General features: G+C 49.6%; 1 pseudogene; it reads right to left on the bottom strand.

Annotated features, from left to right (window-relative positions):
• Positions 1–13,252: 13,252 nt before the first annotated feature.
• LOC101965555 (homeobox protein TGIF2 pseudogene) lies at positions 13,253–67,480 on the bottom strand (annotated as a pseudogene).
• Between the last annotated feature and the right edge of the window lie 4,609 nt (positions 67,481–72,089).

Genomic DNA, 72,089 nt, shown 5'->3' with positions numbered 1-72,089 from the left:
GAGATGTCTCTATTTTTAAGATAAGTTACAAATGGACTCCATGGTAACATCTGGCAGGGGGAGGAAAGAAAGGGGAGAAGAAGCTCTCCCCTTCTCAGGTGTTGTCCTTGAAGAGTTAACTTGCCCAAAACAGTGAAAGAAAAAGCTGCTTTATGTGAACTTCTGCAGACTGTGAACTTCTGAGCCCCTCCCCTTACATGCTGGGTATAAAACTCTGAAACTCCCTGAACTCGGGGTTCAGGGGATTGATTGATTACAGCAAAGCTGTACCCTCTGGACCTGGCTGCAGCCAAATAAAACTGTTTCCTGTTATCTTTGGTGCCTTGCATCATTTGTCCCTACAACATTTTGGCACCCCAGATGGGACAGACGAGGTAAGGAAGGCTATTCTCCCTCCCTTGTCTCTGGGGACCGACTTCCCTGGGGCAATGGGGGACTGCAGTCCCCTTGGGGGATTCAGGCCACTTTTGGCCTGAATAATGATCCACTCACCCAGCGCCCTGGGGCTGCTACCCCAGAGAACAGAGGAACCCACAGGCAGCAGGAACCAGAATTAGGGTTTTGGAGCACCACCCAGCTGAACAGGTAGGAACTGGGTCCATTTGGTTTTGCAGCCCACCTGACTTCCCCTTTGAGGCCTAAGCAGGTGGAAGAGAGGCTTGATCACCCTCTGCTGGGTCCCCAGTACCCTCCAAAGTGGTTAGAGCTGAAATGGACCCGGGGTATCGCCCAAGTAGCTACTGTTCGGGGTCAGCAAGCAGAGGGGAAACCATGACTCCTTTTTTGTTTGGTTTGGAATTGTTGGAATTTGGGCGCGGTATAGAAATTCTGTCCTGGCCATGTCTGTGTGAAAGTGTGTGAATGAGATGGACAAAGGGAAGGGTTCCGACCCAACCCAAGGGCCGAAGCAAGTGCAGAGTCCTGATCCGAGGTTCCATGGCACCTCATACAGTCTATAGTGGAATTTCACCAACCAACATCTAGGTGAAAGCTCCAGGTTGGGGGTTGATACCGACCTGCAAGGCTAAGAGGGCCCTAAGTCCTGCAAGGGGAACAGCCAGAGATGGACAAAGCGAGTCTTGTGCTAAATGTGTTTTGTTCTAAGTGTGTGACACAGATGCAGGGTGGAACATGGGAGGCACACTAAGGAAACTGAGCCTTCTGATGTGTATAAGAAACCTTTGGGAAGGTTTTTTCTGGTAACTATGGGGTGAGACTCACTCCACAAAGGTGGCATACTCTGTGAATTAGAGTGGCTCACCCAAGATGTGGGCTGGCCACCAGAAGGATCTTTAGATGACAGAGTCACTGCTGAGGTCCTTTTGATTGTTGTTGGAACCCTGAATCAATTCTCTCATATTGATTGCTGTCAAGAGATAGTATAGAAATAGCCCCCTTGGTTGAGAGCCTGTCTAGATGGACAGTCCAAGCTGATGTCAGCCAGGAGCATAGTGGTCTCTAAGACCCAGCGGAAAGCAGTTAAACACAAAACCTGACTAGGAAATACAGGACAGGAAACAGTTTTCCCCATGAGCCAGAAGAGGACCCAAGACCATATGTGCCCCTCTACCCAACTTTGCCAAGACCACTGGGACAACAGACTGTCCCCTCAGCCCCCTTGTCCTCAGAGGCAACAAATGATGGGCCCCAATATTGGCTATTCCTTCCTCTGTGATGGCCTCAGGGCACAGGCTTCCTAGAACTAATGACTCTTTCACCTCCCAAGATGAAGGTGGGAGATTTGTTCCAAGACCAGAGTCACAACTCAGATAAGAGCACTCCAGATGCCCCTGCAAGGGACTAAAAGACATACCTATGTGACCAGAAGGGAAATGTCTGAGGGAGACAAGGCAGTTTTGTGTGCCAGCCTTTTACCACCATTGAGCTCATAAGCTGGAAAAATCATACTCCCTCCTACACGGAGAAACCCTGGGCCATGACTAATCTGATGCAGCCCATTATCCAGACCTAGGATGGGGCCCCAACAAAGAAGAAGATCTAAAGATAAAGAGATGTCAAGAGACCCTCAGAGAAAGTCTGAAAAAAATAGAAAAAAAAACAGGTCAAAACACACTGTCTGTGCCCAAGAGTTATAAGGAATCAAGCCAGCCCTGAGCCCTAGCCAAAGCCGAGTGCTTCTGCAGACAAAGAGAGCCACGATAAGCCTCTTGCTGCTCCAGCATCTCCTTCTCGCACTCTCTGATAGCCCTGAACATTTCTCTGGGCCCTACATCTGCCTAAGTCCCCTCTGCCCTATGAAACTGGCAGCAAAAATCGAAAGAGATGTCCCCAAGTGACTCAGATCTAAATGTCCAGGACACTGCCACTGCCACCCCTCTCCCTGCCCAGGGGGTGCCTGGGGGAGTAGGGGCACCATACAAACATTGCAGCTGCAATGCAAGTTTGTCAGTGAAGAAATGCACAGGTGCAACAACAGGTGATCAATGCAGCCTTTGTGGGACAGGCTCAGAGAGCCATTTGCCAAAAATTATAATCCTAGAGGGCTTTACTGAGAAGTGTACCAGTGAGCTGATGAAGATGGCCACCACAGTTTCCACCAATCGATACCCAGAGGCTCAACGATAGGCAGACCAACAAGATAGAGAGGAGTATGGATCTCTTTACAGCTGCCCTCACCACAAACCCAGAGGTCACTCAAAGGGGGTCTCACTAGAACAAAGCCAATCATCCAAATGTTTATAAGGAAAAAAAAATCCTGGCCAGACAAAAGGGGAAGCCTCCAGTGGCCCCATCGGGCAAGCACCCACTGCCATGCTCAAATGTGAAGCCTTGAACAGAGAAGGAGTGAATGTTTTCCCCCAGCCTTTGGCCCCAGCCCCACCTTTCAGTTTCTTCCCTCTTGCTCAGAAGTTTGATGATTGACAAATATGGCAGGGGTCCCATAGACACACATAACTGTATCTGATGCACAGGTCCCAGTGCCTCAGGAGGGCTCAGCTGCTGCAAGCCCCCAAATGAACAAGGAATATATTCATGTAAACAGCTGATATTGGGCCATAGGGTGCTCACTCCAAAAGGACATGCCACCCTGGCTCCAAGCCACACACTGTGAGCCACCAGCAGGAAGGGACACAGAGCCCCATGCATCCAGCCATACTGAACAACAACAAAAAAGGGGCAGCTACTATATACAATTAGAGCAGGCTCCCACCTGGCAGGAGGGTAAAACCATGCAGACAAAGAGAAACACCTACCTGGGCACAATGTGGCTGCCACACTGGGACCTGCATGGGACCACACCGCTGCCCTCCAACCTTGGCAGATGGTCCACGGCGAGACTTACATAGGTGCCTTTTATACAAATGATGTCCCAGGTTATCAATCTCTGCTAAGATTTACATTAGATTTAAGAATTGGAAAATCTAGCAGCCAAAATCCTGCACTGGGAGATAACAAAAAATTTCCTGCATCTTAAAGCACCAGAGGCTCTATGTACACCTCCCTTCCCTAAATGACAGTTCCTCCCAGGTGTTTGAGTACACCACCTTTGAAACAACACTGGACTCTAACTTAAAGTCCACATCTATCAACAAAAAGTCAAACACGTTGGTTATCTTTTGACTCAACAATAGAACAGAACAACAACTGAGCCTCAAAAGAAACAGAAGATTTGCTCAATTCCAGTCCCTTCAACCTGCCATCAGACTAGAGAATTCTTGGGGGATACTGGGTTCAACCATATATGAATCCCCAACTTTCAGTTATGGCAAAACCTTCTATGAAGCCACAAAGGGGGGAGAATGAGATCCTCTGATGTGGGGGCCAATACAGCAAAAGGCCTTTGAGGACATTAAACAAGCACTCCCAGTGCACCTGGGTTAGGGCTCCCTGACCTCACCAACCTTTCTTTCTGTATGTCCATGATCTGTCTGGAGTGGCTGTGGGAGTTTTGACTCAAATGCTGGGGACATGGCACCGTCCAGTGGCCTATTTGTCCAAACAACTGGACTCTGTAGCCCAGGGCAGGCCACCTTGTTTATGGGCCCTTGCAGCAACAGCTCTTCTGGTGTTGGAAGCTGATAAATTGGCCATGGTACAAGAACTGGTTGTCAGAGTTCCTCATTCAATTTTGACATTGTTAGAATTTAAAGGACACTATTGGTTGACTAGTGAAAGAATGATCAAAATGAGGGCATGATATGTGAAAACCTATGTATCCTTGTTCAAGTCATCTGGACTCTAAACCCAGCATCTTTGCTGCCTCTCAGACCTGGACAACCTGATCACAACTATATTGAAGTCATGGATGAAGTGTTCTCCAGCAGACCAGACCTAACAGACCAGCCTCTCAAGGACGCTGATGCAGAGTACTTCACAGATGGAAGTAGTTTTATAAAAGATGAGATATGTTTTGCTGGATATGCAGTGGTCACTCTGGACTCTACTGTCAAGGCAGACCTCTGCCTCAGGGAACCTCAGCACAAAAAGTAAAACTTATTGCTTTGATTCAAGCACCTCAGTTGACAGCAGGAGTCTGTGTGGATATTTACAGACTCAAAATATCCTTCATATTCATAGGGCCTTATGTAGGCTAATTAACTCATGAGAGAAAAAAGGGGGGGGACAAGATGTATGGGCAAGAAATTCTTGAACTTTTGGATGCACTATGGGCTCCCAGGAAAGTTGTGATTATATATTGCCAAGGTCATCAAAAGGGAAACACTGTGGTTTCTCAGGGCAACTGGAGAGCTGACAGAGAGGCCGGGTTAGCTGTCTGCAAGAAACGGGAAGAAAATCCAGTCCCAGATTTAAATGCTGCCCTCTGCCTAGCCAACTAGCTAACAGATTTGGACCCAACATACTCCCAACACGAAAGTAAATGATATAAAACTGAACAAGAAAATTTTCTCCCAGGTGGATGGTGGAAATTTTTTCATGGCCGCTATAGCCATCCCAGAGATTGTAGCCACAGCCTTTATCAGACACTTTTGCAGGAAAACATGTTGGACATACAGCACTTGAGACAGTTCTGAGTCACATTTCTATGTCCTCCAGCTCACAAGCAACACTTGGATAATCTGCAAACAATGTGAGGTTTGTCCTCACAACAATCCTTGTCAAGGGCCAGAGCTCCCACCAGGAATCCAAACTGTAGGAGAAGCACCTTTTGAAGACTTGGAAGTAAACTTCACTGAACTACCATGCTCACGGGGCTATAAGAAAGTTTTGGTTTTGAGTGTTCCCACTCTGACTAGGAAGCCTTTCCCACCAGCACTGAAAAGGCTAAGGAGATACTAGCATGCTTCTCTGGGAAATTATTCCCAGATTTGGTGTCCGAGAAATAATTATTGGCTCAGACAATGGGCCAGCTTTTGGGCAGAAGTGATTTGATTACTGACCAAGAGTTTAAATATCAGATGAAAGTTACATACTGCATATAGGCTGCAGAGTTCTGGTAAAGTTAAAAGGATGAACAGGACTTTAAGGCTCAATTTGGTAAGCTATGTCAGGAGACTTACATTGTGATGAACTTCTCCCTATTACACTGTTGAGGATTAGATCCAATCCTACTACGAGGACTGGATTCTTTTCTTTTGAGATAATATATTGAAGTGGCACCCCCTTTCTCCACAGAAAAGCCCTCTTCACCATGGCTAATTTTAGGACTGTCAGCAAAAGAGTCCATTGTCCATAAACTTCCTATTTTCATGTCACCCTGTTTACTTGGCCACTGGCCGAGAAGATACCAGCACTCCAGGTGCTAGACACCCCTTTACTAATTTTTCATAAACATATCCAGTATAGTACTTTGAAGAAATGTGCAAACAAGGCCTCTGGCCCTGAGCTGGGCTTCACAGAGATGTCTACATTTTTAAGATAAGAAAAAATGGGCCCATGGTAACAGCTGGCAGGGGGAGGAAAGAAAGGGGAGATGAAGCTCTCCCCTTCTCAGGTGTTGTCCTTGAAGAGTTAACTTGCCCAGAACAGTGAAAGCAAATGCTGCTTTTATGTGAACTTCTGCAGACTGTGAACTTCTGAGCCCCTCCCCTTACATGCTGGGTATAAAACTCTGAAACTCCCTGAACTTGGGGTTCAGGGGATTGATTGATTACAGCAAAGGCTGTACCCTCTGGACCTGGATGCAATCAAATAAAACTGTTTCCTGCTATCTTCGGTGCCTTGACTCGTTTGTCCCTACAACATTTTTGTCGACCCAGATGGGACGAAGGAGGTAAGGAAGGCTATTATGCCTCTCTTGTCTCTGGGGACCGGCTTCCCTGGGGTGATGGGGGACAGAAGTCCCCTTGGCATGCCTAGGCCACTCTTAGCCTGAAGGAGGATCTACTCACCCAATGCCCTGTGGCTGCCACCCTGGAGCACAAGGGAACCCACAGGCAGCAGGAACCAGAATTAGGGTTTTGGAGCACCACCCAGCTAAACAGGTAGGACCCGGGTCCATTTGGTTTTGCAGCCCACCTGACTTCCCCTTTGAGGCCTAAGCAGGTGGAAGAGAGGCTTGATCACCCTCTGTTGGGTCCCCAGTACCCTCCAAAGTGGTTGGAGCTGAAATGGACCCGGGGAATCGCCCGAGTAGTCTCTGTTCAGGGTCAGCGAGCAGAGGGGAAACCGTGACTCCCTTTTTGTTTGGTTTGGAATTGTTGGAATTTGGGTGGTATAGAAATTCTGTCCTGGCCATGTCTGTGAGAAAGTGTGTGAAAGTGTGTGAATGAGATGGACAAAGGGAAGGGTTCCGACCCAACCCAAGGGCCGAAGCAAGTGCAGAGTCACGATACGCAGTTCCCTGGCACCTCATACAGTCTATGGTGGAATTTCACCAACCAACATCTAGGTGAAAGCTCCAGGTTGGGGGTTGATACCGACCTGCAAGGCTAAGAGGGCCCTAAGTCCCTGCAAGGGGAACAGCCAGAGATGGACAAAGCGAGTCTTGTGCTAAATGTGTTTTGTTCTAAGTGTGTGACACAGATGCAGGGTGGAACATGGGAGGCACACTAAGGAAACTGAGCCTTCTGATGTGTATAAGAAACCTTTGGGAAGGTTTTTCCTGGTAACTATGGGGTGAGACTCACTCCACAAAGGTGGCATACTCTGTGAATTAGAGTGGCTCACCCAAGATGTGGGCTGGCCACCAGAAGGATCTTTACATGAGAGAATCATTGCTGAGGTCCTTTTGATTGTTGTTGGAACCCTGAACCAATTCTCTTATATTGATTGCTGTCAAGAGATAGTACAGAAGCAGTCCCCTTGGTTGAGAGCCTATCTAGATGGATGTTATCTATGTTGAGGTCATCAGAAGTCTAAACCCAGCAACTTTGCTGCCCATTGGACCTGGAAAGCCTGATCAATATGTTGAGGTCATGGATGTTGTGTTCTCCAGCAGACCAGACCTAACAGACCAGTCTCTCAAGGATGCTGATGCAGAGTACTTCACAGATGGAAGTAGTTTTATAAAAGATGAGGTATGTTTTGCTGGATATGCAATGGTCACTCTAGACTCTACTGTTGAGGCAGAACATCTGCCTCAAGGAACTTCAGCACAAAAGTAAAAATTATTGCTTTGATTCAAGCACCTCAGTTGACAGCAGGTGTCTATGTGGATATTTACAGACTCAAAATGTGTTCACTACCTTCATGTTCATAGGGCCTTATGTAAGGAAAAGGGACTCAATAACTCAGGAGAAAATAAAAGGCATAATGTATGGGCAAGGAATTCTTGAGATTTTGGATGCACTGTGGGCTCCCAGGAAAGTTGTGATTATATATTGCCAAGGTCATCAAAAGGGAAACACTGTGGTTTCTCAGGGCAACTGGAGAGCTGACGGAAAGGCCAGGTTAGCTGTCTGCAAGAAACGGGAAGAAAATCCAGTCCCAGGTTTAAATGCTGCCCTTCTGCCTGGCTGACTAGCTAAAAGAATGAGAGCCAACACACTCCCAACATGAAAGTAAGTGATTGAAGACTGAAAAAAAAATTTTTTCTCCCAGAAAATTTCTGATGGCTGGAATAGCCATCCCAGAGTTTCTAGCCCCAACCTTTATCAAACAGTTTCGCAGGAAAATATGTTGGACATGCAGCACTTGAGACAGTTCTGAGTCAACATTTCTATGACCCCCAGCTCACAAACATCACCTGGATGATCTGCAAACAATATGAGGTTTGTGCTCACAACAATTCTTGTCAGGGGCCAAAGTTTCACCAGGAATCCAAATTATAGGAGGAGCACCTTTTGAAGACTTGGAAGTAAACTTCACTGAACTACCATGCTCATGGGGCTATAAATAACTTTTGTTTTTTTGTGAGTTCATACTCTGATTGGGTGGAAACCTTTCCCACCCTCACTGAAAAGGCTAAGGTGTCCCAATAATTATTGGCTCAGACAATGGGCCAGCTTTGGGCAGAAATGATAGGATCACTGACCAAGAGTTTAAATATCAGATGAAAGTTAAGTACTGCTTATAGGCTGCAGAGTTCTGAAAAAGTTCAAAGGATGAACAGGATTTTAAGGCTCAGTTGGGTAAGCTGTGTCAGGAGATTTACATTTTGATGAACTTCTCCCTATCACACTGTTGTGGATTAGATCCACCCCGCCTAGGAGGACTGGATTTTTTCTTTTGAGATAATATATACGAAGCCCCCCCTCTTATTAGGGGACTACTGGGAGACTTAAGAGAGATAGGAAAATTAACTCTGAGTCCACAGCTTCAGATCTTAGGGAAAACTTTACAGGTTCTCAACCAATGGGTTAGAGAAAGATTGCCAGTAAGTTTGACCCAGGTGCACACTCCTTCAAGCCTGGTGATTGAATCTGGGTCAAAGAATGAAATATTCAGCCCCTAAACTTCTTTGGAGGGACCTTTTCAATGTTATTTCTATCCACCCCAACTGCAGTCAAGTTTGCAGAGATAGGTCCCTGGATTCACTACACCAGACTCACACCTGCAGCTGCAAACTGAAAGTGCTCTCCAGATGCTGCTATGCCCTTGAAGCTGACCATCCCAAAGAAAAAGGAGCACCAGAGAAGCTTGAGGATCAGAAGGACAACAGCCCTGGTCCCGTCACATGGGAAGCTGACTGGTCTAAGTACGGCCAAAGCTTGAGGAGACTACTGCCCTGATTCAGCCACGCAGGAGGGACTAACTGATCAATACATGGTGAAAGATAAACTTCCCACCAGGATTATGAACTCTTTCAAGCTCTGAGATAGTTCTTATACTATAATGCATTTCCACCCCTTGTTTCTGGATATATGCACAGTTCTCTGTTTGGTTTTAGCTACTGGTTTGTTAACAGTAACTCCTAAATGACTGGTCTCTGGGTAACAAAATTTCACTTATATTTTTTAATATCTTGCTTATATAAGTTTTCTAGGTATTGTTTGGTATTATTAGTTTGGCTTTGTTAATTCATGCTGTTTAATCCATGCTAACCAAAATGTTAGTCTATTATCTAGTTTGGTTTCCTTTGATAACCATAAGGGATTCTGCCCTACTCCTATTCCAACCATGGAGATCATGTGAACCATGTGTCAAGACAATCCACTATAACCAAGAGGTGGTAAAACATATATTTAGGACCTGTCCCACCAGAGGAATGTTATAGATGTATGACTGTTTAGAAAGGAAGAAGAGGTCCATTGGAAAGAAACTTGATATAGGAGGTTACCAATCTTGGCGTGAAGGTAACTGGCCACCCCAGAGGATTATTGCCACTTATGGTCTCACTACCTGGGCACAAAATGGCAGTTGAAATTATAGAACTCCTATTTACATGTTAAACATAATTATTCACTTACAAGCTATACTAGAAATTATTATTAATAATACTGCCACAGCCTTTGACCTCCTAGCCACACAACAGATCAGATGCAAGTGGCTAACTGTCAAAACTGCTTGTCATGAGATTACCTACTGGCTAAGGAAAAAAAATATGTGGAGAGTTCAATAGCTCAGATTATTGCATCCAAATGGATGACAATAAACAAACAGTTAAGGATATAGGCAACAACACAAAAGAACTAGCACATGTGCTCATTCATACCTAGAAGGACATTAAAGTTTGGGCCCAAACATGCTTTGGGAGATGGTTTTCAACTCTTGGTAGATTTAAAAGCTTAACTGATATAGTGGGTATTCTGCTGTTCATCTGTTCATTGCTCCCATGTTTGGCTCCACTGTGCATTAAAACTGTTGGGTCCACTATAGAAGCTGCTGTTGAAAGGATGACAACAACTAAGGCTATAAGTCTATAAGGCTTTTAAGGCAAGATAATGGTAATGATGCTCTTAAATTTAAAGGATTAAATTATGGGGAGCATCATTAAAGGGAAGAATTGAAATGGCACCCCCTTTCTTCACAGAAAAGCCCTCTTCACCATGGCTGATTTTAGGATTGTCAGCAAAAGAGTCCATTGTAGATAAACTTACTATTTTCATGTCACCCTGTTTACTTGGCCACTGGCCGAGAAGATACCAGCACTCCAGATGCTAGACACCCCTTTACTAATTTTTCACAAATGTATCCAGTATAGTACTTTGAAGAAATATGCAAACAATGCCTCTGGCCTTGAGCTGGGCTTCACAGAGATGTCTACATTTTTAAGATAAGTTACCAACTGGGCTGCATGGTAACAGCTGGCAGTGGGTGGAAAGAGAAGGGAGAAGCCGCTCTTCCCTTCCCAGGTGTTGTCCTTGAAGAGTTAACTTGCCCAAAACAGTAAAAGAAAAAGCTGCTTTATGTGAACTTCTGCAGATGGTGAACTTCTGAGCTCCTCCCCTTACATGCTGGGTATAAAACTATGAAACTCCCTGAACTCGGGGTTCAGGGAATTGATGGATTACAGCAAAGGATGTACCCTCTGGACCTGGCTGCAGCCAAATAAAACTGTTTCCTGCTGTCTTTGGTGCCTTGCCTCGTTTGTCCCCACAACAATGATAGGGATATTATTTTCTTACTTTGACAGGTGAAGGAGAGTGGAAGAAAGAGTTTAAGACATTGTTCAAGGTTATAAAAGAAAAGAATTCACATTTTAGGCCAAGGTTAATTGCTTGAAAGAGTGATCTATTTTATTCCTATTTATAATTCACTCCTTTGCATTACAATCCTTCCCCTCTTCTTCCATTATCACCCATCCTATCTCATCCTCTCTACCCACAAATCAAATATATCTATGTCCTGGGAAAAAATATGTAGATAATTCAATGGGTTTGCATTTGTTCTTTTCTTTTTAATGAAAGTATCCAGGGAATTTGCTTCTTTCACATTTCATTATGATTGTAGAGGCCTGGCTTGTGGCCTTTCCTAGTCTTCTAGGATTGAAGGAAAAATTTTCAAACTTGATTCTCTCAGAAAGCAAGAGGATTTCATGAACATCCTTAGGTCAGTATTTAGACAAGAAATTCATTGCTGTGATGGATCCTCCTATAGCCTGGCTGGAATGGAGCTTGCTTTGTCATTTGGTACAGATTCTAGAACAGCCTCCATTGCTTTATACAGCTGGAACATGATGCTAGATTCACAGTCCAGAATCCCTGGGGTGACTGAGTGGGCTCCATTCCCAGGCTTTCTCCTTACTGTACAGATGGTGTGTCATACTTTTTGTTGAAATCTTGACAGGCCATCAAGGCTAATTAAAAATAATAATAAATAAATAAATAAGTGGTTCTTCAGAAGAGAAACCTCTGCAGGAAGCTCTTGCTTCTGCAGGGAAGTCTCTAACTGACAGTGCTTCCTGAACTTTACTGTGACTCTGAATCATCTGGGGATGCTGCTAAGGTCAGGTTCTGATGCTGGGTGGGGTCTGAGATTCTGAGATTCTAGCAAGCTCCCCAGTGCTGCTGCTGCTAAGGGAGCAAGAACTGCAAGGGTGTACACACCTGAGCAGAGCCAGGAGACTGCCTTTCAGTGTAGCTAGATGCTGGCCAGATTATTACTTTGATATGACCTCAAAATTCATGCTAAAGAGTAAAATCTGCCTCACATTCTCCCACCCTGTCACTTGTGCTGGGAGCAACACAGTGGAAGGAGCAAAGTGTAACTTGTGAACAAAACACACATTAGCAAAAGAAATCCCCAGAGGGAGACCCAAAGCCAGCCTGTCCCCATGACACCAGACTAGTGACACTGAGCTGAAAGAGGGATGATCCCTGGAGGAGTTATCAAGTGACACCCTCTTAATTACTCATTGAAAAGAGTGCTGCTTCCCCAGAGCATTGTTTCCTGTCTTGTCAAATATGCTTTCTGGCCATTTATAACCAAACCTTTGATATACTTGTCCTGAGAAAGAGAATCACCTTCTCAGCCATCTGCACTTATCAGCAGCCCACATCCCACAGGACCCACAGAAGTTTCTGTGTGGAGCTATTCTGATGGGTTGGAAACTCCTCATCACTTGCTGTGTGTTGGGGACATTGGGCTGAGGATTACAGAGGCAGACATGTCCCTTTGTAGCCCCTTGTGTTATGCCCCTGAGGCCTCTGTTTTAGGGAAGCGGAGAGGTTCTTGTGAGCCCTCTTTGAGTCTTCTTGACCTGGACTTTCTGTTGTTGCCTGAAGGACTTGTGGCTGGCCATCCCATGATGTGCTGAGAGATGGTCTGAGGGCAGATTGTTCTCCCTTCCCTCCATGATACCACCTCATTGATTGGAAAGGCTATTGATGAATACAGGGGATTGAATAGTGTCCTCTCAAAGTTTGCCTATATCCCATTCCCTGAATATGTCTGATTAGAGTTAGCCATTCTTTTCTTTTTCTGTTTTTTTTTTTACAAGGTTGGTTTTTATTTTATTTTAATTTTTGGAGCTTTATTTTGTTTATTTATATGTGGTGTCGAGAATCAAACCCATGCTAGGCAAGTGTTCTACCCTGAGCCACAACCCCAGCCTGAGGCCTTTCCTTTCTATGGATCTTTTGTCTCCTCACTGAGGAGGCCTGGAGACTTGGCAGAGTCAGCAGAGAAGTCCCTGTCACAATGCAGTGATGCCAGCTGACACCTTCCTGCTAAAGACCTCTGGACAGAGAAGATGGTCCTGATGCTTGGCAGTGATCTATGAAGACCCTCTGTATGGAAGGGAAGTGAACCAAGAACCCAGAACAGCTGGCTTGAGCCTTGAGCACCCTTGTTGGCTGATGCTTTCTTGGAGTTCTCAAAACCTAAAGTGATAGGAAAGTGTAGGATCTAGGGTGCCAGGTCCTGCTGCTCCTGATGAAGGCCTAGTTCTTTCAATTGACTCTAATTCCTACCTGTGAGGGTATTGTCTGCATTCAATCATTTCTTTTGCCTAGTTTATTAACTGTGGTGTGTTGATGAGTCCATCTGCGGGGTTCCCAGTCTCAGCCCTGGTCAGAAGGGCAGTGTACTACCAGAGGTCAGTAGGGGAGGGACTCTCCTTGTGGGAAGAGGGCTGCTGGCTTTCCCCACTCGCCTGTGTGGAGCAGCATGGAGCACACAAAGAGCACATTGATGGGGCCTGGTATAGATACAGTCAGCACCCAGAGGCTGTACCACCTGGCAGGGCCACTTCCCAGGGCCTAGCACTGTGATAGGAGATGGTAAACTGATTAGGGTCTTTGCCATCCTGCCAAAGCGAGTCTGGGGAAGCCACTACCAGAGGTTGATGAACCAATTACATGTGTGCGGCACTGAGAGGTTGGTCCTTCCAGAAAGGCTCAACGTCTGAATTGAAGGGCAGGGCTTGAAGCAGTACAAGTACAGCCAGTCCCAGAGGATCTTCACAGACCCCTTGGGCAAGTTCCCTCTGCACTTCCTCTTGCCAGCCAGGGAGAGAAGGCCTTTGTCTTCACGCAAATCATGTTTGACATGGTGCCTAGGAGCTAGGCAGCGTCTTGGATGAGCTTTTCCTAGTGGCTTTCAGACCATCTTGGTCTTAGTCTGGGCATTCTGGGAGGGACAGGGGGAACCGGGGTTGCACGCAGCATATTGACCAGTCCTGACAGCTCACGGGTCTACCTCCTGATCTTTTTTTTTTTAATATTTACTTTTTAGTTGTAGTTGGACACAATACCTTTTTATTTTATTTATTTATTTTTATGTGGTGCTAAGGATCAAACCCAGGGCCTTGCACATGCTAGGTGAGCGCTCTACCATTGAGTCACAACCCCAGCCCTAACCTCCTGAGCTTTAAGAGAATACCTTCATGTGTTTTAAGCCATTAAGTGAGTGTGGTAAATTGTCTGTACTCAATCATTTCTTCTGCCTTGTTTATCACCTGCTTAAAGTATAAATTTCTGACTTTCTATAATTAGATTAATTTAGGCTGTTGAAGGAAAGAAACTATATATATATATATATATATATATATATATATATATATATATATTTAGTATTTCTTTATGGGCTGGGATTGTGGCTCAGCAGTAGAGCGCTCACCTGGCATGTGCGGGACCGAGTTCAATTCTCAGCACCACATTAAAAAAAAAAACACACATATATCTGGAGTGAGTGTGTAAAGGGAAAATTTCTAAGCTAATTCTAAGCTGCAAAGCTTGAGTTAAAGTGTAAAAGATCAGGCATTGTAAAGTTTCTAAATTGCAAGGCCTGGGCTAAAAAGTAAAAGACTAGGTATTGTTAAAATTCCTCTGCTACCCCGGGAACCTGTAATCCCTGTAGCTGTTAGGACAATACCTGAACTGCCCAGTAAATATTTCCACTGATTCCCTGGTTTTTTAATAGCTAAGGGCTCTAAGTAGCTCGGCACGTGGGCATCCAGGCCCCAAAACCAATCAGTTTGAATGTGTACCCCCGCTTAGAAGTGACCAATCACCCCTGCCCAGACTGTTCCCGCCAATGAATGTACTAATCATGTCTTAGAGTTGTTGTTCAATTTTCCCGTGCCTCATGATGATTTGTTCTGATGTATGCAAAGCCCCCCGCCCTCTCCAAAAAGTGTACTTAAGCTCTGCTTGACTTCTGCTCTGGGCTCTGGGCTGCTCTATCTTCCTGAGTGAGCCTGGAACCTCAGCATGCTGAATTAATAAACCCCCTATGCCAATTGCATAAAGTCAGTCTCTTGTGTGGTCTCTTTCTCTGATGCTCCACCGGACACTTACAAGTGTATAGCTTAGTTGGTAGAGCACTTACCTTGCATGCACAAGGCCCTGGGCTCTAATCCCTTGAACCAAAAAAAAAAAAAAAAAAGGAAAAAGAAGTATTTCTTTTATTTCCCTGCCCCCAACCCAGTATTGGGGATTGAACCCAGGGGTGCTTCATTCTTAGCCCATTTTTAAAATGTTTTGTTTTGAAACAGGATCTCATCAAGTTGCTAAGGCTGGCCTCAAACTTATAATCCTCTTGCCTCAGCCTCCCAACTTGCTAAGATTACAGGCATATGCCTGCCGCAGTCTTGCTGGGCACAAAATCACGAGCCACCACACACCTTGTAGATTCAAACAGCAACTCTTTATTCCCGAACTCACACCAGCCCTCTACAAACATGTTCTGGGGGAAAATCACGTTCAGGGCCAGAAAACCACTGGGCTCTCCCAGTCTTTTTATCCCAAATACTCTCTGAATCCCAAGAGAACTCAAGGGGAACTCAAGAATGGGGCGTGCCTGAGGCAGCCGGATACGCCCTATTCCCAGCAGAGTACACCTTAAACCTGGAACCGCCCTAAACCCAAGGAGCAGGATACTCCCTAAACCCTGATCCACCCTAAACCTGGATCCGCCCTGGTCCTTGAGCAAGGTCACCTCTCATGCAATGTCCTCCTTGGCAATAGCCCTCAGCATCTCCCCCTTTCTGATTAATTAAACAACAAGCAATGTGGCTTAAGGACCATGCCTGGTAGGTTGTTCAATTCAACATATGGTTCTTACCCGTCATGGGAAAAACTGACCTCTAGGCATCAGCCTCCTGTCTTAGGTTGATACCACTGCAATTGGATCATACCCGTCACTGACTACCGGTCCAGCATACAGCCATACTTTTGGATAGGCCTCTGCATCAGTGGGGGGGTGAGGTTCTTTGGCTCACCTCTATTGGCCCCCAAATTTAAGATCATCACTAGCAGAAGGGAGGAGGATACAGAAATGCCACGACACCAAGCCAGTTGACAGTTCCTTTGGAAAAATTGCATCACTGGTGACACCATCAGCAAAGATATGCCAGCACTACCACAATTCACTGCACCAGATGAAAGTTCACAATGCATACAACTGATATATAGTCCAGGCAAGTTCTGCAAACAGTTCAAAGTGGAGGAGTCTATCAACATGTCCATTTCCTCCCAAAGTAAATCGAGTCCTTGATTGAACATTATTTGTTGAGTTATATTCATAGATGCATCAGTTTATACAGTTTACTGTGATAGCTATCATAGAAGCTATAGTTTGGTTTTATCTTAGTCTTCACCGGCACTGGGATGGAGATGGGAATTCTGGCAATGATGATAAAGAGACATTATCCTGAACAGAATTATTAAATATAATGAAAAGGAAAGGTAAAAGTAAACAAACAGATCTGTTAACCTCCTTTAAAAACAATCCTTAACAGCTGTTTACCTAATTTAAATTAAACCATTTAAATCACGTGAGTAAAAAAAAAAATCGGATCCATTTTTTCATGAGCGCTCCTCATATATGATATATGGACATACACACACAGATATACAACACAAAACACAAATGTGCACACAAACATACAACACATAAGACAATAATAAAGGCCTTGTAGCTTTACCTAGGTGAAATCTCCATTGCAATGTTTAAAAACTCCACAGTCAAAAAATAAAACTGATCAGAAAAACATTAACCTAGGTCTGTATGAGCTCAAAAAATAAAATAGAACTTTATCATGTGGGAAAAGGCAATAATAAAATAGATATTGATAAAAGCACCCTGGTTAATCACTGTTGCAAATGTAAGAATAGCCTAGCTGGAGCTCTGGATATCAGGTGTTATGGATTTGAGTCAAATCATCTTCTTTTTCTGTAGAAATTGCTTTAGTTAATATCTCTGGAATCCAAATCGGCTGCTGTTCTCCCTGTGGAAAAACATAAACAGAACCATGAATCCAGACAATCACTGGGTCAGCACCTTTCCATTGTCCTGTTAGAATATCTTTCCAAAGCACCTTAGGCTTAAGTACATTTTTTTGGATACATATGTCTTTCTGCAGCACTAAGTCCTGATGAATCCAAATTTAGAAAGTTTAGAGTAAAAGGGTTATTTTAAGTTTATCTTTGGGGGATATATACCCCTTAAAGATCCTTATAAATTTAAGTCTTTCAAAAGCATTCTGCCTTAGTTTTTAGAATTACTTTAGTCCTTTTGATTTTTTGATGTGGTTTTAAACCAATTTCCTTCTAGTTTAATGTTTTCTAAATTGGCTCTTGTCTATAAATTTTAACATCCTCATCTGAGACTTCTAAATTCTGCACCACCAGAAATTAAAGTTGATGGGCTTTTTGAAAAAAAATTACTAATAATCTCCTTGTTCTTCTATTTTATCCAATATTTGAACTCACTGATGAAATTATAATGCAACTCAGGGAGGAAACAGATCAATTGTCTAGCAGCCTTCCAAGGAAGATGCACTTTGTAAAGAATGGTATGTCTGGGTCCATTTTAGTGGCAAGTTAAACTGCAATAGAAACGGATGGGCTATCTTTGTTGCAAATGAGTTATCTACAGATGAATAGAAATATACCACTTTCTTACTAGCTTGGGGAATAAATCAGCCTGCTTGCTAAGGAGAATGAATTGTTAGTGCTTGAGAAGTGGGAAAAACTCTGAGGGGTCCTGAATTCACGATGCTTACCTGCTGCTGTGTGTATGTTTTGTTGAATTTAATTTTGTACTTTGGAACACAAAACTTAAGACTTTAATAAATTGATACAGTTGACATTCTACTTAGTATTAATACACATATAATGAAATGATCTCAAGGCCTGGGGCTGGGGCTCAATGGTAGTGAACTTGCCTGGCATGTGTGAGGCACTGCATTGCATATAAATAAATAAAATAAAGGTCTATCAACAACTAAAAATAAATTTTAAAAAAAGAAAGAAAATGACCTCAGTCCTGTTGTTCTGCCACAGAATGTGCACACCATTGGAAAAATGATAAGAGAGTTTTTGAGCCTCTTAAGGAAAATAGAATGGACAATAATGCAAGCAGGGAGTGAGACAAAAGGAGATACTCTGTTCTTTTCACACAGTTGATTTTTTGATATACTGATTTGTTAATGCCGGCTGCTGCTTCTATGTAAAAGAACATCAGTCATCTTGACCCATTGGGCTTTAATGATTTTGGTAATTATCAATTCCATTTGCATTTTCCTTTTTGAGGGGGGGCAGGGATTGAACTCAGGGGCACTAGGCCTATCCCCAACTCTATTTTGTATTTTATTTAGAAACAGGGTCTCACTGAATTGCTTAGTGCCTCACTTTTGCTGAGGCTGGCTTTGAACTTGCAAACCTCCTGCCTCCAGCCTCCTGAGCCACTGGGATTACAGGTTTGCGCCACCATGCCCAGCTGCATCTTCCTTTTGACCATGCAATTGCACTCCAAGGACAGAGGAAATTTTGCAACAGTGTCTGAAATTGAGCAGAAAACGATTTATTTCATTTAAAACACTTGGGTAAACAGGGGAGATAACATAGAGTGTGCTAGTAACACTGGACCCTGCTGCATGTCTGCATGTATTCTGGCTGAGATTCATGGTTTATCATCGGTAATAACTACTGTCTGTCATTGTTACTACTTCTTTCTCTTGGTCCCCTAGGCACCTAACAGCTTAACTCAGATGGAGTCCCTAGAAGAAAAAAGTTTATTTTTCTGTTTCTCCCAAATTGGTGGCCAGGCTGTATTGCTCCTATGCTCGTCTTCCATACATCACAACTCTCTGCTTGTTCTCGGCCAGCTGCTTAAGGTACACTGGACATACTATTAGACTTATTGACTGAAATGATGCATCAATTAAATGGCAATACATAAAAATATTTCCTTATAACCTCACAATACCTGACATTAGCAAGTGTATGGCTTGTCTCAATTAATTTACCCCTAAAACTCTCCAAGAGCCTGAGGATGAAGGTGGCAGATGATTTAAGTGGAAGACAGAACTTAGCTCTTAGCTGAGGTGCTCTGAGCCCCTCACCTTGGTTTGAGTGTGGTGCTGAAATCCCGGTGCCAAGAGTGAATAGGTTGTCTTCTCATTCTCTTCCTCTTATTTTGTGATTGTGTCTTGTCAACTGTCATGGACTTCTTCCTTTGTCTTCCCACAGCATCCCTTTTGTGCTTTCCTGTGCCATTTTGCCTTTAGGGTTGTTTATGTTGGGCCTCAGCTCCTATAAAGATTAAGTTCCTTGACAGTCAAAAATTTATCACTCAGGTTGGGGCTGTAGCTCAGTGGCAGAGAACTTGCCTAGCCTGTGTGAGGCACTGGGTTTGATCCTCAGCACCACATTAAAAAATTAAATAAAATAAAGTCATGCTGTCTATCTATACTATAATTTTTTTAAAGTTATTACTCACATTTGTCTCCCTCATAACATATCAAAGCTCTGTGCACATACACATTTGCTGAGTATATATTGACTGAATAATGGCAATTGATTGAATTATTAACTTACTGATTCCTACAGGGCCAGGTCTGCAATGGCCTGGAAGAGTGACCTGGTAGATGCTTAACAAGGATCTTTATTGTATCCTTTAAAAAATTATGTAGAATATAATTTTTTAACCAAATTACATTTTAAAAAAATAATATTTTTTTAGTTTCTTCATTTTATCTTATATGTGGTGCTAAGAATCAAACCCAGTGCCTCACACATTTTAAGCTAGTGCTCTACCACTGAGATACAACCCCAGCCCAGCCCTGCTTTTTGTTTTAATTGATGATGTTTACATTCATAGCAAGTTTTGCTTTTTTTTTTTTTTTGGTGGTGCTGGGGATTGAACCCAGGGCCTTGTGCATGTGAAGCAAGCACTCTACCAACTGAACTGTATCCCCAGGCCCATAGAATCTGACTTTTAAAAACTGTACTTATCCATCAACTCTGCCTTATTTTATTTTTTGCCATACTCAGGATTGAACTATAGCCTGGCACATGATAGGAAGCACTCTACCAGTGAGTTGCATCTTCAGCCCTATCTTATTCATTTGACAAAGAACATGTATATAAGGTTATTTTAGAATTTTTTACATGACCAAGCACATCCAAGGATAATTATTATTTGAATAGAATTTATTGTCTATAGAAGTCTTGGAGCTTCAAATTTCATTGAAAAGAAACACTGATGAAGTCTAAATCAATCACGGTAAGACAAAAATGAAGGTAAATTTGTCACATGGAGTCATTAGGATGGTTTCAAACTAGCCCTTTTTTCCTTTTTTCTCTGTTTGAAAATGATGTTCAGTTAATCTGTATTGCCTTTTACATAGATAAACTAAAAGCCCATTCTAAAAGCTGTACTTTTAGCTATTGAAATCAAACTGATAGTTTTTTAAAAATATATTTTGAGTTATACATGGACACAATATCTTTATTTATTTATTTTTATGTGGTGCTGAGAATTGAACCCTGTGCTTCACAAGTGCAAGGGAAGTGCTCTGCCACTGAGCCACAACCCCACTCAAACTCTGCTAGTTTTGATGGTTCATATCAACAAGCCCTTATTCCACTAGGTCACCGTATCCCTCTGTCAGAAAAAAAAAATCCTTTTAGGAAGAGGAAAGAAGGCATGTGACTGTTCATGCTGAGAAGGACCCCTCCTGTCCATTCACCTGTCCATTTAGAGCACAGGTAACTCCAAAATGTGTCCCAGACCACCTGTATTATTTTTACCTATAATATCCAATTATCAAGAGACCCATAAAACTGTGTCAGGATAAACCAAATAAAATAAATAACCTAGAGTGAAAAAAATTGAGAATATTTGGAAAGTTACACAAAAAGTTTAATAAAATGGTAGAGGTCATTCACTCATATTTGAATTAAATTCTATAGTCATATAATATATTAAATAAGAAATATTAGATCTCTGATTTTCATGTGTTTCTGACATTATCTAGATCTTGAGGCTAGACATGAGTGCTCAATTGATCAGGCACTGTGCACTGCCATAATTAAGCCTATGTGAAATAAAAATGTTTTTAACAAATATATCATGGAATGTATCTAATTCAGCTACTTTCAGTGGAATTTGAATTCTGGAATTATCAAATAAATTATCAATTTCTTTGTTATTAAAAGGACTGAGTTGTACAAAATAAATGTATTGTCTATTATTTGTGACTCAAGTCTAATTGTTTTTTGGTAAATGAATAAAATCTTTACATAACTATTAATCTGACATCTGGTGTTTTACAATACCAAAAAAGAAAGTGTTGACATTTTATAATTTGTTGCTGAAACCAATCCATAAAATGAAATGTCATCCTGTAATTATTTCTTGATTCCAGTCTATCACAATTCCTACACTAACTTTTAAATGTGCTGTGTTTAATTTTCAGGTAGCATCAATCTCCCCGCAGCATAACTCAGGTTATTCAACATAATCTTCAGATCAAACAGTGCCTTCTGTCACTCTATAAACACTCTGTGTTCCAATAAGTTTGAAAAATGTGTGAATAAATTCAGTTGCAATCCCTAAGGCAGGCTTCTGATAAAGGGTTGTTAAAGTAATCACCATCCGTTGAAATCAGGGGAATATTTATTCTATAAATTCACATTTGGAATCACCATTTGGTGAAGAAAAATCCCTCTTCATTAAAGCTGGCAAACATGAGAAATGGCTGATATAACCACTTAACTAATTAATTAATTTGTTTAATTCTTTTTTTGGTACCAGGAATTGAACCCAGGGGTGCTCAATGATTGAACCACATCCCCAGCCCTTTCTTAATATTTATTTAGAGACAGGGTCTCGCTGAGTTACTTAGGGCCTTGCTAAATTGCTGAAGCTGCCTTTGAACTCACAATCCTCTTGTCTTAGCCTCCTGAGCCATTGGGATTATAGGCATGTGCCATGGCATCTGGATAGTCACTTGTTTATTTTTCAAAAAATATTGATAATCTTCTGTGTGACACCCACTTGACAAATACTGCAGATACAAAAGTACAAAGTAGACATGGTCTCTGCCTAGAAGAATTTGCATTGGAATTAAATCAGTCATGAGTTGCCACACGCACTTTTGTAAAAAAAAAATTTGATCTCTTTATTTTTTGTTTGTTCTTTTTAGTTATACATGACAGTAGAATGTATTTTGACATATTATACCTATGTGGAGTATAACTTCCCATTCTGTGATTGTACGTGATGTGGAGTTACACTGGTCATGTGTTCATACATGAACATAGGAAAGTTATGTCCAATTCATTCTACTATCTTTCCCATTGCCATCCCTCCTCTTTCCCCCATCCTTCCCTGTCCAATGCAGTAAACCTCCAGCCCTTCCCTCAGTGCCCTCACCTATTGTGAGTCAGCACCCACATATCAGAGACAACGTTTGGCTTTTGGTTTTTGGAATTGGCTTATTTCCTTTGGCATGACAGTCTACAGAGCCATCCATTTACTGGCAAATGCCATAATTTCATTCTTCTTTGTGGCTGAGTAATATTACATTGTGTATATATACCACATTTTCTTTATTCATTAATCTGTTTTTACTTTATTTGTTCTAATTAGTTATACATGACAGTATAAAGCATTTTGACACAGCATACATTAATGGAGTACAACTGCTCCCTCTTCTGGTTGTACACAATGTAGAATCACACTGGTCATGTAATTGTATATGCACATAGGGCAATAATGTCTGATTCATTCTACTACCCTTTCTACTCCCATATTCCCTCTACTCCCTTCACTCTCCTCTGTCTAACCCCAATTACATCTGTTCTTCCCTAGCTCCCACCCCTTATTGTGAATTAGCATCCACATATCAGAAATAACATTTGGCCTTTGGTTTTTTTTTTTGGAACTGGCTTATTTCCTTTAGCATGATACTCTACAGAGCCATCCATTTACTGGCAAATGCAATAATTTCATTCTTCTTTAAGGTTGAGTAATATTCTACTATATATATATTATATATATATTATATATATATACTATATATATTATATATATATATCACATTTTCTTTATCATTCATCTGTTGAAGGGCATCTAGGTTGGTTCCTTAGTTTGGCTATTGTGAATTGAGCTGTTATAAACATTGATGTGGCTGTATCACTGTAGCATGCTGATTTTACGTACTTTGGATATATACTGAGGAGTAGGGTAGCTGGGTCAAATGGTGATTCCATTTCAAGTTTTCTGAGAAATCTCCATACTGCTTTGCATTATGGTTGCACCAATTTGTATTCCCACCAGCAATGTGTGAGTGTACCTTTCCCCCTACATCCTCACCATCATTTATTAATGCTTATATTCTTAATAATTGCCATTCTGACTGGAGTGAGATGAAATCTTAGTTTTGATTCACATTTCTCTAACTGCTAGAGATGGCGAACACTTTTTCATATATTTTTTTGATCGATTGTATTTCTTCTTCTGTGAAGCATCTGGTTCCATTCCTTAGCCCGTTTATTGATTTGGTGGAATAACTTTCAGTTTACAGCTAACAACTAGCAGCTATGAGCAGCTCGGAGTGCTTGAAGAATCTACACTTGTTCAGGCCTGATAGGAACAGGATGGGATGCTCTGATCTAGCCAGCCTTTATTGAAACCACATCCTTAGCACTTGTGGTTAGTGTGGCCAAGCTGCCAGGCCAGGAAAATGATGGGCAGGAGCTTCAGGAATGGAAGTTCTAACTTAGAAATCCCCTCCCCTAGGGACAAAGACCCTTTCTGATGATAGCAATATTTAGAATATCCTCATAGTGTGGTTACATTAGGCATAAGATGATTGGCTTATGGATATTATCTTGCTTGTGTGTGATCGATGGGCATGCCCCACTCAGACCCTATAACAATTGTATGCATTCCAAAAATAAACTGACCTACTAGACAACGACCTGAGGTGGGTCTCCAGCCAGTTCTCTCACCAGCTCCCAGAGTCTGTGTGTTGATTTCGCGTCTCTTCACGCCCCCCCACCACCACTGCAGGACAAGGTAGCGAAGCAACAGGACCAATTTGAAGAGCCAAGGCTAGAAAGAAGGTGGGGGAGAAGAGGATCCGGGCATTGCCAGGATACCACACCACAAGGGGAACAGAGGTGACTCACAGGAGGGGGCCAGTAAATGGGGCCTTAACCAGGGTAGAGGGGACTCGCCCCTCAAGGCAGGAGACCCTTCCCCCCTGGGGGGGCACTTATATAGCTGTAGCCAGGGTAGCAGGGTCTCGTCCCTCCCAGAGGGAGAACCCTTTCACCTGGGTGTCAGGGGGAGCTCCTATCCTGCTGCAGCCAGGGTAGAGAGGATTCGTCCCTCAAGGCAAGAGACCCCTCCCACCTGCATATGGGGGAAGCTCCTATATCTCTGCAGCCAGGGTGTAGGGGACTTGCTGCTCCAGAGTCGGGAGACACCTCCCACCTGGGTGTCATGGGGAGCTCCTATACTGGCACAGGCAGGGTATAGGAGGTACATCAAAGTTCAATCCCTGGTATCTCCCACCCTCCCCCCCATAAAATAAAATAAATAAAAATAGTGTCTTCTTTTAGGCCAACAATTATTTGGAACACCTTTATAAGTCTGGGGCTTTCTAAGCTCAGATTTCTAAGACTCTACCCTCCAGGTAGGAGACTCCTTCCACCTGAGTGTCAGGAGAGATCCTATACAGCAGCAGCCAGGGTAGAGGGGACTCCGCCCTCCAGAAGGGAGACCCCTCCCAACTGGGTGTGTGGGTGAGCTTATATATTTGGGTGAGCTTGTATAACACCTTAGCCAGGTAGAGGGGACTTGGCCCTCCAGGCATAAGGCCCCTTCCACCTGGGTGTCTGTGGGTGCTTTTATACCAACACAGGCAGGGGAGAGGGAACTCTATCCTACAGGGGTCAGACTCCTCACACTTGGTTGTTCTGGGATTTCCTATATTGCAGGAGCCAGCATAGAGGGGACTTGTCCCTCCAGGACCCCTCTCTCCTGGGTTTGGGGGGTGGAGCTCATATACTGCTGCAGCCAGGGTAGTGAGGACTCACCCCTCCAGGCAGGAGACCCCTCCCACCTGGGTGTGTGGGGGGGAGATCTCCTATACCTCCGCAGCCAGGGTAGAGGGGACTCACCTCTCCAGGCGGGAGACCCCTCTCACCTAGGTGAGGGGGTGTTTATATACCACCTTAAACATGGTAGAGGGGACTTGCCCATCCAGATGGTCGACTCCTCCCACCTGGGTGTCAGGGGGAGTTCATATACCACTATGGCCTGGGTAGAGGGGACTCTCTGCTGCAGGCAAGAGACCCCTCCCAACTGCGTGTTGGGGAGAGCTAGTATACAGAGGCAACCAGGGTAGAGGGGACTTGGTGCCTCCAGGCGGAAGACCCCTCGCCCCTGGGTGTCAGGGAGCTTGTATACCTCTGTAGACAGGTTAGAGGGGACTCGCCCCTCCAGGCCAGACACCCCTCCTACCTGGGTGTTGTTGGGGCGTCTCATATACCTCATGAGTCAGGCTAGAGGGGACTTGCCCCTCCAGGCGGGAGGCCCCTTTCACCTAGTTGTCTGGGGGAGCTAGGATACCGCCAAACCAACGACCCCTCCTACATGGGTGTCCTGAGGGGTCTCTTATACCTCTGTAGCCCTGGTAGCAGGGACTCGCCCCCCAGATGAGAGACCCCACCCACTGGGTGTCAGTGGAAGCTAGTATACCACCCTAACCTGGGTAGAGGGGACTCGCCCCTCCAGGCGGGAGACCCCACCAGGCGGGAGACCCCTCCCACCTGGGTGTGTGGGGGAGCTCCTATACTGCTGCATCCAGGCTAGAGGGGACTTGCCCTTCCAGTCAGAAGACCCCTCCCACCTGAGTGTCAGAGGGAGCTCTTGCACTCCAGCAGCCAGACTATAGGCGACTCGCCCCTCCAAGCGTTAGACCCACTCCCTCCTGGGAATTGGTGTGTGTGGGGGGACTCCTATACAGCTGCAGCCAGGGTAGTGAGGACTCACCCATCCAGGCGGGAGAACCCTCCCATCTGGTTGTCGCGGGGACGGGTTTTCCAATATCTCTGCAGCCAGGGTAGTAGGGACTCGCCCCTCCAGGTGAGAGAACCCTCCCACCTGGGTGTTGGGGACCTAGCATACTGCTGCAGCCAGAGTAGACAGGACTCTCCCCTCCAGTCGGGAGACCTCTCCCACCTGGGTGTCAGGGGAGCTCATATTCCGCTGCAGCCAACATAGAAGGGACTCTGCCCTCTAGGCCTGAGACGCCTCCCACCTGGGTGTCTGGGGGAACTCCTATACCTCCGCAACCAGGGTAGAGGGGACTCGCCCCTCAAGGCCGGAGACCTCTCCCATGTGGGTGTAGGGGGAGCTCCTTTTTTTCTTTTCTTTTCTTTTTTCTTTCTTTTTTTTTTTAATTGGTTGTTCACAACATTACAAAGCTCTTGGGGGAGCTCCTTTACTGCTGCAGCCAGGGTAGCTGGGACTCGCTTCTCAAGCAGGGGACCCCTCCCCGCTGAGTGGCTGCAGAGCTCCTATTCCTCCACTGCCAGGATAGAGTGGACTCGCCCCTCCAGTCAGGACACCTCTCCAACCTGGGTGTCAGGGAAAGCTTGATTACCTCTAGAGCCAGGGTAGAGGGGACTCACCAATCAAGACGCCAGACCCCTCCCACCTGGGTGTCAGGGAAAGCTAGTATACCACTGCAGCCAGGGTAGAGGGGACTCGGTCCTCCATGCGGGAGACCACATACACCTGGGTGTCTGGGGGAGCTAGTACACCGTCATAGCCAGGGAAGAGGGGACTTGCCCCTACAGGCCTGAGACCACTCCCACCAGGTGTTAGGGGGAGCTCATATACCACTGCAACCAGGGTAGAGAGTACTTGCTCCTAGAGACAGAAGATCTCTCCCAGCAGGGTGTCAGGGAAGCTTGTATACCACCACAGCCAGATTAGAAGGGACTACCCTCCCCAGGCAGAAGACCCCTCAAACGTGGGTGTCAGGGAAAGCAAGTATACCGCTGCAGCCAGGGTAGAGGAGACTTGCCCCTCAAGTCGGGAGACTCCTCCCAGTGAGTTTCAGGGCGAGCTCATATACTGCCATAGTCAGGGCAGAGGGGTTCGCCCCTGCAGGTGGGTGTCCCTGGAGCTCTTATAAGGCACCAGCCAGGGTAGAGGGGACTCTCCCCTCCATGCGGGATCCCCCCCACCTGAATGTCTAGGGGAGTTCCTACACTTCCAAAACAGGGTAGAGGAGAATCGCTCCTCTAGGCAGGATACACCTCCCACCTGGGTGTCAGGGGAGCTGGTATACCAGGGCAGCCAGTGTAGAGCAAACTGGCCCATTCAGGTGGAAGTCCCCTCCTACCTGGGTGTGGGGTGGAGCTCATATACCTCCACAGCCACTATAGAGGGGACTGGCCCCTGCAGGCAGTGGACCCCTCCCACCTGGGTTCACAGGGAACTCCTATACCGCCTCAGCCAGGGAAGAGGGGACTAGCACCTCCAGGGTGCAGGGGAGCTTGAAACAGCCACAGACAGAGTAGAGGGGACTCGCCCCTCCTGGCAGGAGACCCCTCCCACCTGGGTGTGAGGGAGAGCTATTATACCTCCACATCCACAGAAGAGGGGACTCCCCCCTTGAGGGGAAAGACTACTCTCAATTTCGTGTCAGGAAGGACAGAGGGGGCTATACCCTCCAGGCGGGTGACTCCTCCCACCTGGGTGTCAGAGGAGCTCTTATACTGCAGCAGCCAGGGTAGAACTGACTCTCCCCTGGCTAGAGACCCCTCCCCACCTGGGTGTGAGGGAGAGCTCATATACCTCTGCAGCCATGGTAGAGTGGAGCAGCCCCTCCAGGCGGGAGACCCCTCCCACCTGGGAATCGAAGGGTACTCTTAAATCTCCTCAGCAAGGGTAGAGGGGATTTGCACCTCCAGTCGAGAGTCCCCTCCCACCTGTGTGTTGGGAGGAGCTTGTATACCGCCTTAGGGTAGAGGGGACGTGTCCCTCCAAGCGGGAGACCCCTCCCACCTTGGTGTCTGGGGGAGCTCTTATACCACAGCAGCCAAGGTAGAGGGGAGTTACCTCTCCAGGTGGGAGATCCCTCCCCACAGTGAAGGTAGCAGGGACTCAGCCCTCCAGAGAGAGACCCCTCCAACCTAGGTGTCCCAGGAATTCCTAAACCTCTGCAGCCAGGGTAGAGGGGACTCACCCATCCAGGTGGAAGACCACTCCCAACTAGGTGTCCGGTGGGGGAGCTTGTATACCTCCCTAGCCTGGGTAGAGGGAACTCACCATTCCAGGTGGGAGATTCCTCCCACCTGGGTGTAGGGGGAAGCTCCTACATCACCACAGGCAGAGTATAGGGGACTTGCCCCTCCAGGATGGAGACACGTCTCACCTGGGTGTCGGGGGAGCTTGAAACAGCCACAGCCAGAGTAGAGGGGACTCACCCCTCAAGGTGGGAGACCCCTCTCACATAGGTATGTGGGGGGGGGCTCATATACAGCTTCAGCCAGGGTAGCAGAAACTCGCCCCTCCAGGCGGGAGACTCCTTTCACCTGGGTGTCAGGGGGAGCTCTTATCCTGACAAAGCAAGGGTAGAGGTGACTCGCCCCTGCATGTGGGAGACCCCTCCCATCTGGGTATGGGGGGGAGCTCATATACCTCCACAGCCAGGGTAGAGGGGACTGGCCCCTCCTGGAGGAAGACCCCTCCCACCTGGTTGTCAGGGGAGCTCATATACCGCCACAGTCTGGGTAGAGGAGACTCGCTAATCCAAGTGGGAGATCCTTGCCATCTGGTTTATGGGGGAGCTCCTACACCGCCAAAGCCAGGGAAGAGGAGACTCTCCCCTCCAGGAGGGACACCCCTCCCACCTGGGTGTTAGTGGGGAGCTCTTATACCACCAAATCCAGGGTATAGGGGACTCGCCCCTCCAAGGGGGAAACCCTCCCACCTGGGAATCCAGGGGACCTCATGTACTGCCACAGCCAGGGTAGAGGGGGCTCACCCTTCTAGGTAGGAGACCCCTCCCCCATGGGTGTCTTATACCTCTGCAGCCAGGGAAGACTGGACTTGCCCCTCCAGGCGGAAGACTCCTCCCACCTAGGTATGTGTGTGTGTGTGGGGGATATCCTATACCGCTGCAGCCAGGGTAGAGGGGATGCTCTCCTCCTTGCGAGAGAACCCTTCCACCTGGGTGTCCAGGGGAGCTCCTATACCACCACAGGCAGGGTAGAGGGGATGCTACCATGCAGGGGCCTGACTCCTCACACCTGGTTGTCATGGGAGCTCCTATACAGCAGCAGCCAGGGTAGTGGGGACTTGCCCCTCCAGACAGGAGACCCCTTCCACATGAGTGTCGGGGGAGGGAAGGTTCCTATACAGTTGCAGCCAGGGTTGCAGTGACTTGCCCCTCCAGGCAGGAGACCCCTCCCTCCTGGTGTAGGAGGGGGCTCTATTACCCCCGCAGCCAGGGTAGAGGGGACTCGGCCCTCTAGGCGGGAGACCCCTCCCACCTGTGTGTGGTAGGGAGCTCCTATATCGCTGCAGCCAGATTAGTGGGGATTCACCCCTCCAGAAAGGATATCCCTCCCACCTGGGTTAAAAGGGGAACTTGTATACCACCTTAGCCAGGGTAGAGGAGACTGGCTACTCCAGCCGAGAAACCCTTCCAACCTGGCTGTCTGAGGGAGCTTTTACCACTGCAGCCTGGGTAGAGGGTACTTACCCTCCCTGGTGGGAGTTCTCTCCCAACAAGGTGTCAGGGGGAGCCCCAATACTGCCACAGCCATGGTCGAGGGGACTCAACAATGTAGGCAGGAGATCCCTCCCACCTGGGTGTCCTGGGAACTCTTATATGGCACCAGCCAAAGTAGAGGGGATTCCCCCCTCCAGGCGAGAGACTCCTCCCACCTGGGTGTCAAGGGGAGCTCCTAAACCTCCACAGCAAGGCTAGAGGGAACTTGACCCTCCAGGTCAAAGACCCCTAGTACCTAGTAGTGGGTGTCAGGGGAAGCTCATATACCCCAGCAGCCAGGGAAGAGGCGACTTGCCCCTCAAGGAGGGGAGACCCCTGCCACCTGGGAATCAGGGGGAAATCTTATACCACCGCAGTCAGGCTAGAGGAGACTCGCCCCTCCAGTCGGGAGAACCCTCCACTTGGGTGTCCAAGGGAGCTGGAATACCACTGCATCCAGGGTAGAGGGGACTCCCCCCTATAGGCGGGAGACTCCTCCCACCTGGGTGTCAGGGGGAACTCATATACTGCCAGACAGGGTAGATGGTTTTGCCCCTGCAGGCAGGAGAGCCCTCTTAAACCTGGGTGTCCAGGGAGCGAATGTAGAAGAGATTCACCCTCCAGAAGGGAGACCCCTCCCACCTGGATGTCTGGGGAACTCCCATTACCTCAGCATCCAGGGTAGAGGCGACTTGACCCTCCATGTGGGAGACCCCTCCACCTGAGTGTTTATGGGAGCTTGAAACAGCCACAGACAGGGTAGAGGGGACTCGCTGTTCCAGGCGGTGACCCCTTCTGCCACGCAAACAGTGCTGGCTTCATGAAAGAAGGTTCCATTCATAAGAAATTGCTAGGGAGTTTTAAATTAAAGAGACAGACTCTCATTACCTTTAACACCAGCTCCAAGATGGCAATCTCCTAGCTCCGCCTCCAGCCACTTAATGTGGTGGCAAGGTTCACAGAAGAGACTAGAAAGAGAGGAAGAACACGCCAGGAAGGAGCTTTTATTGGGGAACCAAAAATTTCAGGGAAAATCTCATCCAATGAAGGTTAAGGTGGGCAGCATCCCAAGGTCAGGGGTGACGATTGAGTCTTCAGGTCAGTGGCCAGGGCCTCTGCATGGACAAGCCCTGGGACCTGGGAAAGGGTGGGAAAGGCTTTAACACAGCTGTGTCTAAGCACTTCTCACCCAGCCAGGGAGGTAACTCAAATCACGTGGGAGGATGGGCTCCCACAACCCCCACCCCCAGTCTGGCTATGGGGAGGGGGGGTGCTCATATACTGCTGCAGCCAAAACAGCAGGGACTCACCCCACTAGTTTGGAGACCTCTCAACCTGGTTGTCAGGGGAGCTCATATAGCACTGCAGGCAGGATAGAGGGGACTCACCACTCATGGTGGGAGACCCCTCCCCCCTGTGTTTCTGGGGGAGCTTGTATACCACCTTAGCCAGGGAAGAGGGGACTTGCCCCTCCAGTTGGGAGACATCTCCCACCTGAGTGTCTGGGGGAGCCTGAATATCTCCGCAGCCAGTGTAGAAGGGACTGGCTGCTCCAGGCGGGAAACTATTCCCACCTGGGTGTCAGGGGGAGCTATTATACCAATGCAGCCAGAGTAGAGGGGACATGCCCCTCCAGGCAGGAGACCCCTTCCATCTAGGTGTTGGTTAGGGGTACTCATAAGCTTCTGTAGCCAGGGTAGAGGGGACTTGCCCCTCCAGGACAGAGACTCTCCCACCTGGGTGCCAGGGCGCTCCTTTACCTCTACAACCAGTGTAGAAGGAACTCATGCCTCCAAGTGGGAGACCCCTCCCACCTGGGTGTCACAGAGAGCTTGTATACCACCTTAGCCAGAGTAGAGGTGACTCGCCCCTCCAGGCAGGAGAGCCTCCCTCCTGGGTGACTGGGAGCTTGTATATTGCATTAGCTAGGGTGGAGTGTACTTACTCCTCCAGGCAGAAGACCCCTCCCATCTTGCAATGGCAGGGAGCTCCTATACTGCTGCAGCCAAGAGACAAGAATCTCATCCCACTAGGCGGGAGACCCCTAAACCCTTGTTGTCAGGGGAGGTCATATACCAACAGAGGCAGGGAAGAGGGGACTCGCCCTTCCAGGTGGGGGACCCTCCAATCAGGGTGTGTGCAGGAGCTCCTACATCTCTGCAGCCAAGGTAGAGCAGACTGGCTCCTCCAGGCTGGAGGCCCCTCCTACCTGGGTGTAGGGATGAGCTTGTATATATACTGCCAAAGCCAGGCAAGGTGGAACTTGCCCCTCCAGAAAGGAGACTGGTTCAATCTGGATATGGGGGCAGAAGCTCATACACCGCAGCAGCCATGGTAGAGAGTACTTGCCCATCCAAGTGGGAGACCCCTACCACCTGGGTGTCAGGGGGAGCTCATATACCGCCACATCCAGGAGAGAGGGGACTCGCCCTTCCAGGCAGGAGACCTTTCCCACCTGGGTGTCAGGGGAGCACTTAGACTACCGCAGCCAAGGTAGAGGGGACTTGCCCCTCCAGGCGAGAGACCCCTCCAACCTGGCTGTTGTGGGAGAGGTCCTAAACTGCTGCAGACAGGGTATAGAGGACTCGCCCCTCTAGGTGCCAGACCCATCCCACGTGGGTGTCAAAGGGAGCTCTTATACCGCTGCTGCCAGGTTAGAGGGAACTCAGCGCTACAGGCTGGAGACCCCTTCCACCTGGGTGTCCTGGGGAGCTCCTATACTGCCTCAGGCAGGGTAGAGGGGACTGTCTCTACAAGGCTGGAGACTCCTCCCAACTGGGTGTCAGGGGAGTTTCTATACAGCTGCAGCCAGGGCAGAGGAGACTCGCACTCTAGGCAAGAGACTATTCCCACCTTTGGGGGGGGGCGCTCCTATACCACACTAGAAAGGGTAGAGGGTTTCACCCCTCCAGGTAGGAAACCCCTCCCACCTGGGTGTAGGTGGGAGCTTATACACCACCGCTGCAGCCAGGTTAGAGCTGACTCGCCCCTCCAGGAGGGAGAACCCTTCCACCTGGGTTTCTGCAGGAGCTCCTAAACTGCAGCAGCCAGGCTAGAGGGGACTCACCCATCCAGGCTGGGGACCCATCCCACCTGGGTGTCAGAGGGAGCTCTTTTACTGCTGCTACCTGTGTAGAGGGGCCTTGCCCCTCCATGCATGAGATCTCTCCCACCTGGGTGTCAGCGAAAGCTAATATGACACTACAGCCAGAGTAAAGGAGACTTGGTCCTCATGATGGAGACCCTTTTACCTGGGTGTCTGAGGGAACTCATATCCTGCCAAGCCAGGGTACAGGGGACTCGCCCCTCCAGGCGGGAGATCACTCTGACCTAGGTTATGTTGGGGGGGCTCGAATACCCCTGCAGCCAGGGTAGCAGAGACTCGCCCCTCCAGGGGAAAGACCCCTCCCACCTGAGTGTCCAGGGAGCTCATATACTGCAGCAGCCTGGTTAGAGGGACTCACCCCTCCAAGAAGAAGACCCCACTCACCTGTGTGTTGGGAGTAGCTTGTGTACCACCTTAGCCAGGATAGAAGGGACTTGCCCCTCCATGGTGGAGACTACTCCCACGTGGGTGTCGGGTGGAGCTCCTTTACCTCCACTGCCACCTTAGAGAAGACTCGCCCTTCCAGGCAGGAGACCCCCCTCACTTGGGTGTCAGGGCCACCTTTAATTCCACCTCAGCCAGGGTAGAGGGGACTCACCCCTCCAGTCAAGATACCCCTCCCACTAGGTTGTCAGGGGCACCTCATATACCTCAGCAGTCAGGGGAGAGGGAACTTGCCCTAAAGGCGGGAAACCCCTCTCATCTAGGTGTCCTGGGGAGCTCCTATACCATAGCCAGGGTAGAGGGGACTCGCCCCTCCCGGCGGGAACACCCCCCCCCACCTGGGTGTCCAGTGGGAGCTTGTCCGCCTCTGCAGCCAATGTAGAGCGGACTTGACTCACCAGGCTGGAGACCCCTCCCACTTTGTGTCAGGGGGATCTCTTATATGGTAGAGGGGACTCGCCCATCCAGGCAGGAGACCCCTTCCACCTGGGTGTCCTGGGGAGCTCCTATACCGCTGAAGCCAGGGTAGTGGGGACCCGCCCCTCCAGGCAGGAGATCCATCCCACCTGGGCTCAGGGGGAGCTCTTTTACCACCCCTGTCAGGGTATAGGGGATTTGCTCCTCCAGGCAAGAGAACCATCCCACTTAGGTCTGGGGGGGAGAACTTATACCACCACAGCCAGGTTAGAGGTGACTTGCCTCTCCAGGCTGGGGACCCCTCTTTCCTGGATGTCCAGGGGAGCTTGTATACCGCCTTAGCCAGGGTGGAGTGGAATCGCCCCTCCAGGCAGGGACCCTATCATCTGGCTATTGGGGTTGAAGCTCTTATACCGCCCAGTCAGGATAGAGGGGACTCGCCCGACTAGGCGGGAGACCCCTCACAACCGGTTGTCAGGAGAGCTCATAAACCACTGAAGGCAGGGGAGAGAGGACTCAACACTTCAGGCGGGAGACCCCACCCATCTGGGTATGGCAGGGGAGATCTTACACTGCTGCAGCCAGGCTAGAGGGGACTCTCCCCTCCAGGTAAGAGACCCCTCCCATCTAGTTAAGTGGGGGGAACCCTTATATGCGGCAGCCAGGGTAGAGATGTTTCACCCATCCAGGCGGCAAACCCCTCCCTCCTGGGTGTCCAGGGGAGCTTCTATACCACAGCAGACAGGGTAGAGGGACTCGCCCCTCCATGTGGGAGACCCCTCCCACCTGGGTGTCTGGGGAGCTTATATACCACCGCAGCCAGGGTAGAGGGTACTTGCCTCACCAGGCAAAAGACTCCTCCCAACAGGGTGTCAGGGAAAGCTCCTATACACAGCAGCATGAATAGAGGACACTTGGCCCTCCATGTGGGAGACCCCTCCCACCTGGGTGTCTGGGGAGGTAGTATACTGCTGCATCCAGGGTAGAGGGGACTCGCCCCTCCAGGCAGGAGACCTCTCCAACCTGGGTGTCAGGGAAACCTAGTACACTGCCTCAGCCAGGGTATAGGGGACTCACCCCTCTAGGTGGAGACCCCTCCCAACTGGTATCAGGGAAAGCTAGTATACCACGGAAGCCAATGTAGAGGGGACTAGCCCTTTCAGGTGGGAGACCCCTCCCATCTGGGTATTGGGGGGAGCTCTATATTGCTGCAGCCAGGGAAGAGGAGACTCACCCCCCTAGGCAGGAGGCCCCTCCCACCTGAGTATGTGGGGTGAGGCTCCTATACAGCTGCATCCAGGGTAGCAGGGACTCACCTCTCCAGGCCAGAGACCGCTTCACGCTTTCACCTGGGTGTCAGGGGGAGCTTGTATTGCTCCCCAGCCAGCATAGATGGGACTCGCCCCTTCAGGCAAGAGACCCCCTTCCACCGGGGTATCTGGGGAATTCATATACCTCCGCAGCCAGGGTAGAGGGGATTCGCCCCTCAAGGCGAAAGACCCCTTCCACTTGGGTGTCTGGGGGAACTCTTTTATCTTGGCAGCCAGGGTAGAGGGGACTCGCCACTCCAGGCCAGAGGACCCTCCCACTGGGTGTGGGGAGAGCTCCTTACTGCTTCCGCTGTGGTAGAGGATATTCGCCCCTCCAGGTGGGAGATCCTTCCCTCCTGGGTGTCCTGGAGGGGGCTCCTATACCGCCCTAGCCAGGGTAGAGGGGACTCGCCCTTCCAGGCAGGAGACCCCTCTCACCTGGGTATCTGGGGAGAACTCCTTTACCGCTGCAGCCATGGTAAAGGATACTCGCCCCTCCAGGAGCGAGACCCTTCCCACCTGGGTGTTGGCGGGGGAGCTCCTATACCGCTGCAGCCAAGGTAGAGGGGACTGTCCCAACCAGGCGAGGGACTCCTCCCACCAGGATGTCTGCAGGAACTCCTACATCACTGCAGCCAGGGTAGAGGGGACTGGACCCTCCATTCCGGAGATCCCTCCCACCTGGGTGTCAGGGAAAGCTAGTATACCCCCACAGACGCAGTAGAGGGGACATGCACCTTCAGGTGGAAGACCCCTCCCATCTGGGTATGGGGGGGAGCTCCTATACCGCTGCAGCCAGGGTAGAGAGGATTTGCCCCTCCATGCGGGAGACCCCTCCCACCTGGGTGTCTGGGGAGCTTTACACAGCCTCAGGCATGGTAGAGGGTTTTTGCACCTCCAGGCGTGAAACCCCTCCCACTAGGGTGTCAGGGAAGGCTAATATACCACTGCAGCCAGGGTAGAGGGGACTCGCCCCTTCAGGCGGTAGAACCCTCCAACCTGGGTGTCTGGGGGAGCTCCTACACCTGCTGCAGCCAGGGTAGAGGGAGCTTGCCCATTTAGGTAGGAGACGCCTCTCACATGGGTGTTGGAGGCAGCTCCTATACCACTGCAGCCAGGCTAGAGTGGACTGGCCCCCAGCGGAAGACCACTCCAAACTGGGTGTGGAGGGGAGCTCATATACCGCTGCAGCCAGGGTAGAGGGGACTTGTCTCTCCAGGCAGAAGACCCTACCCACCTGGGTGTGTAGGGAGGGGGGTGGCTCCTATAAAGCTGCAGCCAGGGTAGAATGGACTCGCCCCTCCAGGCAGAAGACCCCTCCCACCTGGGTGTCTGGGGGAACTCTTATAACTCAGCAGCCAGGGGTAGATGGGACTAGCCTCTCCAAGCCAGAGACCCCTCCCACCTGGGTATCTGGGGGAGCTTCTTTATAACTGCAATCAGGGTAAAGTATACTTGCCCCTAGAGGCGGAGACCTTTCCCACGTGGGTGTCAGTGGGGTGGCTCATATACCACCCTAGCCAGGGTAGAGTGGTCTTGCCCTTCCAGGCGAAAGATCCCTTCCACCTGGGTGCCAGGGGGAGCTGCTATACTGCTGCAGCCAGGCTAGAGGGATCTCACCCCTCCAGGCCGAAGAACCCTCCCTCCTGGTTGTTGCGGGAAGCTCATATTCCGCCTCAGCCAAGTGAGAAGGAACCCCTCCAGATGGGACCCATTAAAACTGAGTTTAGGTGGGAGCTCCTATACAGCCACAGTCAGGGTAGAGGGAACTCGCCCCCACCAAGGGGGAAATCCCTTTCACCTAGTTGTCAGGGGGAGCTTATATACAACTGCAGCCAGGAGGGAGGAGACTGGCTTTTCCAGGCGGGAGACCCCTCCCACCTGGGTGTGGAGGGGAGCTCCTGTACCATACCGCTGCAGCCAGGGTAGAGGGGACTTGTCTCTCCAGGCAGGAGATTCTTCCCACTTGGGTATCACAGGGAGTTTCTATACCACATTAGTCAGGGTAGAGGGTACTTGCCTGTCCAGGCGTGAGACCCCTCCCACCAGGGTGTCAGGGGGAACTCATATACCTCCACAGACAGGGTAGAGGGGACTCGCCTCTCCAGATGAGGGACCCTTCCCACCTGGGTGTCTGAGGGATCTCCTTTACCGCCAAAGCCAGTGTAGCCAGGACTCCTCCCTCCAGGCGGGAGACCCCTCCCACCTGGCTGTCATGGAAAGCTAGTATAACACTGCAGCCAGGGTAGAAGAGACTCGCCCCTTCAGGCTGGAGACCCCTCCTATCTGGGAATGGGTGGGGGTGAGCTTCTATACAGCAGCAGCTAAGGTAGAGGGACTCACTCCTCTATGCAGGAGGTGAGTTTCTGGGGAGAGCTCATACAGTGCCAATGCCAGGGTAGAGGGGACTCGTCCTCCAGGAGGGAGACCCCTCCCACCTTTGGGTCTGGGGGAGCTTGTACACCGCTTTAGCCAGGATAGAGAGGACTTGCTTCTTCATGGGGGAGACCCCTCCCAACTGGGTGTCAGGGACCACTAGTATACCACTGCAGCCAGGGTAGAGGGGAATCCCTCTTCCAGACGAGAAGGATATATGCAGCAGTATATGAGGTTCTCTGACAACAAGGTTGAGAGGTTTCCCATCTGTGTGTTTGGGCAAGCTTGTATTCCACCTTAGCCAGGGTAGAGGGTACTTGCGCCTCCTGGCGGGAGACCCCTCCCACCTGGGGTTTGAGTGGTGTGGGGCGGGGCTCCTATACTGCCTCAGCCAGGGTAGCAGGGACTCGCCCCTCCAGTCAGAGACCCCTCCCACCTGGTTTTTGGGTGAATCTCATATACAGCCACAGCCAGTGTAGAGGGGACTCGCCCTTCAGTTGGGAGACCCCTCACTCCTGGGTGTCCTGAGAGCTCCATTACCGCTGCAGTCAGGGTCCAGGGGACTTTCCCCTCTTTGCAGAAGACCCCTCCCTCCTGGGTGTCAGGGGAGCTTGAAACAGCTACAACAGGGTAGAGGGGACTCGCTGCTCCATCCTGGAGACTCCTTACACCTTGGTATCAGGGGGAGCTCTTAAACCACTAAATCCAGGGTAAAGGGGACTCTCCCCTTCAGGAGGGAAACCCCTTCCACCTAGGTGTCCAGGGAAGCTCCTATACCGCTGCAGGCAGTGTAGAGGGGACTCTATGCTCAGGTGAGAGACTCCTCACACCTGATTGTCATGGGAGCTCCTATATTTCAGGAGCCAGAGTAGAGGGGATGTGCCCCTCCAGGCAGGTGTCCCTCCCATCTGGCTATGGGGAGGTGCTCATATACCACTGCAGACAAGATCGCGGGGAAAATGCCCCACTAGGCGGGAAACCGCTCAACCTTGTTGTCAGGGGACCTCATACACCGCTGGAGGCAGGATACAGAGGACAATCCACTCCAGGCGGGAGACCCTTCCCAACTGTGTTTCTGGGGGAGCTTGTATATCGCCAAAGCCAGGAAAGAGGGAATTTGCCCCTCCAGGCGGGAGACCCCTCCAACCAGGATGTCAGGGGGAGCTCCTATACCGCTGCAGCCATGGTAGAGTGGACTTGCCCCTCCATGCGATGGACCCCTCCCACCTGGGTGTCAGAAAAACATCATATACCCCAGCAAACAGGGTAGGGGCGACTCGCCCCTCCAGGCGTGAGACCCCCTCCCACCAGGGAATCCAGGGAACTCATATACTTCCACAGCCAGGGTAGAGGGGACTCGCCCCTCTTGGCAGGAGAACCCTATCCCCTGGGTGTCTGGGGGAGCTCCTATACCTCTGCAGCCAGAGTAGAAGGGACTCTCTTCTCAAGGCGGAAGACCTCTCCCACCTGGGTGTCACGTGGAACTTGTAACCACCTTAGCCAGGGTAGAGGAGATTCGCCCCTCCAGGCGGGAGACCCCTCCAACCTGGCTGTAGGCAGGAGCTCATATACCACCTCAGTCAAGATAGAGGGGACTGGCCCCAGCATGTGGGAGACTCCTCCTACCTGGGTGTCTATGGGAGCTCCTACACTGCCTCCTCCAGGGTAGAGGAGACTTGCTCCTCCAAGCGGGAGACCCCTCCCACCTTGTTGTCAGGGCCAGCCTGTATTCAGCCTTAGCCTGGGTAGAGGGGACTCACCTCTCCAGGCAGCAGACCACTCCCACCTGGGTGCCAGCTGCTGGGGACTCATATGCAGCTACAGCCAAGGTAGCAAGGAATCGCCCTTCCAGTGGGGGGATATCTCCCACCTGGGTGTATGGGGGAGCTCCTATGCCTCCTCAGGCAGGATAGAGGGGACTCACCCCTCCTTTCAGGAGAACCCTCTATATTGGGTATGTGGGGGAGATCGAATACTACCACAAACAGGGTAGAGGGGACTCACCCCTCCAGTTGTGGGTCAGGGGAAGCTTGAATACCGCCTTAGCCAGAGTAAAGGGGATTTGCCCCTCCAGGAGACTCCTCCCATCTGAGTGTCTGGTGGAGCTTGTATACCCCCACAGCCAGGGTAGAGGGAACTAGCTTCTGCATTCAGGAGACCCTTCCCACCTGTGTGTCAGGGTGAGCTCATATATGGCCACAGCCAGGATAAAGGGGACTTGCCCCTCCTAGCGGGAGATTCCTCTCACCTACATGTCAAGGGGGCACTTATACCACTGCAGTCAGGTTAGAGGGAACTCGTCCCTCCAGGAGTGAGCCCACTTCCACCTGGGTGTATGGAGGAGCTCCTATACAGCCGCTGGCAGGGTACAGGGGACTCTACCCACCAAGTAGGAGACTCCTCAAACCTGGTTGTCATGGGAACTCCTATACTGCAGCAGCCAGGTACAGGGGACTTGCCACTCCAGGCAGGAGACCACTCCCACCTTGGTGTTGGGGGGAGCTAGTATAGCGCCCCAGCCAGTGTACAGGGTACTCGCTCTCCAGGCAGGAGACCCCTCCCACCTGGTTTTGGAGGGGGATGTTGAGGGCCACACCCAAGTCGGGATGACACATGGCATTTTTGCCAGAAGTAGTGGTTGAGAGGTGACGCCAGTGAGTTCTTGCGGAGTTCCCCTTGAGTTCCAGTTGAGCTCTGGAGGGGATTCCTGGAGAGTTCCCACTGGTTGGGGAAGTGCTGGAGGAGGGATATTTCCCATGGCTGTTCCTGGAGGAGCCCCATGGCTTGAGGCAGATTTCCCAGGAGCTGTGTGGAGTGTGCTGGTAGAGTTCAGAAATAAAGTTTGTTCCAGCTTCAGTGGCTCCTCATTTGTGCCCAGCCAGACTGCGGCAGGGGGAGCTCCTATACTGCTGCAGACAGGGTAGTCGGGATTTGCCCAGCCAGACAGGAGAACCCTCCCACCTGGGTGATGCTGGAAGCTTGTATACCACCTTTGCCAGGGTAGAGAGTAATTGCCCCTCCAGGCGGGACAACTCTCCCACCTGGGTGTGGGGGGCGAGCTCATATACTGCTGCAGCCAGGCTAGAGGGGAATCGCCCCTCCAGGCCAGAGACCCCTCCCACCTGGGTATCCAGGGAGCTCATATACCACCACAGTCAGGGTAGAGGGGACTCGCCCCTCCAAGAAAAATCCCCTACCATCTTGGGGTTGCAGGTAGCGTGTATACCATATTAACCAGGGTCGAGGTGACTGGAGGTATGAGTCCCCTCTACCCTGCCTGCAGTGGTATAGGAGCTCCCGGGACACACAGGTGGAAGGGGTCTCCTGACTGGAGGTGGGAGTCCCGTCTACCCTGGCTGTGGTGGTATATGAGTTCCCCCCCAACAATCAGGTGGGAGGGGTCTCCAGCCTGGAGGGGTGAGTTCCCTCTAGCCTGGCTTAAGCAGTATAGGAGCTCCACCGGACACCTAGGTGAAAGGGTCTCCCATCTGGATGGGCGAGTTCCCTCTAGCCTGGCTTCAGAGGTATATGAGCTCCCCAAGACATCCAGGTGGGAAGGGTCTCCAGCTTGGAGGGACTAGGCAACTCTAGCCTGGCTGCAGTACTACAAGAGCTCCCCTGGACACCTAGGTGGCAGGGGTCTCCCGCTTGGAGTGGTAAGTCCACTCTATCTTAGCTGGGGCGGTGTAAGTGTTCCCCCTGATACCCAGGTGAAAGGTGTTTCCTGCCTAGAGGGCCAAGTCCCCTATACCCTGGCTACAGCCGTATAAGAGTTACCCCTGGCACACAGGTGGGAGTGAGGAGTGAGTCCCTTCTACCCTGGTGCAGTGGTATACTAGATTTCCCTGACACCCAGGTTGGAGGTGTCTCTTGCCTGGAGAGGCGAGTCCCCTCTACCCTGGCTAAGACCATATCCAAGCTCCCCCACCCCATAACCAGATGGGAGGTGTCTACCACATGGCGGGGCAAGTCCCCTCTACCCTGGCTGCTGTGGTATATGAGCACCCCCAACACCCAGATGGAAGGGGTCTCCTTGGAGGGGGAGTCCCCTCTAACAGCGGTATAAGAGCTCCCCCTGACTCTCAGGTTGGAGGGGTCTCCAGCCTGGAAGGGCAAAGGCACTATACCCTGGCTGCTGCAGTATAGGAGCTCCCCTGCTACACTCAAGTGGGAGGGGTCTCCCACTTGGATGGGTGAGTCCCATCTACCCTGGCTGTGTTGGTTTAGGAGCTCCCCCTGACACCCAGGTGATAGGCATCTCCAGCCTAGAGGGATGAGTCCCTTCTACCCTGGAGGCAGCAGTATAAGAACTCCCCCAGACACCCAGGTGGGAGGGTTCTCTTATCTGGAGGGAGAGTAGCCTTTTCCCTGACTGTGGTGGTATATGAGCTGCCCCCAAACCCAGGTGAGAGGGGTCTCCGGCCTGAAGGGGCTAGTCACCTCCACTCTGGCTGAGGTGATATAAGAGCTCCCCCTTACACCCAAATGGGAAGGGTCTCCTGCCTAGAGGGGTGAGTCACCTTTACCCTCACTGTGGCTGTTTTGAGCTCCCCCAACACCCAGGTGTGAGGGGTCTCCTCTATAGAGGTGAGTCCCCTCTTCCCAGGCAGCAGCAGTATAGGAGCTCCCCTGACAACCAGGTGGGAAGGGTCTTCTGCGACAAGGGGGAATCCCCTCTACCTGGCTGCTGGGGTATATGAGCTTCCCCAACACACATGTCTCCTGTGTGGAAAGGCAAGTCCCCTCTCTCCTGGCTGCAACATGATACGGGAAGAAAGGGGAATAAGGGGAGTGGGAGGCGCAGGGAGAGGAGGGCTCAAGGCCCAGGTTCACTGCTGGGTGTCAGGATTGTGGAGCAGGGCCCCAGCTGAGGGAGGCCAATGTGCCCAGGCAAGGGGCACAGCTACCTTTTCCCAAAGGAAGCCTGCAGGGCCAAACATCCCAGTTCCAGTCCCTCGCCCTGGTGAGCATCCTGGGAAAGGGATCTGGAAAAGGGGCCCAGCAGGTACAAGAACAACAGGAGGGCTGATGGAGGGCACAGCATGAAGGGCCAGGGAAGGGTATTGGTGGTGCGGGCCAGGACCTCAGAAAGGAGCCCAGGCTAGGGACCTAGAGGAGGGCCCAAGCCAGGGGAGAGCAGGGAAGGGCAGGGCAGGCAGGCAGGGGCAGCACTAGGGTTCTGAGATGCAGGGAAGCCAAGTTGAGCCCGGAAAGGCCCAAGTGAGGGCTGCAGTTGAAGCCCAGGGAAGCAAGCAGCAAGAAGGGCCCCCAGAGGCCCAAGAGAGGCAGGGGATCCAGCAGCGGGGTGGCAGCTTGAGATCCAGTGCCACTGCCAGATGTTTAATGCCAGATTCGTGGGACCCCAGTAGACCTTCAGGAGCCGAATATGATGCAATCACACAAGATTCTTTATTGCAAGCTGGAGCCTGGACTCACAACCATTTCTGACGTAGTGATCCTGAGGAGTGAGTCCCAGTCCTTTGTTCAGTGAGATTTTTTAGGCTTCTTGGGGGATACTCAATGCGTCATCACACAGCAAACCATTACACACCGCAGGAAAATCAAACAACTCTTCACTGGCAGGAAAAATTTGGTAGGGGTGATTGGTTAGTACAAGAGGAGAATTCATTAGAACTGATTGGTTTAAGCCATGAGGACTGTACATGCTAAACTACATGGTTTCCTAACATGTTTTTTAGCACCATAAACTAGTGGGGGGTCCTCTGGCATCCCAGGTATTTTCTCTGTCTCATGTTGATTGGTGGTTCCTAGGGGGTATCTATGGGTCCTCACCTAGCCTAACTGAGTCAGGGACACCAGGCGCAGCAGATCTCTCCTATTATTTTCAGACAAACAACTCAGCATGGTGGGTATGCACCTAGGAGTGCTCTGCAGGTTTTGCCAAGAACAAGGCTCACGCCCCCTTCCTTGGACAGGCTTTGCTCTGAGGTAGAGGCTGGTTTCTCAAAAATGGAGTCACATCAGTTTCTCAGTGTCAGGGTTCGGGGTGGGGCCCCAAGAGCCCAGAAAGAGAAAGGGGCCCAGGCAAGGGTCTGGGCTCTGTTTCCCATAAGGTGCTCTGGCCCAGATGAGAATCAAGGGCCAGGGACCAGGCCAAGGGCGCCTGGCAAGGGACAAGTTCCAGGACAGTGATGGGAAGGCATGGCACAGGGTCGCCATGGGTGTGGAGAGGGGCAAGAGCCAGGACCCAAGCAAGGATTTCAGGCAAGGGACCAACCTGCCCAAAAATGGATTAGGAACCAAAGGAGCAGGAGGCCCACTCTCCAGGGGAAAGTGCTGGGGGAAGGAGAGGAAGGGGCACTGCTAGGATGAGGAGATAGAGAGCGGCTCAAATGGTAAGGAGTGGTGCTCACTAGGAGGCCCAAGCAAGGGGTCCCCAGGTCCGACCCGACAACAAGAGACCCCATGGGAAGCCACGCAACACAAGGAACATGATCAGTGGCTCAGGTGTGTGGCCAGGACCAGGGATTGGAGCGTGAAACACCAGGGTTAGAAGGGCTGGGTTGGGGTAGGGGAAGCAGGCAAGGCTAGAGGGCAGGGCATGGAAGGGAGTGGATTCGGCAGAGCAGGGACGGCATTAGGCCTTCAGTGGGCAGAGGCCAGCCAATTCCACTCCTCTGCCCCAGGTGTGTAGATCCTCAGAGAGGAACCTGGACTAAAGGAGGCCCAAAGGAAGGCACTGTAAGGGGATATCTTGTGCCAAAATTTGGGGGGTTGGTAGGGATCCAGGGCCCATTCATGGAGCCCAGGTTAGGGAGAAGCAGTTGGAGGGGAGAGGCCAGGTTATGTCGGGATACCACAGTACTGTTGTAAGGTCAAATGACGCCAGGCACCGAACATATCAGGAAACAGTTTTATTTGGCTGCAGCCAGGCTCAGAGGGCATACCTTTGGCTGTAATCAATCAATCCCCTGAACCCCGATTCAGGCAGTTTCAGAATGTTATACCCAGAATGTAAGGGGAAGTGCCCAGAAGTTCACAGTCTGCAGAAGTTCACATAAAAGCAGCGTTTTTTTTTTCACTCTTTTGGGCAAGTTAATTTTTCAAGGACAATACCTGAGAAGAGGAGAGCTTCTTTTCCCCATTTTTACTCTCCCTGCTAGTTGTTACCATGGGCCCATTTGTAACTTATCTTAAAAATGTAGACATCTCTGTGAAGCCCATCTCAAGGCCAGAGGCCTTGTTTGCACATTTCTACAAACTACTATACTAGATATGTTTATGAAAAACTAATAAGGGGGTGCTCAGCACCTGGAGTGCTGGTATCTTCTTAGCCAGTGGCCATGTAAAACAGGGCAACAGGAAAATAGGAAGTTTATCTACATTGAAATCTGTTGCAGAGACTCTTTTGGTGACAGTCTAAAGTCAGCCATGGTGAAGATTTCTGGAGAATCCCAGTTCAGACTTTTCTGTGGAAAAAAGGTGTGCCAATTCGATTCCCCCCTTTTATCATGCTTCCCATAATTTAATGCTTTAAATTTTAGAGCATCATTACCATTGTATTGGCTTCAAGCCTTATATAATATCAAAACCTTACTTGTTGTCATCATTTTAACAGCAGCTTCTATAGTAGACCCATTAGTTTTAATGCACAGTGGAGCCAAATATGAGAGCAATAAACAGGTTAACAGCAGAATGCCCACTATGCCAGTTAAGCTTTTAAATCTAAGAAGACTTGACAACCATCTCCCAAAAGCGTGTTCGGGACCCAAAGTTTAATGCCCTCCCAGTTATGAACTAGCACATGTGCTAGTTCTCTTGTGTTGTTGGCTATGGTCTTAACTGTTTGTCTATTGTCGTCCACTTGGATGCAACAATCTGAGCTCTTGAAATCTCTACATATTTCTCCTCCTCAGCAGGTAGGTAAATCTAATGCCGAGCGGTTTTGATAGTTAGCCACTCACACAGGGTCTGTTGTATGGCTAGGAGGTCAAAGGCTGTGGCAATTAATAATAATTTCTAGTACAGCTTGTAAGTGAATAATTCTGTTTAACATGTAATTAGGAGTTCTATAACTCCAATTGCAACTTGGTGCTAGGGTAGTGGGACTATAATTGGCAATAATCCTCTGGGGTGGCAGTTATCATCACCCAAAGATTGGTGACTTCGTAAATCAAGTTTCTTCCCCATGGACCTCTTTTGTCTTTGAAAACAGTCATCCACCCATTGCATTCCTCTGGCATGACAGGTCCTAAATATATGTTTTACCACCTCTTGGTTATAGTGGATTGTCTTGACATATGGTCCACATCACCTCTATGGTTGGAATAGGAGAAGAACAGAACCCCTTAAGGTTATCAAAGGAAACCAAAGTTAATAATAGACTAATGTTTTGGTTAGAATAGGTTAAACAGCATAAATTAACAAAGCCAAACTAATAACATCAAACCAACCCTAGAAAAAATATATATGCAAGATAAAAAAGAATAAATCATTTTTTTTACCCAGTGTTCAGTCAGTAGGAGTTACAGTTATCAAACCAGTACCAAAAAAACAGAGAATTATGTATATATCTGGAAGCAAGGGTTGGCAATACACTATTGTATAAGAACTATCTGAGAGTTTGAAAGAGTTCATTAGTCCTGGTGGGAAGTTTATCTTTCACGGTGCATTGATCAGCCAGTCCCTCCCATGTGGCTGAAGCAGGGCCATAGTCTCCTCAAGTTCGCCTGTGCGTAGACCAGTCAGCTTCTGGAGTGACTGGAGCAGGGCTGTTCTCCTTCTGATACTCAAGCTTCTCCAGTTCTTTTTTTTTTCTTTCTAGACAGTGAGTTTCAACGACATAGCAGCATCTGGAATACTCGCCCAGTTCATTGCTACAGGGTTGAGTCTGATGTAATCAATCCGGGGACCTATCTCTGCAAACTTGACTGCAGTTGGGGTGGATAAATAACAGGGAAAGGCCCTTCCAAAGAAGTTTAGGTGTTTGAATATTCCATTCTTTGTACAAGATTCAAACTCCAGGCTTGAAGGAGTATGCACCTGTGGTCAAACTTAGTGGCAATCTTTCTCTAACCCATTGGTTGAGAACTTGTAAAGTTTTCCCTGAGGCCTGAAGCTGTCATCTCAGGGTGAATTCTCCTATCTCTCTTAAGTCTCCAAATGATCCTTTAATAAGAGGGGGGCCTCAAATACATTATCTTATAAGCAGAGAATCCAGTCCTCCTAGGGAAAGTGGATCTAATCCTCTACAGTGTAATAGGGAGAAGTTCATTACAATATAAGTGAGTCTCTTAACACAGCTCACCCAATTGAGACTTAAAGTCCTGTTCATTCTTTGAACTTTACCAGAACTCTGCAGCCTATAGGCAGTATGCAACTTCCATCTGACGTTTACACTCTTGGTCAGTAATCATATCACCTCTGCCCCAAAGCTGGCCCTTTGTCTGAGCCAATAGTTATTGGGATGCCAAATCTGGGAATCATTCCCCAGAGAAGCATCCTGGTTATCTCCCTAGCCTTTTCAGGGTGGGTGGGAAAGGCTTCCACCCAGTCAGAGTAGGAACACACAAAAAATAAAAGTTACTTATAGCACCGTGAGCATGATAGTTCAGTGAAGTCTACTTCCAAGTCTTCAAAAGGTGCTCCTCCTATAGTTTGGATTCCTGGTGGGAGCTCTGGCAAGTGACAAGGATTGTTGTGAGCACAAACATCACATTGTTTTCAGATCATCCAGGTGATGTTTGTGAGCCAGGGGACATAGAAATGTTGACTCAGAACTGTCTCAAATGCTGTATGTCCAAAGTGTTCTCCTGTGGAACTGTTTGATAAAGGCTGGGGCTAGAATCTCTGGGATGACTATGCCGACCATTAGAGAATCTCCATCATCCTCTGGGAGAAAATTTTCTTTTTCAGTCATAAACCATTGACTTTTATGTTCAGGGTATATTGGCTCCCATTCTGTTAAATAGTCAGCCAGGCAGAAGGGCAGCATTTAAACCTAGGACTGGATTTTCTTCTCATTTCTTGTAGACAGCTAACCTGGCCTCTCTGTCAGCTCTCTGGTTGCCCTGAGAAACCACAGTGTTTCCCTTCTGATGACCTTGGCAATATATAATCACAACATTCCTGGGAGCCCCCAGTGCATCCAAAAGTTTAAGAATTTCTTGCCCATACATCATGCCTTTTTTTTTCTCCTGAGTTAATTAGCTCTTTTTCCTTATATAAGGCCCTATGAACATGAAGGTAGCAAATGCATATTTTGATTTTATGTAAATATCCACAAAGATTCCTGCTGTCAACTGAGGTGCTTGAGTCAAAGCAATAAGTTTTGCTTTTTGTGCTGAAGTGGCCTGATGCAGAGGTTCGGCGTTGACAGTGGAGTCCAAAGTGACCACTGCATATCCAGTAAAACAGACCCCATCTTTTGTAAAACTGCTTCCATCTGTGAAGTACTCCACATCAGGGTCCCTGAGGGCTGGTCTGCCAGGTGTGGTCTGCTGGAAAACATTTCATCCATGACTTCAATACAGTTGTGATCAGGTTGTCCAGGTCCAAAGGGTAGCAAGGTTGCTGGGATTAGAGCCTGGATGACTTCAACATGGACACATGGGTTTTCACATAATATGCCCTGGTATTGACCATTAGTCAACCAATATTGTCCTTTGTACTCTAACAATGTCAAATGAATTATAAACCCTGAAAACCATTTTTTGCCCATAGCCAGTTTATCAGCTTCCAACACTAGAAGATCTGTGGCTGCAAGGGCATGTAAACAAGGTGGCCAGCCTTGGGCTACAGAGCCCAGCTATTTGACAGATGTCCATGTCAAGACTCCTACAGCCATTACAGACTGTTGGTGGACATACAGAAAGTAAAGCTTTGTGAGGTCAGGGAGCCTAGTTCAGAGGCACTGGGAGTGCTTGTTGAATGTCCTCAAAGGCCTTTTGCTTAGTTGGCCCTCATATTAGAGGATCCCGTTCTCCCTCCTTTGTGGCTTCATAGAGGGGTTTGCCATAACTGAAAGTTGGGGATCTGCCGCAGTCCGGCTGCAGCAAAATAACCGGGGGGTGACGAGCAACTTGTGTACATTGATACAGCAGGAGTGGGAGCTGTTTATTGTAGGACAGGAGTGGTATATATACATTCCACACAGCTTATCTTAATTAACATAAACTAGATATAGCAGTCAACCGATAAGAAATCTCCACACTTAATGGCTCACTGGCGTTATTTCATAAATCACTCCCTCTGGCAAAATGCCAGGTGCCATCCAGACTTGTTTACAGACTCTAACAGGGATCCATATATGGCTCAATCTGGTAGCCCCCAAGTATTCTCTAGTCTGATGGCAGGTTGAAGAGAATAGAATTGAGCAGATCTGCTGTGTCTTTTGAGGTCCAGTGGCTATTGTCGGTTCTGTTGCTGAGTCAGATGGTAACCAAAGTATTTGACCTTTTTCTTGATAGATATGTGCTTTTAAGTCAGAGTCCAGTGCTGTCCTAAGGATGGTGTACTCAAGCCCCTGGGAGGAACTGCCATTAGGAAAAGGGGAGCTTACATAGATCCTCTGGCACTTTAAGATGCAGGAATTTTTTTGTTATCTCCTCGTGTAGGATCTTGGCTGCTGGGATTCTTCAACTCTCAAATCTAATGTAAATCTTAGCAGAGATTGATGACCTGGGACATCATTTGTATATAAGGCATCTATGTCAATCTCGCCATGGGCCGTCTGCCAAGATTGGAGGATAGGTTCTGTGCAGGTCCTGGTGTGGCAGCCACATTGTGCCCACGTAGGTGTTGTTCTTTGTGTACGTGGCTTCTTCTCTTGTCAGGTGGGAGCCTGTTCTATTGTATAAAGTGGCTGCCCTGCTTGTGTTTTTGTTCTCTATGCCTGGGTGCATGGGGCTCTTTGGCCCTCACAGCGTGTGGCTTGGAATCAGGGTGGCATGTCTTTTTGGAGTGTGCACCCTATGGGCCATTATTGGCTATTAACGTGAATATATTTCTGGTGATTTGGGGCTTGTAGCAGCTGAGCCCTTCTGAGGCACTGGGTCCCGTGCATCAGATGCAGTTGTGTGTGTCTATGGGACCCCTGCCATATTCTTCAATCATCAACTTCCTAGCAAGTGGGAAGAAATTGAAAGGAGAGGCTAGGGCCAAAGGCTGAGGAAAAACATTTATTCCTTCTCTGTTCAAGGCTTCGCATTTGAGCATGGCAGTGGGTGCTTGCCCGCCTGGGCCACTAGAGCCTTCCCCTTTTGTCTTGCCACTTTTTTTCCTTATAAACATTTGAACCATTGGCTTTGTTCTAGTGAGACCCCCTTTGAGTGACCTCTGGGTTTGTGGTGAGGGCAGCTGTAAGGAGATCCATCCTCTTCTTTATCTTTTTGATCTGTCTGTCTTTGAGCCTCTGGGTCTCGATTGAAGAAAACTGTGGTGCCATCTTCATCAGCTCTCTGGCACACTTCTCAGTGAAGCCCTCTAGGTTTATACTTTTTGGCAAATGTCACTCTGAGCCTGTTCCACAAAGGCTGCATTGGTCACCTGTCACTTGAGCCTCTGCATCTCTTCACTGACAAACTTGCATTGTGGCAGCTATGCTTGTATGGTGCCCCTCCTCTCCTGGGCACTTCTGGGCAGGGAGAGGGGCAGCAGTGGCAATGGCTCAGACACTCAGCTCTGAGTCAGGTGGGTACATCTCTTTTGATCATTACTGCCAGTTTCATAAGGCAGAGGGGCCTAAGGAAGATGTGGGGCCCAGAGAAATGTTCAGGGCTATCAAAGATGCAAGAGCAGCTGGAGGCTTTTCTCGACTCTCTTTGCAGATGCATTCTGGCTTTGGCTGAGGCCTAGGGCTAGTTCCGATTCCTTCTAACTCTTTGGCACAGTTTCTTTCTTTCTTTCTTTCTTTCTTTCTTTCTTTCTTTCTTTCTTTCTTTCTTTCTTTCTTTCTTTCTTTCTTTCTTTCTTTTTCTCTTAGACTTCCTATGAGGGCTTCTTGATATCTCTTTATTTTTAGCCTTCTTTGTTGGGGCCCCGTCCTAGGTCTGGATAATGGGCTGCATAGATCAGTCATGGTCCAGGGTTTCTCCATGTAGGAGGGAGTATGATTTTTCCAGCTTATGAGCGAAATGGTGGTGAAAGACTGGAACACAAAACTGCCTTGTCTCCCTCAGGTGTTTCCCTCTGGTCAATATGGGCAGGTCCTTGAGTCCCTTGCAGGGACATCTGGAGTGCTCTCATCAGAGTTGTGGCTCTGGTCTTAGGACAAATCGCCCACCTTAATCTTGGAGGTGAAAGAGTCTTTGGTTCTAGGAAGCCATTGGCTCTGAGGACATCATAGAGGAAGGAATAGCCAATATTGAGGGCCATCATTTTTTGCCTCTGAGGATGAGGGGGCTGAGGGGACAGTTTGCTCTCCCAGTGGTCTTGGCAAAGTTGGGTAGAGTGGCACATAAGGTGGTGGGTCCTCTTCTGGTTCATGGAGAATACTCTTTCCCTTCCTGTTTTTCCTCCATCAGGATTTCTGGTTATCTGCTTTCTGCTGGGTCTTAGAGACCACTATGTTTCTGGCTCCCATCAGCTTGGACTGTCCACCTAGACAGGCTCTCAACCAAGGGGGCTGTTTCTGTACTATCTTTGACAGCTATCAAAGTAAGAGAAATGGTTCAGCGACTCCAACAATAATCAAAAGGACCTCAGCAAATGAGTCTCTCTTCCAATGGTCCTTCTGGTGGCCAGCCCCATCTTGGGTGGCCATTCTAATTCACAGAGTATGCCACCTTTGTGGAGTGAGTCTCACCCTACAGTTACCAGGAAAACCTTCCTAAAGGTTTCTCACACACATTTCAGAAGGCTCAGTTTCCTTTGTGTGCCTCCCATGTTCCACCCTGCATCAGCCTCGCACATTTAGGACAAGACTCGCTTTGTCTGTCTGGCTGTTTCCCTCTTGGGGACTTCGGGCCCTCTTAGCCTTGGGGATCGAGATGGCATCAACCCCTGACCAGGATCTTTCACCTAGATTTTGGTTGGGGAAATTCCACCATAGACTGTATGGGAGGCCATTGAACCGCAGATCAGGACTCCACACACTTGCTTTGGCCCTCAGGCTGGGTAGGAACCCTTCCCTTTGTCCGTCTCATCCACATACTTTCATACACATTTCCACAGACACGTCAGAAAAAAATTTCTTACCGCCCAAATTCCAACAATTCCAAACAAAACAAAAAAGTCATCACAGTTTCCCCTCTGCTCTCTGACCCTGAACACAAACTACTCTTGCGACTCCCCAGGTCTGTTTCAGCTCCAACCCCTTTGGAGGATGCTGGGGACCCAACAGAGGTTGATCAAGCCTCTCTTCCACCCACTTAGGCCTTGAAGGGGAAGTCAGGTGGGCTTCGAAAACAAGGACTCAGGTTCTACCTGTTCAGTTGGGCAGTGCTCCAAAACCCTAATTCTGGTTCCTGCTGCCTGTGGGTCCCATTGTGCTCTGGGGTGACAACCTCAGGGCGCTGGGTAAGTCAATCTTCCTTCAGGCCTAGAGTGGCCTAGGTGCGCCAAGGGGAATTCTGTCTCCCACTGCCCCAGGGAAACCAGTCTCCAGAGACAAGAGAGGCAGAATAGCCTTCCCTACCTCCTCTGTCCCATCTGGGTCACTACAAATGTTGTAGGGACAAAGGAGGCAAGGCACCAAAAATTGCAGGAAACAGTTTTATTTGGCTGCAGCCAGACCCAGAGGGCACAGCTTTTGCTGTAATTAATCAATCCCCTGAAACCCCAGTTCAGGGAGTTTCAGAGTTTTATTCCCAGCATGTAAGGGGAGGGCCTCAGAAGTTCACAGTCTGCAGAAGTTCACATAAAAGCAGCTTTTGCTTTCACTGTTTTGGGCATGTTAACTCTTCAAGGACAACACCTGAGAAGGGGAGAGCTTCTTTTCTCCATTTCTCTTCTCCCTGCCAGATGTTACCATGGAGCACAGTTGGTAACATGTCTTAAAATACAGACATCTCTGTGAAGCCCAGCTCGAGACCAGCAGCCTTGTTTGCACATTTTTACAAATTACTATACTGGATATGTTTGTGAAAAACTAGCAAGGGATTTTCCAGCACCTGGAATGCTGATATCTTCTCGGCCAGTGGACAAGTAAAACAGGGCAACAGGAAAATAGGAAGTTTATCAACATTGAACTCTTTTGGGGAGACTCTTTTTCTGACAGTCCTAAAAACAGTCATGGTAAAGACCTCTGGAGAAGCCCAGTTAAGACTTTTCTGTGGAGAAAGGGTGTGACACTTCAATACAAGTAGAACAGAGGGGAGGCACAGGAGGGGGCTCGATAAAGGGGCTTGAAATCAAGGGAAAGGAACAGGGTCCTGGAGAAGGGTCAAGCAAGGAGCCAGACCCAGGAATTGAGAGCCAAGTGCGATGGCCTGGGCAGGGGTCCCATGAAAACAGACAGGGCTAGGAGGGGAGGGAGGGGAGAAAGGGGAGCGGGTAGCACAGGGAGATGAGGGTTCAAGGTCCAGGTCCACTGATGGGTGTCAGGGTTGGGGAGCAGGGCCTGGGCTGAGGGAGGCTAAAGGGTCCAGAAAAAGAGGAAGGGCTACATTTTCCCAAAGAGAGCCCGCAGGGCCAAAGGCCAGGTCCAGTTCCCTGGCCCTGGTGAGCATCCTGGTAAAGGGATCAAAAAAAAAAGGGGGCACCTCAGGAACAGTGACAAGAGGAGGTCCCAAGAAGGGCATAGCAGGAAGTGCCAGAGGATGCCGGTTGGTGGGATGGGGGCCAGGACCCCAGTAGGGATACCAGGCTAGGGACCTAGAGGATGTAGGGACAGAGAGCAGCACAAAGGGCACCCAGGGGAGTTTTCTAAGGGGCCCAAGCAAAAGATCCCAGGTCATACCCAGTGCAATATGACACCTTGCAGTGCCAGGCAGCACAAGGAACTGGGTCCGGGGCTCAAGCAAGCAGCTTGGCCTGGACTAGAGCACAAAACATCAGGATTAAGGAGGGCTGGGTTGGGATAGGGGCAGCATGCCCCTAAGTCTAGATGGTAGGGGAGGGAAGGGAGATGATCACCCAGGGCAAGGTCAGCAGAAGGCCCAAGTCCACTGCCAGGTATCAAGGTTTGGAAGGAGAAGGGGGCCCAGGTGAGAGACAGGGCTGGGTTTCCCATAGTGAGCCTTCAGGGCCCAGAGGCCAGCCAATTCCACTCCTCTGCCCCAGGTGAGTAGAACCTCATAGAGAGACCAGGACCAAAGGAAGGCCAAAGGAGGGCACTGTGAGGGGATACCTTGCATCCGGAATTGGGGGCAGTGTCAGTAAGGAGCCAGTACCCCTTTGGGGAGCCCAGGCCAGAGAGAAACACGGGTAGGGGAGGGTCCAGGCAGTACTGGGATACTACAGTATAAGGGGAACAGAGGGGAGAGACAGGAGGGGGCCAGAAAAATGGGCATGAAATCACGAAACAGGGACAGGATCCTCGAGAAGGGCAGCCAGGGGTTCAAGCCAGGGGCAAGGCCAAGGAATGGAGAGCCAAGTGGCAGGACCTAAGCCTGTGTCTCATGAAAATAGACAGGGCTGGGGAGGGGAGGGAGAATAGAAATGGGAGCGGGTGGCACAGGGAGAGGAGGGCTCAAAGACCAGGTCCACTGCTGGGTGTCAGGGTTGGGGAGCTGGGCCCAGGCTGCGGGAGGTCAAAGGGCCAGGCAAGGGGCAGGGCTACATTTTCCCAAAGGGAGCTCGAAGGGCCAAAAGGGCAGGTCAAGTCCCTGGTCCTGGTGTGCATCCTAGTAAAGGGATCAGGAAAACGAGCCTGGCAGGGACAGGGACAACTGGAGTCCAAAGGAGGGCACAGCGGAATAGGCCAGAAAATAGGTAGTGTTGTGTTGGGGGCCAGGACCCCAGCAAGGAGAACAGGCTAGAGACCTAGATGTGGTCCCATGCCAGGACAGAGCAGAAAAGAATAGGACCGGGCAGGTGGACAGCACTAGGGTTCTCCAGGGAAGGGAAGCAGAAAATCTGCCCAAGTGAGGGGCACAAAGTCAAAGCCCAGGGACACAGGGAGCAAAAAGGGGCACCAGAGGCTCCAGGGAGGAGCCAGGCCAGGGAATGGAGAGCCGAGGGCCAAGGTTGGGTCAGGGGGCTCAGGACAGTATACAGGGCCTGGGCAAGAAGGCAGGGGATCTGAGAAGCTACCGGCTGGCATGAGGCCCAGGGCCACTGCCAGGTGCCCAAGTTCCCTGTTCAGGACAAAGGGCCAAAGGAGAGCAAGGGGCCCAGGGGAGGGGCAGGACTCTGTTCCCATAAGGTGCTCTGGCCCAGATGAGAATCCAGGGCCATTGAATGGGCAAAGGGGGCCTGGCAAGGGATGGGGCCCAGGAAGAGGGCAACTGGAGGGCACAGCGCTGGGTCTTGATGGGTACAGACAGGGGCAAGAGCCAGAACCCAAGCAAGGAGCCCAGGCAAGTGTTCCACCAGACTGACCAAAAATGAGAGACCCAATGAGCACGAGGCTCCCAGGTGTACCCAGGTAAAACACAAGGGGATGTGGAGAAAGGGGAGACACGAGAAGGAGGAGGAGTTAGGTGGAAGCACAGGGCAAACCAAGGGGACCACACTAGGGGGCCCAAAACGGAATGACACCAGTGGAAGCAACAGACGCCATGCGACTCAGGAATGCGGTCAGGGGCTCAATCGAAAGTTCAAGGTCAGGACTGGGTTGGGGTTGCAGCAGCATGGAAGGCCAGAGGGCAGGTGAGGAAAGGGAGGGAATGGCACAGGGCATGGCTGTCTCAAAGCACACTTCCATTGCCAGGTGACAGGGTTCTGGCATCGAGGGGGATCAGGCGAGCGGCAGGGCTGGGTTTCCATAGGGAAATTTCAGGATATAGAAGTCATCCAATTTCACTCCTCTGCCCTGGGTGAATAGATCCTCAGAGAGGGACCAGAACCAAAGAAGGGCCAAAGGAGGGGACTGTGAGGAAATACCTTTCTCCAGGATGTGTGGGAGGTAGGTGGGGAGCAAGGACCCAATCAAGGACCCAATCAAGGAGCCCAGTCTAGGCAGAATCTGTGGAGGGGAGGGTCCAGGCAGTGCCAGGATACCACAGCACACGGAAAACAGAAGGGAGGCATATCAGGGTCCCAAGTAGGGGGCCTGAAATCAAGGTACATGAGCAGGATCCTTGAGAAGGGCAGCCAGAGGCTCAAGCAAGGAGGCGGCCCAGGAATGGAGAGCCAAATGCAAGCGATGGGACCAGGGACACATAAAAATGGACAGGGCTGGAGAGGGGAGGGAGGCGAGAGAGGAAGCTGGTGTCACAAATGAGGGAGGCTCAATGCAGGTTGTCAGTGTCGTGGAGCAGGGCCTGGGCTGAGGGAGGCCAAATGGCCTATGCAAGGGGAAGGGGTATGTTTTACAAAATGGAGCCCGCAGGGCCAAGAGGCCAGGTCCAGTCTCCTGGCCTGAGTGAGTATCCTGGGAAAGAGATCACAAAAAAGGGCCTTTCATGGACAGGGACCACAGGAGGACCAATGGAGGTCATATCTTTAAGGGCCAGAGGATGAGTGTGGGTGGAATGTGGGCCAGAATATAAGAAAGGAGTTCAGGTTAGGGACCTAGAGGAGGGCCCAGGCCAGGGGAGAGCAGGGAAGGGCAGGCCTGTAAGGTGGGGCTGTGCTAGGGTACTGCATTTCAGGAAAGCCAAGGGAAGCAGCCCTAGAGAGGGGCCCATACACCAAGCCCAGGGAAACACTGAGCAAGAAGGGCCAGCAGAGGCTCAAGCAAGGAGCCAGGCCAGGGAATGGAGAGCCAAGGGCCAGGGCTGGGGCAGGGGTCTCAGGTAAGTGGACAAGGGCAGAAAGGGAAGGCAGGGGATCCGGTAGGAGGGAAAAAGGCTCCAAGCCCAGGGCCACTGCCAGGTTTCATGTTTTCAGGAGCAGGACCAAGGGCCCAGGGAGAGAAAGGGCCCAGGCCAGGGGCAGGGCTCTGTTTCCTATAATGCACACTGGCACCGATGTGAATCCAGGGCCAAAGACTGGGCAAAGGTGGCTAGCAAGGGAAGGGGACCAGGAGGAGTGTGACAGGAGGGCTTGACCTGAGGTCACAGTGGTTGTGGAGAGTGGCGAGAGTCAGGAACCAAGCAAGGATTCCAAACAATGGATGGATCCACGATGATGAGAGACCCAAGAAGCAGGGGACAGCATGAGGGGAAAGAAGGGAATGGCAGGAAGGGCTTCGGGAGGACCAGGAGACAGAGGGAAGCTCCAGGGGCACCTAGGGGACCATGCTGGTGGGCCCAATCAAGGGGCTCCTGGTTCAGACCCAACAAGAAGAGAATCCACGCTACGCCAAGGGACATGAGGATCTAAGAAACTCAGGCAAGAGCCCAGGCCTTGGGAGTGGAGTGCAAATGTCAGGGTGAGGGAAGGCTGGGTTGGGGTAGGGGCAGCATGCCAGGCAAGAGGGCAGTGGGGGGAAGGGAGGGGATCTCTCAGGGCTGGGTTGGAGCAAGTCGCATGTTAACTGCCAGGCATCAAGTTTCAGGATGCAAAGGGGACACAGATGAGTGGCAGGGCTGTTTCCCATAGGGAGCATTCAGGGCACAGAGGCCAGCCAATTTCGCTCCTCTGCCCCAGGTGAGTAGATCCTCAGAGAGGAACCTAGACCAAAGGAGGGGCAAAAATGGACACTGTGAGGGGATACCTTTGGTGTGGAGGTTGGGGTGGGATCGATGGGCAGCTAGGACACATTTGAAGAGCCCAGGCTAGAAAGAAGGAGGGGGAGCAGAGGGTCCAGGCATTGCCAGGATACCACACCATTAGGGAAACAGAGTTGACTCACAGGAGGAGGCCAGTAAAAGGGGCCTTAGCCAGGGTAGAGGGGACTCGCCCCTCAAGGCTGGAGACCCCTTCCATTTGGGTATGGGGGGGCTCCTCTACCACAGCAGCCAAGGTAGAGTGGACTCTCCCCTCCAGGCAAAGGACCCCTCTAGGCAGGAGACCCCTCCCACCTGGGTGTCAGGGAAAGCTATTATACCACCACAGCCAGGATAGAGGGAACTGGACCCTTCAAGGGAGAGACCCCTTCCATCTTGTAGGGGGGGCCTGTATACCACTGCAGCCAGAGTAGAGGGGCCTTGCCCCTCAATGCAGGGGACCCCTCAATCCTGGGTGTCAGGGAGCTCCTATACTGCCTCAGCCATTGTAGAGGAGACTCGCCTCTCAGGGTGGGAGACCCCTCCCACCTGGGTGTCTGGGGAACTCATATACCTCCGCAGCCAGGTTTGAGGGGACTGACAACTCCAGGAGGTAGAACTTACTGCTACAGCCAAGGTACAGGTGTTAGCCTCTTTAGGGGGGAGACCCCTCCCACCATGGTGTTCCAGGAGCTCTTATAGGGCACCAGCCATGGTAGAGGGGACTCCCTACTCCAGCGGGTGACCTCTCTCACCTAAGTTTAGGAGGGAGCTTGCATGCCACCTTAGCCAGGGTAGAGGTGACTTACCCCTCTAGGCAAAAGTCCCCTCCCACCTGGGTTTCTGGAAGAGCATGTATACAGCAGCAGCCAGGGTAGAGTGGACTCATCCTTCCAAGCAGGAGACCTCCCCCATCTAGGTGTTGGGTGGGGGGGCTCTTAAACTGCCCAAGCCATGGTACAAGGAACTCTGCCCTCCATGCAGGAGACCCCTCCCAACTGGGTGTCGGGGGGTGGGGCTGCAGCCATGTTACAGTGAACTCGCCTGTCCAGGCAGGAGACCCCTCCCTCCTGTTTGTCCAGGGGAGATTGTACATGACAAAGCCAGGGTGGAGGGTACTTGCTCCTCCAGGCCAGAGACCCTACCAATTTGACTATGGCAGGGGGAGCTCATTTACCGCTGCAGCCAGGAAAGAGGGGACTCACCCCACTAGTTGGGACACCCTCACACCTGGTTTTCAAGGGAGCACATATACCGCCACAGCCAGGGTAGAGGTTACTCGCCATTCCAAGCAGAAGACCCCATCCATCTGGTTGTCAGTGGGAGTTCACATACCGCCCCAACCAGGAGAGAGGAGACTCGCCCCTCAATGTGGGATACCCCTCCCACTTGGGTGTCAGGGGGAGCTCCTATACTGTTGTGGCCAGGGTAGTGGGAACTTACCTCTCCGGGTGGAGGACCCCTCCCACCTAGGTGTCTGAGGGAGCTCTATACTGCAGCAGCCAAGCTAGAAGGGACTCGTCCTGTCCCTCCAGGGGGGAGACCCCTCTCACCTGGGTATGGAGGGGGGAGCTCATATAATGCAGCAGCCAGGGATACCCTCCCACCTGGGTGACAGGGGGAGCTCCTATACCGCTGCAGCCAGGGTAGAAGGGACTCGCCCCTCCAGGCGGCAGACCCCTCCCACCTGGGTGTAGGGGGGAGCTCATATACCGCCCCAGTCAGGGTAGAGAAAACTCGCCCCTAAAAGTGGAGACCCCTCCCACCTCGTTGTCCTGGGGGAGGTGGCTCCTATACAGGGGCAGCCAGGGTAGCAGGGATTCTAAACCCCAGGTGGAAGACCACTTTCACCTGGGTGTCTGGGAGGAGTGCCTATCCTACAACAGCCATGGTAGAGGGGAATCTCCCCTCCAGGCAAGAGTCCCCTCCCACCTGATTGTTGCAGGGAGCTCACATACTGCCCCAGCCAGGAGAGAGGGGACTTGCCCCTCCAGGCAGGAGATCCCTCACACCTTGGTCTCTGGGGGAACTCCTATATCACTGCATCCAGTATAGAGGGAAGTCTTCCCTCCAGGCGGGAGACCCCTCTCACTTAGGTGTGAGGAAAAGCTAGTGTACCACTGCAGCCAGGGAAAAGGGGACTTGCCCCTTCAGGTGGGAGACCCCTCCTATCTGGGTATGGGGAGGACTCTTATACCACAGCATCCAGGGTAGAGGGGACTCGCCCATCCATGCGGGAGACCCATCCCTCCTGGGTTTCTTGGGGGAGATTGTATACTGCCTTAGCCAGGGTGGAGGGTACTGGCTCCTCCAGGCTGGAGACTCCTACCATTGGCTATGGGGGGAGGAGCTCGTATACCGCTGCAGCTAGAATAAAAGGGACTACCCCACTAGGTGGGAGACCCCTCAACCCTGGTGGTCAGGGGAGCTCATATACAGCCACTCCAGGAGGGAGTCCCTTCCCATCTGGGTGTAGGGGGATGTCACGACCCCCTTGCCTGCAAGGAAGACGCGACTCAGGAATCTTCTTTCAGCAGTTTATTCAGGCCCTTGATATTCTTCTAATAATTCTTCTAATCCCCGGAATAATAATTGGATGCCCCTCCCAGCCTTAATAAAGCACCTCGAACCCCAATGCGAAGCTGCCACGTGGACCCTTCTCACAGGGTGCTAGAGAACGACACGCCAACTTTCTCTGATAAGGAGTTGACAATACGCCAACTCTCTCTGATATGGAGTTGTCCTTCACAGACCACAGCGGAGCCAGCGCCATCATGTAATGGCGACCACAGTCCGCAGGAACGGCTCACCACAGCTCCCCCTTTTTGTTTCACTAAGACAATACAGGCGAGAGTAGAGGTCCTATCCCACTGTGCAGAAGTGGCTGCATAGTATGGTCCAGCCCTAGGGGGCGCCTTCCCCAGATCTGACACCATATCAGCCGACGCCTTTTTTCGTGGGGCGGGGCGGAGACACGTCAAACCCGCATGCAATAGGACATGCTCCCCTTGAGGTCCCTCTTCTCAATGGATCACTCAAGTGCAGTGCCTTGCCTCGCATCCTGTATCGTGACGATGGTGAGTAAGAGGGAATAGCTGAGGTTGAACTGTGGCTGTCTAGAAGTACAACTACAAACAAGTTGGCAGCACCCTGAAAGAAAGGCACGGACTTTAAAGTGATAGATAAAGACCAGTGTGGAAACCCTTCTGCGTGCAATGGCAACAAGACCTGCAGAGTGCAAGGGCTTTCCAGCACTAAAAGAAAGACAAAAGAAGGACATGTCGAACCCAGTGCAATGTTATAATAACTTGGGGTGCAACGACCATGTCAAATACACTAGTGTATAAACCCATCTGCGTGCAATGGTAGCAAGACCGGCAGAGTGCAAGGGCTTTCTGACACTAAGAGAATAACGAGGAAAGACATGTCAATCCCAGTGCAATGTTATAATAACTTGGGGTGCAATGACCATGTCAAAGATTTACTGTTTAAGATGCGCAAGCCAGACTTGAGGTGAGTTGCCATGTTCTAAAGCAGCAAGAGCTTGTATGATCATAGCCTTATCTTGAGCACTACGAGCTTTAAGGCGACAGAGAAACCACAAACAGAGGAACATACCAAAACAATACAGTGAACCAAAAATGCCTACTCCCACCCACTCCTTAAAAAAGGAAAAGGCAGAAGATATCCAATTGGTGAATTGACCTAGAGTCACGGGATCGACACAGGTACTATTTAAGACAGCTATCTGGGTTAGTTGAGACTGGATCATGTCTTCCGCTTCCATGGACCAATTTCCGGCCAGATATCCACCAATGATGTGGGAAGCATTCCTGGAATCATTAAATCTGACAGAGGTTATACATAAATGTGCACGTTGGTCAATGCAGCCTAAAAGTACGAGGTCAGCCAATTCCTCTACCTGAGCTTGAAGAAAATCTATTCTTTGGTTGGTAGCTAAAATCCCTGACAAAATATGTTGATTAATCGCATTTTGCGATTCAAGTATAGTGGACGTTTGTTGAACAACTTGATTAATAGTGGCAGCAGTTTGTACTTGACTGGCCATGGCTACTCCGGCCGTAACTGCTGCAGCAGCAGATGCTGCCACGGCTGTCACTATAGCTGCTGTGATTCCAAAATCTCTGCGGACTCTAAGTAGCTCTACAATAGGAAATTTATCTGGATCCGCAGTGACTGGGATTGGGACAAAAGTTGGAATTTTCATAACCACTGCTACAGTCCAAGAACCATTCCAACACTCAGATAAGAAACAGGTAATAATAGAACAATCCAGCATCCCCGATGAGGTGTCATTAGCTAAAAGGAACAAGAACGGGGATTGGATACAGACCATTGCAGGAGGCAATGTGGCACTATGTAACAGAGAGTTGAACGAAACAGATGTAAGCCTATTACCTCGTTCACTCCCCTTAGTAGTGTCAGAAACATTAGCCAGCCAACTTTTGGCTCCTAGTAATTGAGCCAATGCAGAAATATCGGCTGAAGCCCCCTTCTCGTTGGAAATGAGCCATTGAAACCAGGACCAACCTGTTCCTGTAGAGGAGTTGGCATTGTTGTTAAAGTTGTAAATATATCTCTTAAGAGGGGGGGAAAAGGAGAAACCTTTAGCAACTTGATGTTCCTCCCAAGAATGATCCTGACAAGGTGTAAATGTTGGGGGAAAACCAAAATTAGGGGTACAGTAAGGAGAGGCCTTGAAATGAGTGGCATTGCAAGTACTATTAGAAGAAGGAGGCATTGGGATTAGTACCTCGGAGATAATAGCTAAAGTAGTTATGTTTAAAACAGAACTATTTGCGGGGGTCCCTGAGCCTGATTGCTTCCCTGAAACTACTTGGCTCAATACAGCACTGAGAATACTCCCTGAGACTCGACTGGACCGCAATGGGTCCTCCCAGTTAGTCAAATTTTTGGTCTTAAGGCTAATACAATTAGTGTTCCCAAGGCTGAAACAAAAACTCCTGTGAGATTAACGGAGACTGATTAAAAATATTTTCCATGTCCCCTCTAGGAGAGGTACAAGGAGCAGACATCTCACATGAGGTAGAAAAAAGAGTGGGGAGGACACTAGAATTACTATGAACTGGCATTGGCATTGGCCATGCCCGTGCCACTGCCCACCACTGCATTGGTGCCATCTGTACCGTTGGCACCAGCATCAGAGCCAGAGCACTCATCAGAATGAAGCTCCTCATCATGGGACTGTTGTGGCACCTCCTGCTGCTGGTTAGTAGATCTCGAGACTCTTCTTGTCAGGCGTTCAGGGATCCACAGCGGCTCCGTGCGATCCTGGGGAAAAACACATACAGATCCTCGTGCCCATGTCAGCACGGGGTCAGGGCCGTTCCATTGACCCGTAAGAACATCCTTCCACTTAACATAGCCAGTCACAGAGGGCTGAGGGGACACATGTCTATCAGCCGCGGAGCGGCCATGAATATCCAAATTCAAAAAATTAATGGTAAAAAGAGCTAAGGACAGGCGTTCTTTAGGAGTGTGGTCAACTCCTATTCCCCCTTTTTGTTTTTCTAAGGTTTCTTTTAAGGGGCGGTGGGCACGTTCAACAATGCCTTGCCTTTGAGGATTGTAAGGCAACCCATGAGCAAGTTGTACTCCCATAGTAGAACAAAAAGATGTAAACTGTCTGCCAGTATAAGCAGGTCCATTATCAGTCTTAAGGGATGCAGGTGCACCCCATGCTGCCCATGCCTCTAAGCAATTAGTAATGACATTACGTGCCTTTTCTCCTGATAAAGCAGAAGCATGAATAATTCCAGAGTATGTGTCAATAGAAACATGTACATATTTGAGGTTACCAAAGTCAGGCACGTGAGTTACGTCCATTTGCCAGACAACCAATGGCTTCAATCCTCGTGGGTTTACACCATAAGTAGGAGGATGAAGAAATGTGACACAATGGGGACATTGTAATACTATCTGACGAGCATCCGCTCTTGAGACGGAAAAACGTCTGCGCAGTGTCAGAGCATTGACATGAAAGTTGTGATGAAACAATTTAGCTTTTTCTAAGGAGGAGGCCAAGCATACCAACTGGCTTCTAGTTGCCGAGTCAGCACAGGCATTACCCTGTGATAACGGGCCAGGAAGAGAGGTGTGAGCCCGAATGTGCATTGGATAGAAAGGGGCAGTATGGCTACGGATAAGCTGTTGAAGCTGATTAAAGTAAGCAGATACATTATGGGTGTCACTAATAGCTCCTACAGCCTCAAGAATTTTGAGCGCCTGCACCACATAGATGGAGTCCGAAATGAGATTGAAAGGAAAAGAACACTGTTTAAAAACTTCAGTGACAATTTGTAGTTCTACCCATTGTGGATTTCCAGGAGCAAATTGATGCTGGACAGGAGGAGAGTCATTAATCACATAAGCTCCCATTCCAGACTTGGAGCCATCAGTAAAAATATTAACAGCCCCCGGAATTGGAGTGGGTGAAGTTACTTTAGGGAAAATTATGGGATGTTCTTTAACAAAATGGAGTAATGGATGAGAAGGGTAATGATTATCAATATCCCCTTGAAACGAGCAACACAGAATGGCCCAGTTGTCTAGAGTAGCACACAAAACATTAATTTGAGCTTTAGAATAGGGTATGATAAGAGAAGAAGGTGCTTGTCCAAAAAATTGAATGCTCTGTTGAATCCCTCTAAGTGCTAACGCTGCAACAGCATCAGGATAGTATTCTAAAGATTTTCCTGGGGATACATGTGGGTGGATCCATAGTAAAGGCCCATCTTGCCACAGTACTCCAGTAGGCTGCCGCATAGTGGCAAGCACACATAACTGGAAAGGTTTATCACTCTGGAGCCTGCATAGAGTAGCATGTTGTATAGCTTCTTCTACTTTTTATAAGGGCCGCTCTGGCCTCTTTAGTGAGGGTACGAGGGGAAGTAAGATCTGGATCACCCTTAAGAATAGCATACAAAGGCTGGAGCACGATATTAGGAATATGTAAATAACCTCTTATCCAATTAATATCTCCCAACAGTTTTTGAAAGTCATTTAGAGTTTGGAGATCTTGAGTTCTTATAGTAACTTTTTGTGGTTTTAATATGTCATATCCAATCGTCGCTCCCAAATACTGAATAGAATCCCCTGTTTGAACCTTTTCAGGTGCAATATGTAATCCATACTGAGCTAACAACTTCACCAGGTCTTTATAGGCCTCATTAACTGACTGTTGTAATTTGGCTGCCAATAATACATCATCCACATAATGAATAATCTTGATGGAAGGATATTTTTGTCTGAGAGGTGCGAGTGCCTTCCCTACATACATCTGACAAATCGTAGGACTGTTAGACATTCCCTGTGGTAAAACAACCCACTCAAACCTTTGATCTGGTTCCTCGTGATTACACGAGGGAAGGGTGAAGGCAAAACGCTGTGAGTCTTTAGGATGCAAAGGAATAGAAAAGAAACAGTCTTTAATGTCAATAGCAATGATATGTCAGCCCTGAGGAACAGAGGAAAGCAGCGGCAGCCCTCTTTGTTTGGGCGTGGAAACTTCGTCCCGAAACACCCCCGCCATACGGAGGCGGATCGGGAGGCTGTCTGTTCTTGAGCCCTTGCTTATCTCTGTTCCCTGTACCTAAACTCCCTAGCTGCCGAGACAGCATCTCCAGCTCCTCCTCTTCATTATCTTCTACCTCTGACCCACTTTCGCATGGGGGCGTGTGCAGCACACTGAGATCTGGATACAGTCTCCTCCCGTTCTCCACGCCCCGCACACTCCCCTCTTCCTGAGACACTTCACTCTCTGTTGTTTCTGATTTTTCCTCATGTAATTGTTCTAAAACTTCTTGCCCTTTAACAAGCGCTTCTTGGCATCTGCCATCCGTAAGGCAACTATGGACCATCTTCCAGAGGGGTATCACCCCGCCCTCTAGCATGCCCTGCTCACGAGCAAAGTCAAGGTCTTTGCCTAATTTATCCCAGCTGGGTGTAGTGAGGCTGCCTGAAAATGCAAACCACGGTGCAGCTGTATCTACCCTCTGTAAAAATCTCTCTAAGGTACTGCGTTTCACCTCCAGTCCCTTGGAACGTAAAAGGCCATCTAGGGCCAAAAGAAGTGGACTTGAAGTCACGGCACCCATGACGCAACACAAGAAAACACAGAAATCGAAAGTGAAAGTACACAAAAACAAAATGAAAATACACAGAAAACAAAAACAAAAATACAGAGTGCAATTGCTATGAGATGTAACGTCCTCTCTTTATTTACAGAGGAGCAGGTACCTTTTAACACTCCCTCTTTATGTATAGAGGAGCCTCCGCTTTTTAACAGTGGGTCCCACCTTACCTGGGACTTACCAGCGCACCTCCCTGACTGCTGAAAGTTCTGGTTCCTGGGTTTTTCTTTTTTCTCCCTTTCTCCCGGGTCTCGGCACCACTTGTCACGACCCCCTTGCCCGCAAGGAAGACGTGACTCAGGAATCTTCTTTCAGCAGTTTATTCAGGCCCTTGATATTCTTCTAATAATTCTTCTAATCCCCGGAATAATAATTGGATGCCCCTCCCAGCCTTAATAAAGCACCTCGAACCCCAATGCGAAGCTGCCACGTGGACCCTTCTCACAGGGTGCTAGAGAACGACACGCCAACTTTCTCTGATAAGGAGTTGACAATACGCCAACTCTCTCTGATATGGAGTTGTCCTTCACAGACCACAGCGGAGCCAGCGCCATCATGTAATGGCGACCACAGTCCGCAGGAACGGCTCACCACAGGGGGAGCTCTTGTACTGACACAGCCATTGTTGAGGGTACTTGCCGCTTCAGCTGGACACCCCTACCACTGGGTGTCAGGGGGAGCTCATTTACTGCCCCAGCCAGGAGAGAGGGAACTCTCCCCTCCACATGGGAGACCCCTTTCATCTGGGTGTCAGGGAAAGTTAGTATACCACAGCAGCCATGGTAGAGAGGACTCGCCCCTCCAGGCGTGAGATCCCTCCCACCTGGGTGTCTCAGGGAGCTTGTATAACACCTTAGCCAGGGTAGAGTGGACTAGCCCCTCCAGTCGGGAGATCTATCCCACCTGGGTGTCAGAAAAATCTCCTATACCACAGCAGCCCGGGTATAGGGGACTTGCCCCTATAGGCGGGATACCCATCCCCCCTGGAGTCCTGAGGGGGATTCTATACAGCTGCAAATAGGGTAGCAGGGTTCATCCCCTAAGGCAGAAGACCACTTTTACCAAGGTGTCCGGGTAACTCCTATCCTGCTGCAGCCATGGTAGAGGGGACTGGCCCCTCCAGGCAAGAGACGGGTCCCACCTGATTGTTGGGGGTAGCTCATATACCTCTGCAGCCAGGGTAGAGGGGACTCCTCCCACCAGGTGGGAAACTCCTCCTATCTAGGTGTCAATTGGAGGGGCTCTTAAACTTCCTCAGCCAGGGTAGAGGGGACTCGCCCCTCCAGGCCAGAGACCGACCCTCCCACCTAGGTGTAGGGGGGAACTCTTCTACTATTGCAGCCAGGGTATAGTGGACTCCCCCTGCAACGTGAGATACACCCCACCTGGGTGTCAGGGAAGCTAGTATACCACTGCAGGCAGAGAAAAGGGGAATCGCCCCACCAGGCAGGAGACCCCTCCCACATAGGTGACATGGGGAGTTTGTATACCACCTTAGCCAGGGTCGAACGGACTCGCCCCTCCAGCAGGGAGACCCCTCCCACCTGTGTATTCAGGGGGAGCTCCTATACCGCCGCAGCCAGGGTAGAAGGTAGTTGCCCCTTCAGGCAGGAGACCCGTCCCACCAGGGTGTCAGGGGGAGCTCCTATACTTGCAGCAGCCAGTGTGGAGCAGACTTGTGCCTCCAGGCGGAAGACTCCTCTAACCTGGGGTGTGCAGGGGAGCTCTTTTCCCCCTGCAGCCAGGGTAGAGGTGACTTGCCCCTTTAGGTGGAGAAACCTCCCACCTGGGTGTCAGGGGGAACTTTTTCACCACCGCAACCAGGCTAGCAGGGACTCGCTCCTCCAGTCGGGAGACCCCTCCCACCTGGATATCAGGGGGAGCTCCATTGCAGTTACATCCAGGGTAGAGGGGACTTGCCTGTACAGGTGTCAGACTCCTCTCATCTGAGTGTCAGGGGGAGTTTGAATACTGCCACAGCCAAGGTAGAGGGGACTAGCCCCTGCAGGAGGGAGACCCCCTCCCACCTGGGTGTCCTGGGAGCCCTTATATGGCACCAGCCAAAGTAGAGGAGACTCTCCCCTATAGGCGGGAGATTCCTCCTACCTGGATGTCTGGGGGAACTCCATTACTGGTGCAGCCAGGATAGAGGGGTCTCGCCCCTACAGGCGGCAGATGCTTCCCACCTGGGTGTCTGGGGGAGCTGCTACACCTGCTGCAGCCATGGTAGAGAGGACTCGCCCATCTAGGGGGTAGACCCCTCTTACCTGGCAGTTGGTGGGAGCTCCTATACCACTGCAGTCAGGCTAGAGCGGACTTTTCCTCCCAGCAGAAGACCACTCCCCCATGGTTGTCCAGGGGAGCTCCTATACAGCCACAGCCAGGTAGAGGGGACTTGCTTCTCAGGCAGAGACCTTTTCCACCTGGGTGTCGGGTGTGTGTGTGGGGGCTCCTATACAGGTGCAGCCAGGGTAGCAAGGATTTTCCCCTCCAGGCGGGAGACCCTTCCCACCTGGGTGTCTGTATAGTTCATATACCTCCACAGCCAGGGTAGAGGGAAAACGCCCCTCCAGCCGAAAGACCCTTCCCACCTGGGTACAGAGGGGAGCTCTTATACCGCTTAGCCAGGCTCCTCCCCGCCGGAGCCCCCTCCCTCCTCCTTGTTCTAGAGCTTGTGTACCCTCTCAGCCAGGGCAGAAGGGACTTGCCCCTCAAGGCGCTCCCGCCCTTCAACTGGATTTAGGGGGAAGACCCCTTTCAACTGGATTTAGGGGGAGCTCCTACACAGCCGCATCCAGGGTAGAATGCACTCGCCCCTCCATGTGGGAGACCTCTTTCACCTGGGTGTCAGGGGGACCTCATATACCTCCGCAACCAGGAGAGAGGGGACTCACCCTTCTAGGCAGAGACCCCTCCCACCTGGGTGTCTGGAGGAGCTTGTACACCTCTGCAGGCAGAAGAGAGAGGACTCACTACTCCAGTCCTGTTGGCGGGCGCCGGGTCCACCTGCAAAACGGATTCCGCGGGAGTCCAGAGCTCTGGGGAACCAACCGAGGCCAGGAAGCTGCCATGCAAGAACCTGGAGGCTGGGGCAGATGGGGAGGAGTCTGCAGGAGAGCCCCAGGCACTCATGGCTGCAGCAGATTTCACTGCGAAGGACTCAGCCCCCCACCCTCCTACCCCAGTGACCAGTCCTGGACAGCAAGACCTCTGCGGACCAGTGTCTCTCCGAGTGCCCCCGACCCATCTCCTCCAACTGGTGGAACCCGCACCTGGTTTCCTGGGGCCTCCTGGCATGGATTTCCTGGTGTTCTCAATGCCCTGGGGGTGCTGCCCACCCTTCTCTGGCAGAGAGGCGGCCTTAGAGCAGAGAAGGAGCCTCTCTGATCTTACTCTGAAAAGACTGTTCACAAAAAGGCTTCTCGTAGGAAATTGAAACGCACTGAGATTTGCCTTTAGCTGTTCCTTGTCAATTTTTAAAAATTCTCTTTCTCCTGACGATTCTCTGTAGTGTTTCAGGTCGCCTATTACTGGCCGTTTTCTTCTGTTTCACACATTTGTATTCGTCTTGTTACACATTCCCTTCCATAACTTGAGACTTTTATTCCATTTCAACTTTTAGAAACGACAAGTACTATTTTAGAATCACTCTCAGAATTTTATAGATTTAAAGAGTGAATTGGTTTCTCGATTTTATTTCTTTATCTTTAATACTCACTAAGTTTTGTTACTTAGCGCGATTTGCAATATAAATATGCCTTGGCTTTTCTCATTTAATTTCACATCCCTTTCGTTTTTACAACGTGGTTTTTAAAATATTTATTTATTTATTTATTTATTTAGACATCCTCTCCCTCAGTTGCTTGGGAAACGGGGCTCACTAAGATGCTGAAGCTGGCCTCCAACTTGTGATCCTCCTGCCCCAGCTGGGATTACAGTAGGCATGCGCCACCATGCCTGGCTCCAACGCGTTTTTAAATACTGATTTGACTTACGTATTTATGTATTTTCTATATTTTTGTCATTTTTTTCAGTCCCAGTTCGTTTTATTTCTACTCTCACGCCTTTCTTTGATTTTTAAGAATGGCGTTTTATTGCATTCACACTCAGTAATTTTGATTCTGTCAAAAGTCCCGCGGAGGGGGGGGGTATCTATCTTACTATTTCTGGTGTTAGGACCAGGCACAGATCACCAGTTTGGAAAGATTCCTTACTGATTTGCATGTCTAACAGTCTTTGCACTTAGGTTTGCTGTGGAAGGCACGGTTTAGCACTGAAGGTGAGTGCTACCATTACTTAAGTGTACTGGGACTCAGTTTGGCCATATCTGAAATTTCTTCCCCCAGGCTAGTGCGGGTAGGCAAAGAGGTCCAACTTAGCCTGGTCTCAGAATTTTCCACCTCATACAGGTCGGGTGTAGCCTTGAATGAGAAGGAATTAAGCAGAACAGGTTCCTGTTTATTCCTTGCCTGTGATTTCTTTGAAATTTTCTTTTTCTGAGCAAGTTCCGGTGAAAGAATTTTTTTTTTTTTGTAATTGTAAGAAGTCAAATCCAGCTAGTTATTCTTTAGATTTGAAGTGCCTCCCAAAGTTGCGTTTTGGGGTCAGAACTCAGTGGAAGGAAACCAATATTAACTCAGCAGTGCCTCAGACCTCTTAGTGGCACCCAATACCCGCTTGGTGGATGACTGTAGGCATTGCCAGCTTCCTCTTACCCGCGCAAGGGTTTCTTGGTCGCATGAAGCCTCAGTTTGCAACAGTCACAGTTAGAGGTGAAAACATTTATTTGGGGCTCTCAGTTTCAGAGATGTCAGTCCACAGGTGACCAACTCCATTGTTCTGTTGCTCTGTGCCCAAGGTGGGGCAGAAGACCATGTGTGGTGGCAAAAAGCAGCTCCAGTCATTGAACCAGAAAAGAGTGAGAGCAGGGGTGTGGTGGGGGGAGGGAGAGCACAAAGTAGCTACATTTATCAAGGACAAAATATATACCAAAGGCATCTCCCAGGGACCCACCTCCTCCATCCATACCCTACCTGCCTATAGTTCCCCCCACACACACCAGTTAATATCAGAGGACTGATGCATTAATTTAGGTTAAGATCTGCATAACCATTTGCATCCAGTCATTTCCCCTCCAAACTTTTTTGCATTGTTTCATACATGAGCTTTTTTTGGGGGGGGGAGGGGCAACTAATACCTAAATCATAACAAGCCTGAAAGCAGGACAATCTGCCATCAGGTCATCAGAGTGCAGTTTCCCCCACCTCCTCCTGGTAGTGGAGATTGAAATCAGGGGTGCTATGACACTGAGCTACTACTGGTCCCCAGCTCTTTTTATTTTTTGAGACAGGGTCTGCTTGGAATCCCTACATCCATTAATTGGCTAAGTGCCAGAACCTCTCAATAGGGTCAATAGGGAATGGAATTGAGAGCACCCACTGCATTCTGAGAAGCAAGGAGAACACTGACATAAAATAGATGATCAGCAAAATATCAAAGATATCAGGAAGTAGAAATTACAGAGATGATGATCCTTCCTTTGGGACTGCTGCAAATGTCAGGGCATTTAGATAGACCCCAGTCTCATCATATCCTCTTCTCCATTTGCAGTCACACTTCTCTATGTCACCTCTGTTGATGTGGATTCCATTTTTGGAGAGCCATACACATCCCTGTTGTGAATTGTAACGTCGTACTACTTTCCTCCAGGTGTTGCACTCTATTGAAGGATAACTTTGCATTTTCAGTATTCCAGGGACAATTTTAGTGAGTTTGTTCAAAGAAGACCTAGGCTAGGAAGTGATATCACAGACATATGTTGGAGACACTAAAAGGTTATTATTTAAAGACTTTAATTTACTTTTTTGCACTTTATTTTGAAGAAGGTACAGATAGGAAAGACTATCAGTAAGCAATGGAAAGAAATTATTTCCTCAAAATTATTTCTCGCTCTCCTCCTCAACTATTTCTAATATTGACATCAACAAGACCTCTCACTGAAAGGTGGAGGATTCACAAAATACTCTTTGCTTTCACCAAGAGAATGGCAGGCCCCCATAGGCACTCTTTTTTTGTTTGGTACAGGGGATTGAACTCAGGGTACTTAGCCACATCCCCAGCAGCAGCCCCACCCCCACCTTTTTGTATTTTATTTAGAGACAGGGTATAACTGAGTTGCTTAGTGCCTGGCTAAGTTGCTGAGGCTGGCTTTGAACCCTTGATCCTCCTGCCTAGCCTCCTGAGCCACTGGGATTACATGTGTGCACCACTACGCCCAGCTCCCATAGGCTCTCTTGCAAGGAAGAGTTTGATTGCTTATTAGCAATACAATAATTTTTACCTAATGTTTGAAGTATATATTTGACTGTGAAGCTCATTTGGTAGCCAAATTTGATGGGGATAAATTGAGGGTATTGTTTTTAAAATCCCAGCTTATATGTACATGCATAGGAATGATTAGTTACTGGATACTGTCCTGTTTTATTCAGCAAAAGTTCACGTACACAAGTATAGAACTGTCACAATTTACATCCCATGGAGCTGCAGTGGATTGGCTACTTAAAGCTGGGCAAGTATCCATTATTGCTTCATCACTCTCAACACAAGGACTTTGAAGAAGCTTTGCTAGAGTTCTGGTAGGGGACCTTGTTAAGCTGGAAGTCTGCACAAGAGAGGTGGATGCTTAGTGATGGTGAGGACTGTGTGGGATGGACCCTGGGCAGGTGTGCTTTGTACTCTCCCAGCCTGGAGTCCCTGAGTCAGAAACTTGGGATACCACTTGTCTGCTACAAATCCTTGTTGGCTGGCTCTCTGCTAGTTGTTAGGGAAGCAAAA

The sequence above is a fragment of the Ictidomys tridecemlineatus genome, unplaced genomic scaffold (genome assembly GCF_052094955.1).
Source record: "Ictidomys tridecemlineatus isolate mIctTri1 unplaced genomic scaffold, mIctTri1.hap1 Scaffold_746, whole genome shotgun sequence".
Lineage (NCBI taxonomy): Eukaryota > Metazoa > Chordata > Mammalia > Rodentia > Sciuridae > Ictidomys > Ictidomys tridecemlineatus.
The sequence above is the reverse complement of the archived record's forward strand: the minus strand, read 5'-3'. Positions and strand labels throughout refer to the sequence as shown.